The sequence below is a fragment of the Ostrea edulis genome, chromosome 6 (assembly GCF_947568905.1).
Source record: "Ostrea edulis chromosome 6, xbOstEdul1.1, whole genome shotgun sequence".
NCBI lineage: Eukaryota > Metazoa > Mollusca > Bivalvia > Ostreida > Ostreidae > Ostrea > Ostrea edulis.
Window position 1 is genome coordinate 70,190,393 of NC_079169.1, and position 60,948 is coordinate 70,251,340.

At 35.6% G+C, this 60,948-nt stretch overlaps 2 protein-coding genes across 4 annotated transcripts; both read left to right on the plus strand.

The window, feature by feature from the left end:
- The first annotated feature begins 1,246 nt into the window (after positions 1-1,246).
- On the plus strand, positions 1,247-6,124 carry LOC125647336 (atrial natriuretic peptide receptor 1-like). Its single transcript, XM_056140655.1, has 4 exons — positions 1,247-1,349; positions 4,449-4,540; positions 4,684-4,825; positions 5,537-6,124. Exons 2-4 carry the CDS (start codon positions 4,493-4,495, stop codon positions 5,623-5,625), a joined length of 279 nt encoding a protein of 92 aa, XP_055996630.1. The 5' UTR covers positions 1,247-1,349; positions 4,449-4,492; the 3' UTR covers positions 5,626-6,124.
- A 12,544-nt stretch (positions 6,125-18,668) lies between these two features.
- LOC125647498 (atrial natriuretic peptide receptor 1-like) lies at positions 18,669-60,432 on the plus strand. Of its 3 annotated transcripts, XM_056140654.1 has the most exons (16): positions 18,669-18,748; positions 22,288-22,405; positions 25,456-25,524; positions 26,125-26,202; positions 26,311-26,415; positions 27,525-27,596; positions 27,877-28,024; positions 29,146-29,307; positions 30,328-30,496; positions 35,354-35,503; positions 35,738-35,861; positions 36,470-36,538; positions 40,747-40,921; positions 41,517-41,623; positions 58,621-58,790; positions 60,223-60,432. In XM_056140654.1, exons 2-16 carry the CDS (start codon positions 22,292-22,294, stop codon positions 60,374-60,376), a joined length of 1,866 nt encoding a protein of 621 aa, XP_055996629.1. In that variant the 5' UTR covers positions 18,669-18,748; positions 22,288-22,291; the 3' UTR covers positions 60,377-60,432. The 3 variants fall into 3 exon arrangements, with proteins under 3 accessions (XP_055996629.1, XP_048730139.2, XP_055996628.1); XM_048874182.2 differs by lacking the exons at positions 29,146-29,307; positions 58,621-58,790; positions 60,223-60,432 and adding exons at positions 41,735-41,826; positions 42,001-44,619 and having other exon boundaries at positions 41,517-41,615; XM_056140653.1 differs by lacking the exons at positions 18,669-18,748; positions 22,288-22,405; positions 25,456-25,524; positions 58,621-58,790; positions 60,223-60,432 and adding exons at positions 41,735-41,826; positions 42,001-44,619 and having other exon boundaries at positions 25,887-26,202; positions 41,517-41,615.
- The last annotated feature ends 516 nt before the right edge of the window (positions 60,433-60,948 follow it).

Sequence of the window (60,948 nt, forward strand, 5' to 3'; positions counted from 1 at the left end):
TCATGACAAATTGTTTTGTTTTACATCCCGTCGGAAAATTTTCACTCATACTGATACGTCACCAGCTGTAGATGAAGTACCATAAATCCATATCTATGCTTAGCACTCAGGGACGAAACAATGATAGTTCTTTAACGTGCCAACGCCTGTCGCGACACGGGACCTCCGTTTTTTAAGGTCACATATCTAAAAGACCCGTGATTCTCAGTTCTTAATGCCGAGCGTTTGGCGAAGGAGCAATCACTACCTATCTTTACATCTTAGGTTTTTGACGCGGCCATGGTACGAGTGGGGCTCAAACTCACGACCTCCCGCGTACAAATCAAAAGTTCTACCACTGAGCTACAAATGCACCGTGACCGGTGACAATCCTTTATGATATAAAGAGAAAAATGAATGACTGATCAGTAACTAGAGTGTTTGCCTTGTAATCGGGAGGCTGTAGGATATAGCCCTACTAGTGCATTAGCTGTGTCCGACCTAAGACGTAAAGATAGATACAGATAATGACTGTTCCATCACCAAAGTTGTGAGTCATTCTCATACCTTGAAAACTGGATTATGGCGGGCATTGGTGCGAGATGGGACTCTTACTGCTTAGGTTCTTTACTTACAGCTGAAGACATCTCTAGAGGAACACACAATTCTAGATGAAAATAAAACATACATACATTTTCTTCTGAAGACAATCTTAGAAGCTAACTCTTTTACTGACCTTACATCTCAAACAGAATTTCGATTGCATGCGTTACGAAATTGATTGACCTTGTGAAGTAATTTCCTTTCCGACATTTATCAATATGTCCTGTTCATCGTATTCTTTTTTTTTGTATTTGGTAATATTTTAATTTCCAAAAGGAACTTAATTATTGTTACTCTTATTGTTACGCAATCTGTATTTCAAAAGTATATTTCAAGCGAGAATTCCCTTGTACCCCGAGACAGTAATTATTCCTTCTTTACTTTAAATTTTCAGCATTTTTTGGCATCCTTTATATATTTCCAAATATCTCGATTAAATGAATGAACCAATGTTTTTGTGACATAGCAATTCTTACGTACGGAATCCTTCCGTTCTCAGCCAACAATGTAAATACATGTAATGTTTTCATATCAAGTTTTAACACTACATCATTTATTCATTTGTTTTTTGTCAATTTAACAGTTTATGTTATAGTAAGCCAGTGAAGTAAGAAATTCGTATTTATCTCAGGTAAATCCATATGTCACCGCCTTCTACGATGCATTCAGTATTTATGGACAAGCACTGAAAGAAACATTACAAGCCGGCCAGGACTATAGGAACGGTCAGGAGATCAACAAAAGAATATGGAACAGAACTTTTAAAGGTTGGTCCATTTTTCATGAAAATGTATACAGCTATGAAATATTTTGGAAAAAAGTTCACTCGATATTATATACACATTACAAAGTTGATAATAATTTGTCTCCTCGAAATACGAATCAACATCGATAGTAGGTACTTACTTAGCCCTTTGCTCCTCTAGGGAGCATAGGCCATTGACGAACTCCCTCCATCTGACTCTGTTTGGCGCTAATCTTTCTGCTGAGTTCCAGGTGTAGCCATGCTCTTTTAATTCTGTAGTAGGTACTAAGAGAATAATCAGTCAAGGACTTGAAAATACTCAGCTCAAGGAACGCTTAGTCCCTTGAGTGACTTTCTCTCCATACACTTAATTATTGGATGTGTTTACGTGCAATACTGGACAGAAAAAGTTCTGAGTGTCTTTTTTCACTGTCAACATACTATGTGAAAAGGTGAAGGTAACGAACACTGACCAATGTCATAAATCCTATCAGGAATACAAAATTGAGAGAAGGACAGACAGAAGGACTCCAGAAACACCAGAGGTGGGATCAGGTGTTTAGGAGGAATAAGCATCCCCTGTCGACCGGTCACGTCCGCCATGACCCCATATCTTGATCAGATATAGTTATGTATAGAACGACCTAACAACACGCCAGGCACTTCGATCTCATGACAGTTCAGGCATGCAAATTAGATTATTTATTTGCGCAATGCTTACTTTAAACGAGACTGTTGAAATTCCTTGCTGTACATCAACTTATCTATCAGCCTGACTAGGTTTGAGTGTTGATTAAACGCAGGGCGCACTCTCTCGCATCGAATCAGTTGAAAGTCATAAACACAATAGGAGGTAATAATGGACCATCGCTATATGAAATTAATGTGGGGAGATGATGATGGAGAAGTTGAAATCCGCCCCCGCCATTTGTCATAATAGTTTTCCGTCAACTTATATGTTTAATAAAACATGCAAATATGAAGGAGATGTGAAAGACTCTCTGGTGTATCTTATTTCGAGTTCACTGGGATAACGAATATTGATTGGGATGAATGAAAATGAATCTATTTTAAACGATAAAACGTCGTTGATGTATCTTACAACGTAATGTCAAGTTAAAGGTCACTTGACCTTTATTATTTTCTTCTCACGTAAAATAGATTTGAGTAAATTCTGCCTCAAACGTCTCTAGAAACAGGTCGGCTAACAAAAGGAGCATAATTTATTCCCATCGAAATTACATAGTGTAGGAAAACATCACGAAAGACTACAAGACTACGCAGGTATTGTCGATGAAGAAATTCAGCATCTCTTTAATGCAAGTATCAATTTCAAGGTATTTGAGGGTAGATCGGAATGATATTTAACAAAGTAAAAGCTTAATAGACTATAATTTAATTTTATATGGAACAAAACTGATAGGATAAACCTAAATACCGTGATTGGAAATTGAAAGTGGAGGATTAGATAAAACCGATGCTAAATCGAAAATGAAAGCGCTAAAGACCACATGGGTCCGCAAATTGAAAGAGACAGCACACGGTATTACGGGCTATAAAAATAGTTATTGTATTCCAAATAGTATAGATATAAACTATCTGATAGTGACTACGAAAGAAAACGGACAATGCTATTGTTCTATAAACAAATATTAACATGCTTTAATGCTTGACAACAAATACATGATAATCTCAATACCGTGCAGTTTCTTTAACAACAATATAGTCAATGAAAAGCTTTTCATACAAAGGCAAGTCAATCTTCTTTCCAAAATGGTTGGAAAGTAATATCCTTTCTGTTAGGGATTTATTTTCAGATAACGGGTTTTTAAAGTCACCTAGGGATATATAATGGAATTATTAGTAAAAGAAAAAATATAATCAATTTTCAAGAAATACGAACAAAATATTACTTCACCACAAGCAGTCATCTAATGCATGTTTCATTAAACACGCATTTCCAAAACAAAACAAATACATATCACACTTTCGTAAAGAAAACGTTTAAAGCGTTGGTTATGCAAACAAAGTATGAAATAGTTAAAACTGATTGGGGTAAAATATATTTGAATAAAGTTGGAATGTTTCAAGATTAAAAGAAAATGCAGAATTCAACTATAAAGTGATAAATATATTTTCAAATAACTATTACATCAGTAAAATAAAAATAAATTGAAACGCATGTTTAAAAAGGATAAAAAATATGTAGCATTCACAATTGTGTAAATGTACAAGTGTATGGAAGATAGATAGTAATTTCATGGGTTTTGACGTAAATTGGATTCATTTTGCTCGGTCAGAAATGAAACTACTGTCATGTTCAATTTTCGCGTAACAAATTCGTATGCTGTGACATCCTCTTTGGCCACCAGTGGAAGAGAAGAAGCACTGTCTGAAAAATGCACCCAAGAATTAAAGAAAATTGTAGTACATGTATGACATCACTGACCTGACGCATGCCAAAATACTTCAGGTAACGCTGCAATTACATGTACTTGGAAAATGTGCCCCGAAGCCGGGACCCCCTGGTTGTTTACCTTGTGTATTTTGTTATACCGGTAGAAGACCACTCTATAACGCTTAAACAAAGCGTGAACCAATTGCATAAATCGAAATTGGGATGAGATAGACAAGTAATCTACACATTTTGGAGAAATTATCGGCCGCAAAAAATCACATGGGGAGGGGCGGGTAATAGTATCCATACTTCAGGTGTTGTACCTATAATTGTCATTTCAAAAATGGTACCACCAATTTGGAGAAAATAATATTTTTATTGGTGCAGTATGCCATAGATACATTCTATGACCTTAAGATGGAATTCTTTGTAGTTTTAGAATTCTTTCATACAGCTCTGGGAATCTAATTGAAGCTGTCGCATTTGTTGTTGTAAAATATTATGTATAACCCGAAGTTATTAGTATAACCACACCACGATATTGATAATTATCAGTATTTATCAGTAAAAATGACACTCGGTACTTCCTCCTTTCATTAGTGGCACGCATGCACATTTCTTAGAATTCTCTTATTGATGAAAGCGTTTTTGTGTGTGTATTTTTTCAAAGTTTGTTCGACCACTCCAATGTAAATTGATCGTTTGCAATTTTTGTCTATTTAGGAGTCGGCGGCCAGCTTCTGATAAATGCCAATGGCGATAGAGAAATGGATATAATGTTGGTGGATATGCATCCCGAATCGGGGGAATTCCAGGTAAGATTGTTAGAAAAATCACATCTACATGCAAGCAGATATACCTCCTACTGCAGATAATACGCCGTCCTTAAATGGTATCCATTTATTCTGCGATGTACACATGATGTCGAATTTATATTTGAAATTGTGTTTAATTGTAGGCAGTGGGCTATTTTTATGGGTGGAAGGCAAAGTTTGAATTCGCCTCTGATACTCCCATTCACTGGCCTTACAACAAAGGACCACCGGCAAATCGCCCTCAATGTGGATTCACTGGAGATGCAGCTGAGTGTCAAACCACAGGTACAATTTATTTGTAAAACAAAGTGCAAATATATATTTGCTATTCTATATAGCACTGTGGTGTAAAACAAACTCATCCATGGTGTTCTAAACTCAAAAATACATAGCACATGGCGCTTCGTTTGTAAGTTTTTCCGCTTTTTATGAGTAAACTTGAAAGGAGTTATCGCATGTTTCGAAAGCACACAAAAATATAAACAATTCGTCTTTCTTATGTTTACGGTAATTACTTCTTTTTAAAATTCTTATAGTGAGTTAGTCGGAATATTATGATAATTAGCCACAATAATCTAAGTCCCGATGGTAAAAACATCTCGTTAATTAGTTAGGGGTCACGTGGTTCGGTGACGTCACATGAGACCTTCGATCAGCTGATTGTGAAAATACAATGTAGTGCTAGATATGTTTTAAACGCCCAATTTTATTCACCATGGTCATTTATTCCGATGTTTACAAAATTCCAGAGTCTTAACATTCAACCGTATATGTTTAAGCCACCTGTGCATACAAATAGCACTAACAAAACTATATGTGATTTTTTCGTAAGAGTGAATTATTCATATTAACCGAATGCTCCACTATTTTGAAATAAATCTCCTCATCCCCTCAAAGTATCCCATCGCAAGCGCATCTAAAATTAAGGCTTATTGTTTCCTTTTCAGACATGTGCACTTGATTTAATAAATGAAACAAAATTCTTTTCTGATTCAGGTACAGCTAGTGTATCAAAGGGAAAAATGGATGAAAAACATCATCGATGCGCGTACCCTTTGATACCTGCATCAAGAAAAGAATCATAAGTGTCATTTCTTATCATTTAAATGTTTTTAAATCGTAAAACAAAGTTTCTTTCATAAAAAAGCTTAAGCGTTTTTGAAATGGCGCGTAGGAATACTAATACGTAACAATGAAAACAACAACAAAACTGGCTGTGCGTTCAGGTCAGATACAGTTACTGTGCAGAATGAAATGGATTATACACCAAATTAAAGGTACAATGGTTAAAAGCTGAATTAGAAATAACGGAAGATAACAAGTGGTGACTGGATTTATGCTGCATTGTGTTGAGGGGACGTTGGACACTGGTTGTGTCTATGGAACGGTGGAATGCCACTCGTCTTCATTTCAATATCAAGTAAAAAGCTTAACACCTCTTCATCTAAATCGCCCTCGTCGTGCCCCATATCACGCAATTCAATTTCATTAATATCTTCAAGATCAAAAGTCGCCGTTTGCTCCGTCATGTTATCGAACTCGTAAAGCAGACGATACATGTATATAATGGGAACTCATGTACATGCTATATCTATGCCATCACTATTTGTGTTGTTTCTTTAAATCAATTTTGTATTTTATTCATATGTTTGGTTGTGTTTATTTTTGGTAGCAATGAAAAAAAAATCAAACGAATACTTTTCGTCAACAATGATTTTGTGGAAATTCACGTTCTATAAATAGCGTTAAAATTAGAACGGGGAAGACGCATTTGGAGAAAAGTAGTGATTAGTGCAGATCAACTCCCGGACGAATTTTTTTTTTAAAATTAAGAAATCAATTTTTCATCCAATCAGCATCGTTGTTAACTTGTAACTCTAAAAGTTATTAAATGATGAGGGTTTTAAGGTAGTGGTCTTGCTATGGTGTATAGAAAAGAAATCAAGTAGATGTTCTATAATCGTGGTTAATCAAAACGTGTAAAACACCGAAAGTATATGTTTAGCTAGTTGACATAGTTTCACTATATGTGTCTTTACTGATTTTCAATTGAACACAATGGTGTATTTATTTCGGAACTGGTCACATGATCATTGTCGCAAGCCACGGCTGAAACGTATGCTCCTCTCCCCTATCACCCGTGGCTTTCTGCGTGACAATTTCTTTGTTTCTCATACGTAGAGCGTTCGCTTCGTAACCGGGAGGTCGTGAATTCGAGCCGGTAAAATAGGTAGTAATTGCTCCTTAAGGTATTCCATGTATAATGAAAGGATAATGAACAATTTTCAAGGATTTAGATCAACATAAATGTTTATTGTTAAACTAGAGCAAAGCTCGTTGCAAAGCAACGAGAGGTCTTCCGTCGGAGCTGTGTGACATAAAAACCTTGAACTTGACCATATGTCCTTGGGTCAGGTCCTAATGCAGCCTCAATTAACATGAAAATCTGTTGTAAGTATGAAATCTAAGCAAACAAAAAAAAAAAGAAAGAAAACGGACAATTTCCCAAAGTCAAAAATCCTATTTCGGGGGGGGTGGGGGGTGGGGTGGGGTGGGGTAGGTTCCAACTTTTCTGTACACCAAAAAATTTGTTCTTTACATAACATTAGCGCATTTCACTACAAAAGTGTGTGTGTGGGGGGGGGGGGGGGGGGCAACAGGCCTTCCAATGACCATTTTCATAGTAAATTAACAGTAAAACGTTAGGTTTCCTGCCCCCCCCCCCCCGGGTTTTACGTGCCTGGAAAGGGCATGACCGTAAATTAACGATCTGTATTGTATACTGTCAAGCATATGTTGGCAAAAATATTGGAGGGTGGGAACTGGAACTTCCTGTCCTTCCACCAATCATTTGAAAAATCCGATTTTATTAAAAACATAATTTTCTGTAAATCGTTGTGTTTGCAAATTACATTAAAACGGTAATGTTTTTGTGTGTACATGTATTGCCGCTGATCGCTGGTACACATGCGATGGCTCCGAACTCGGGCAATCGAGCCATGGGTTACGTAATTGTAAACAAGAACAAACCCCGGTGTGTATGTAAAATGCTTGCAGTTAATGACTGAATGAAATGAGACTGATTCGATGTGGATTTCTGATGATTTTCTATACATGTTTAGAGTTGGTATAATCATGATAAGAACCCGTGATTTAAAAAATAAAGTTTATAAATTATTTGTTATGCTTACAAAAAGGATCCATTTTTTTTCACTTTGTAGAGAATGCAGAAAGCTTGTGTATCAACTGGCTAAAGTAGAGTTAAATCACAGATTGCTTGTCCACATGTGATGAATCTCTAAAATTAAACATAATAAGACGCTTGAGATGTATATATATATTTGGGGCGCTCTTGCCTTTTTCATTTCACTTATAAAAACCGCATCTACTTGCACGCATGATTGTATTTAGATGAAATGAAATGAACCGACAAATAAATCCTTCTGTATGCAGACAAATATAAGTTAATAAAACTTAAAACTACTTCATTTTATTTAGTACGATTTTTTCTGACAATTAGAAACGTCACATACCCTTACCGTAAACTTATTGTGAGGAAAATGACAACCCGATAAATAATCAGGAAAATTGTGTAGGTTTTTTTTAAATGTATGTATAACTTGACACAAATATTATGAGGTCCATTGATCACTAACTCGAAATGTTTGCGGTAGCATCTTTACAATTACTTTATAATTGAAATAAAACATAATATAATTGTTAATTAAGTATGATATAATGTAAAAGGATTCAAAATGATTTCAAACATAATTTTCCAGTAATTGATGTGTTTATTTATGCGATGGACAAAAGCCGAGTTAGCTTCGATGTTTTTGTTTTGATTATGCAAGCTTGTCACTCTGGCCACCTGCGAGCGAGGCGAGAGTTGGGTTACATAACTGTATAAACAACGCTGACCGTGAAGAATGTAAACAGCTTGCAGTTATTGACCATGATTTATTTTACGTTTGAACGTTTTATTTTTATGTATATTACTTATTTTAATTCTAATATGAAACAAATAAAAGATAATTTATCTCTCTCCTTTTGTTGTTGTTGAAGGTTTGTTTATGTTAAAACGAAAGAAAAAGAGAAATGTATCATTAAATAATTTGTATTTGAACCACAGAGCATGTTAAAAACCTTATTTAAAATGAATATTAGTATCTATTGTAGTCAGGTATGTTATTTTTAGCAAGTTTATTTCAGTTATACGCATGAAGAGTTCTCGCTCACTTGCCAAATGAAAATGGCTACTTGTTTACGGGTATAGCTTTTTACTCTAATATAACACAAGATTCGAACAAAATAACAATTTCATGAGATAAATAAGATGTTAAAGAACAACTTTTCCATCGGAAGCCATATCGAATTCTTTGCCGTTTTTGAGCTATAAAGCGAAAACTTTTAGGGGCCGTAGATCCCTAATTTAAGGGGCCAGCCCCTTTTTACTGGTGTCAAATAAAAGCTCTTGAAATTCTACACAACTTTTATTTTACATGTCTTAACAAAATATTTTTAGTTTAAAAGATACAAAGGAAATTATGTGCAAATTTTCGCTCTTTCAGGCGTCCTGATTTTTGACCCCTCTCTATCGCCATTTTAAATGGCGAAATCAAAAAATAAAATATGATGTGCACAACTACAATGCTTCTACTTTACCAATTCAGTGTTTTCTCTGCTCCAATTATTATAGTCTCGGAGCCTTTATCTGGAAACCAAAGCCCCTAAAATTTCACTAAAAGGGAAATAACTCGCAAGCGGAAGAGAATATCCAAAATGTTTAAAAGTATTTTGAAAGTCTTTAGTAAAATGTATTAAAGCTGAAAATTTGAGCAAAATCGGTTGAGGAATGAGCGAGATATGAAGCTTCAAAGTTAGCGTCTAGGGGAAAAAAAAAAAAAAGAATAATAAGAATAATCTTAACCAGCACAATAAGTAGAAGGTCTTCCGTTGCTACGGAAGACCTTAATAATGATGAAAGTGAAGCAGATGAAATTCACATGAACGGTGAATGATTAGAAGCTGACCTTTTTGCACTTAACACTTTTTGGAAGAGTTGTCTGCCCTTTGTAAAAATAAGAAAAATCTAATTTTCTAAAAATGTGTGTGGTCAATGATTAATTTTATTTCATATTTTCATTAAGAGAAAGTGTATGTAACTTTCTACCAAGAGATTTGTATGAAAATGTATTTTCTTTTAAAAATATTGTAATAAAACATGCTTTTCCCATATACTTCAATGTTAAATTCTAGGTGAAATAAATCAAGCAGTAAACAAAATTTTGAAAATTCCTATGGTGGATTATTTTTATTTGATGAACCCTTCAAAATGATATCATGATTATAAAAATTCCACCATCCATTTATTAGATATGAAATATGGTCGTTATACATTGAATACCTTAAAAGTGAGAATCACCGGCCTTTCGGATATGACCTTAAAACGGAGGTCCCGTGTCGCGGCAGGTGTTGGCACGATAAAGAACCCTCACTGCTACGACCTTGAGCGCTAAACATAGGTCTAAATTTATGGTACTTCATCTAGTGACGTCTCAATATGAGTGAAAACTTCTCGAAGGGATGTGGAACAAACAAGCAATCAATCAATCGCTTCTCTTATGTATGTATGGCGTGATTCGGCCAATCGCTGAACTTCCGAGCTAAAGTTGGTCGGAGATTTAAACTGTTTATAGAATGCTGGTATATTACTCTTGACCAATCAAAACGCTTGTCCTTTCATAACTAACCAACGCAGAATCCGTATGTATACATCGTTTGTTTGACATTGACAGTTATAAACAAGCCGACGTCTCGGCGTATTTGATGAGAAATAATGATGTTTTTCTTTCACTAAGAGCAAACGGTGGGAAGTCTATATGCTAACGGGCGTTTCCATTGAAATATTCGGAGACTAATGATGACAAGCGTTGTGTATTGGTAATACCCCCCCCCCCCCCCCCCCCCTTTAGAACAAGTGAACATATATAAGAAATAAATCGTGAAGCTGTTCAGATGTCAACGATCTGTTGGGTTTTTTGTTTACAATAATTTCGGTGCAAAAAGCACACGTTTTCATTACCGCAGCCAGTGCTGCTGTTTTACATGTTAAACATGACTGCGCTAGACCAGATCTTCTATTTAAAGCTAAGAAAGAGTTATATTCGTAACGGATTACGTCATTCTTGACATGCATATTTATGAGAAACGAAGAAATTGTCATGCAGAGAGACACGGGTGAAAGGGAAGAGGAGCAAACGTTTCAACCGTGACTTGCGACAATGGCCACATGATCTACTTTCGTTAATAAAACCAAATGGCGCTCGCGTTACTAGTTTGAAGTTCGGCTATGTGTATTTTTTATTCTCTGGGCCGGAAGTAGGCAATGCTATAGCATTTATTTTTTAACACCAGTGAGGGAAAGTACTGTGAAACACATACACGCAATTGCAGCCGTTGTTTAAGCGTTTAATTGACATATAATATGAATATCGCCATGTATATACATGTAATATGTCCATATATAGCTTAGATACACAAAGGAATGTAATACAGGACAGTGCAGCATGTAGTGTGTGTTGAATGGGGGTGGACTACTGCGTTTGCATGTTGATATCAAACAAGGTGTTCTCAGTCTAGCATATTAATGCTATTTAATTGATTGTATATTGTTTAACGTCCCTCCAGAGAACTTTTCACTCGTGTGGAGACGTCACCATTACCGATGAAGGGCTGAAAAAAGTTAGGCCTTTGCTCGTCTCTTACGGCCTTTGAGCAGGGAACAATCTTTATCGTTTTGTAATTTGCAGGAAATAGAAGACGAATTTCATTTCGTTTTGATATGCCCAGCATTTTTTGATTTACATGAAAAAAATATCAAACCTTATTACTATAAAAAAAAAGCTTTCTTTTTCAAACTTGTAGAACTTTTTAGTGTATATAACTTTAAAACTATTCATAAGCTTTGTCAGTATTTAGTGAAAGCTATAAAACTATTCACAAGCTTTGTCAGTATTTAGTGAAAGCTATAAAACTATTCACAAGCTTTGTCAGTATTTAGTGAAAGCTACAAAACAAAGAGAAGCACTATCTGTTAACTGTCATTAATGATGTTTCATTTTTCGTTGCTTAGATTTATTAGTTTCTAAACTTATTTCTCTAATAATATATATTTACATATTGCAATAATGCTGAATCCTTTGCCGTTTGACTGTATTGTACACAGTGTACCTATGAGCCACAGGACTCCTTTGGTAAAAAATAAACAATATTAATATTGAGCGACACCTGCTGTGACATGGGGCCTCGGTTTGTTGCTGTGTCATCCGAAGGACCTATTCTAACCCAGGCCCCACTATTTAATTGCTTAGACTTTTTCTACTTATTGTAGGTATGGTGGATAGGGAATAGATCGTGATATGTATGTTATCAACTTGAAAGAACTCTTGAGAAATCCATACCTTTGAAAATTACTCACCCTTTCTCCAAAGCGATAACAGATCTTTACTACTCTGATATTTGTAATGGCAAAAGGATTGTGTAATTCATGTCGAGGAAAATATTTTCGATATCGTTCTACTAAATATATAGAAGATTCATACGCTTGTAAAATTTCTAGAGCAGTGATTTATGAAGAACATATGGCTTACGACTGTATGGTTTGCAGTTGACCAAAAGGACACCCTTCTCTATTTCTTTCAAACATTCTACATTACCAGGAACACTTTTACCAGAAATAGCATCTGGGAATCAAAATCAGGAGCCATGTTTCTCTTCAAGTGTTTCACTAAAACAGCTTTTAATTTCAGTCAAACACTGATCAATACAGCTAGTGAAGATTTACTCGTAACATACTACTGGGCGGAAAACGTCCCGAGAGTGTCATTTTTGCAGATAATTACTGTTATCGTGCTGTTGATGCTGAGAAATGCTGGTATTTACTGTGGTTTGTACTGTGGGTTCTGATATTTACTGATAAGTGTTGAGGAAAGCATACTGTTGGTACTGAGAAGTGCTGATACATGTTGTGGATAGCGTTTGGCGAAAGAGCATTTGCGTCTTAGGTTTGACGCGGCCCGACATCCCGGTTACGAAGCGAATGCTACCGCAACGGGTGAAAGTTAGATAGGTCAAACAGTGGCTCAGCATATCTGTGCACCCGGCTGTGGTGCTACAAGGGAAGCAACAATACCAAAGTAAGGATCGGTTAGCACAAGTAGAGCAGTTCAGGAAACCAATGAAATAACCAAGAGCTATATAAAAATTAACCCGGACAATTTGTCAAACTATGAACTTATTCAGGCAGAAGCACAGTCTTGATACTACCCCTGCAGACATTAGTTGTGATGGAAATTGATGACGTAAATTCCTGGGAATATTAAACCATTACTCTCAAATGCAGAATGTATGTTTGAGAAATGTGTAATAGATTTAATTGGAAGTAACCCAAAGTTAATGATGCCTGGTAATTACTCTAGAATGTTTTAATGAATCAAACGAAGTGCATTTGTTATCTTTGACAGAAGACCAAGACAGGAAAATAGTATTGTCAAATGGGTTTTGCAAGTTTAGATTTATGAGAAAAATATATAGAGCAATGACTATCACAGAGCAATAGCCAGATGAAACAAAATTGTACAAACAGCTGCCTCTTTTGGTCAGTCTGTTTTTGATGATTTCCGTAATGCTAAAGGGCCTAATTATATTCACAAAAATATTGAACATGTTCAGGAATTGAGAATAGACCAGGGACAAATGGAGGACTAAGTAGAAGTGGTAAAGAGCGGGTGGGTGTAAATATTTAGACACTTTAGAAAAACCTGTCCAGGATGGGGAACACGTACGGATATCTGGGAGATGTTCTCTGGGTTGACTGGTTCTATAGTAGTCTAAACCTTGCAAGTATAGCAGAGAATACACAACCACAAAAAGAAATGTAGTGTTTGCAGGAAGGAAAGAATATCCGAAGTTGTCCAGCTGCTTGTTATTGAGCTTTACTCGAATCTGTATGACGAGTGTTGTGTAAATATGATTTTTTCTTTCTTTTTTCACAAATGTCTCATTATGATTATACACTTCATGCTGGAATCATAAGATGTGCAGTTTGACGAACCCAGGCCGCCCCAACCCTGGATTAAAACTTGCAGTTTATTTGTAATGGGGCAATAAAATATTTAACGATGAAAATATTAAATTTAAAGCAGAAACAATAAATATCGATTTAATATCATTTGCTGTTCATCTTAAATTGTGATCCATTCGTTATACTGTACTTGACGTTACGGGTACATTTGGAGGAGAGAGAAAACTTCAGCCGCAGTTTGAAAGCATAATAATTGAATTTAAAGTAGGAATTAGAATATTTTATTATTTATAAATGCAAGTTCAATCTTTCAATCTTCATTTATTCATTTATCTTATTTTTTATTTATTTTGTTGTTGTTGTAAATCTACGAGGAAGAACTGGGAGTACAAATGTATGTTGTTACACGGTCACTTTTTAGGTCACCTGAATTCATTCAGGTGACCTATTGCTGTCTGTTTTTGTCCGTCGTCGTTCGTCGTGCGTCGTGCGTTAATATTTGAACATTTTCAGCTTCTTCTCTGAAACCCCTGAACCAATTTTAACCAATTTTGGCATATAGCATCTGTGGGTGGAGGGGAACAAAAATTGTGAAATGCGTGGTCCCTGCCCCCCTGGGGCCTGAGGGGTGGGGCAAAAACCATCAAAATGAGTGTAATTTTAAAAAATCTTCTTCTTTACTCCTGGACATCAAGAAGCCAAAATGTGGGCATAATTATAATGAGCATTGAGCCCTCTACCAAAATTGTGAAATTCATGGCCCCTGGGGCAGGGGTTCTTGTGTTAGGGTGGGGCTCTATTGGTCATATAGTGAAAATGTAGAAATTCTTTGAAAACCTTCTCTGTCTCTGGGTATTAAGTAGACAAACTAATAGCATGGTAATGATGAGCAAGGATGCCTCTTTATACCCCCCACTGTGGGGGGGGGGGGGGGTATACTGGAATCGGGTTGTCCGTCTGTCCGTCCGTCCGTCCGTCTGTAGACGCAATGGTTTCCGGGTTCTAAAGCATTATCCTTTCCACCTACCGTCACCATATCATATATATGGACTACCCATGGGATTAAGATGTTCCCTATCGATTTTGGGGTCAAAAGGTCAAAGGTCAAGCACACTGGACATCGAAGTAGCAATATGGTTTCCGGGCTCTAAAGTGTTATCCTTTCCACCTACAGTCACCATATCATACATATGGACTACCCATAGGATGAAGATGTTCCCTATCGATTTTGGGGTCAAAAGGTCAAAGGTCACGCGCACTGAACATTGAAGTAGTAATATTGTTTCTGGGCTCTAAAGCGTTATCCTTTCCACCTACAGTCACCATATCAAACATATGGACTATCCATGGGATGAAGATGTTCCCTATCGATTTTGGGGTCAAAAGGTCAAAGGTCACGCGCACTGGACATTGAAGTAGCAATATGGTTTCCGGGCTCTAAAGCGTTATCCTTTCCACCTACAGTCACCATATCATACATATGGACTACCCATGGGATGAAGATGTTCCTTATTGATTTTGGGGTCAAAAGGTCAAAGGTCAAGCACACTGGACATCGAAGTAGCAATATGGTTTCCGGGCTCTAAAGTGTTATCCTTTCCACCTACAGTCACCATATCATACATATGGACTACCCATAGGATGAAGATGTTCCCTATCGATTTTGGGGTCAAAAGGTCAAAGGTCACGCGCACTGAACATTGAAGTAGCAATATTGTTTCTGGGCTCTAAAGCGTTATCCTTTCCACCTACAATCACCATATCAAACATATGGACTATCCATGGGATGAAGATGTTCCCTATCGATTTTGGGGTCAAAAGGTCAAAGGTCACGCGCACTGGACATTGAAGTAGCAATATGGTTTCCGGGCTCTAAAGCGTTATCCTTTCCACCTACAGTCACCATATCATACATATGGACTACCCATGGGATAAAGATGTTCCTTATTGATTTTGGGGTCAAAAAGTCAAAGGTCACGCGCACTGGACATTGAAGTAGCAATATGGTTTCCGGGCTCTAAAGCGTTATCCTTTCCACCTACAGTCACCATATCATACATAGGGACTACCCATGGGATGAAGATGTTCCCTATAGATTTTGGGGTCTAAAGGTCAAAGGTCATGCGCACTGGACATCGAAGTAGCAACACTCAGAAAAGAGGTAGTTTATACCTATTACCAACACCCTTTGGGAGATTGGGGTAAGCGGGGGGTATTCTTAGTGAGCATTGCTCACAGTACCTCTTGTTAAAAATTGTGAAATTCATGGCCCCTGGATCAGAGGTTCTGGTGCTAGGGTGGGGCTCTATAAGTCATATAGTGAAAATGCATTATTTCTTTGAAAATCTTCTTCTCTGTCCTTGGGTATTAAGTAGACAAACCAATAGCATGGTTATGATGAGCAAGGATGCCTCTTTCAAAATTGTGAAATTCATGGCCCCTGGGTCAGGGGTTCTGGTATTAGGGTGGGGCCCTATTGATCATATAGTGAAAATGCATTTTATTTCTTTGAAAATTTTCTCTGCTGCTGGGTATTAAGTAGACAAACTAATAGTATGATAATGATGATCAAGGATGCTTCTTTCAAAACTGAAATTTATGGCCCCTGGGTCAGGGGTTCTGGTGCAAAGGCGGGGCTGACCACATAGCTATTCAATGTTTCTTCCATCCAAAAGTAAAATTCTTATATTTAAACACAAACCTAATTCAAACATTGGAAGGTTGTTACATGATACTCAGGTGACCTATAAGGCCCCTGGGCCTCTTGTTATTTTTATTCCCGATTTCGCAGACCAAAATAGAATGCATATACTGTACATATGCTTATTATTAACATAATCATTTTATCGCTGTCTTTTCTGGGTCTGTTTCCAACTGCTATTTTGGAAAGTGCATGAACACAAGCTTAAGCGATTGCGTATTAATGACAAAGTCCTTGCGCCGACAAAAAATGTTATTCTTTACTCACACCTTCCTTCGGAAAACTGAAAACACACAGTCCACATCCCTTCTTCTGACAGCTAGTACACCTCTAAGTGGCACACAGCACGCTGGTGAAATGTTATTTATAAGCCTTCAACGTGATAATTATCTTGTTTGTTAATTAAAGTTAATCTGCTTATGATATGGCTGACAGCTGTTTTCAAATCTCGCTCAAAGTCGTATTTCAGACATAATGGCGCGTAAAATCTCTGGAGTAAAGATTTGAATTTCGTCGCTTTCAAACTCAAAAACCATGAGAATATTTCATTTAAAACACATCGAAAATTATTTTGGCATGCAAAGAATTCATTTTACTTTTTAAAAAATTAACATGTTAAGTAACATGCGTGTTAAAATACGTACAACCTTCTCACATACTGTTCCCGTGGGGATCCGGGTTAGAATAGGTCCTCAGTACCCCCTTGCTTGTCGTAAGAGGCGACTAAATGCGGCGGTCCTTCGGATGAGACCGCAAAAACCGAGGTCCCGTGTCACAGCAGGTGTGGCACAATAAAGATTGCTCTTGCTCCCTGCTCAATGGCCATAGGCGCCGAGCATAGGCCTAAAGAAAGTGTTGCACGTCTCATGTTAATTTCCCTAAAGGTGTTGCATGAAAAATCGAAAAACCAATTAGAACGTATCTCTTGATTCAATACTTTTTTGAAAATAAGTTTAAAAGACGTGTATTGACAAAATTAGCCGAAATATTTCGAGTTTAAATCAAGCAATAAGTATTATATACGATTTTTAGCGTTAAAATGGAGGGGTATCCCCGAATTTCAGAAAAACTGCTTCCATGAAGCAAAATAAATTTAGCATGAACATGTTCTTCGAGTTTGAAATTTTGTTTCACGGGGGCAATTTTTTTGTAAATTTAAAAAAATCGAAACGACTTCACTGGTATTATTTTGAACTTCACCTGTACGTTAATTTTCCTGAGTAATGTATGTATGGTCTACTGTACGACGGTAAGTTAGCACGAATACGCCGTCGTACTACTGCGTGGTCCAGTGGGTAAGGTCGTCGACTCTTTTATGTAAAGATGTTTTCTATTTTTAAAACGACTGGGTTCGACTCCCTCACGAACACATTTTTTTTTTTCATATTACGTTTTCCATCTAGATTTTGTTTTCTTAATTGAAACACGCTTCTAGTTTTTATATATGTTTCATGTCAAATCTCTGTTTATTACCATGTGCCGAGTTTGAAAAAAGCTTCGAACCTGGACACTGTTTAGTTTGTGAATAGGACTCTCAATAAACACGCCGAATACAGCATGCAATATAAGCAATACAAAATAGATAGTTAGGCAAACACGGACCCCTGGATACACCAGAGGTGGGATCAGGTGCCTAGGAGGAGTAAGCACCTCCTGTCGACCGGTCACACCCGCCGTGAGCCCTATATCCTGATCAGGTAAACGGATGCATTTCTTAACTGTTCAATATCAAACCCGTCATTGATGCATAAAGCAAACTGATTTTGTGAATTGGGACATTATAATTTATGTACAGTAAAACATTTTGTTTAAGTAAATATCAAATACCTGCTCTGTCAGATTCGGAGGACCATCGTCAGCCATTTTGGCTTGTCTAGATCGTTACGGTAAGGTCAATATTGAACGCTCATACTCGGAATGTTTCGGGCGCATACAATTTACGCAATGCAAAGTTAGCGTTCAATAAATTCTCAAGATTTTGAACGCTAACATTCTCTAGATTTTACGCAGATTTTATGATAGACTATTTATTTGCTATATAATAATTTTTGCACCCGGCAGGGCACTATGTATTGGCATGCACTACTTTCCTAATGTTTGTTTTTTGCAGAGTTTCCTTTGATTGTTATTAGCTTGTTTTAATAATACTTTAATTACAGAGTTTCCTTTGATTGTGATTATCTCTATCGTCTTCTTTGATTACAGAGTTTCATTTGATTGTGATCATCTCTATCGTCTTCTTTGATTACAGAGTTTCCTTTGATTGTGATTATCTCTATCGTCTTCTTTAATTACAGAGTTTCCTTTGATTGTGATCATCTCTATCGTCTTCTTTAATTACAGAGTTTCCTTTGATTGCGATTATCTCTATCGTCTTCTCGAGTGTGATAGTGGTCCTAGGATTCACAGTCTTCATCGTTTACAGGTATTCAAATTTTAACTGATTGATTTACAAAATCCTGAAATATATTTTTATGAGATTGAAGCCAATATCATATACTAGGATAACAATAGCATGGGCCAAATCGCTCACCTGATTCAACTTGGCCCTGTCGTTGTTTAGCTGTGAATTTCAAAATATTTTTTTTTATCAATGTATATTCTCATGAAAAATTCTGACCCCATATTATGGTGCCCACCTAGCTCTAAATGATCACAAAATATCTGAAAATGAATTCACAGAGATGCATCAACAGCAATTACTTCTGTAATTTGTAAAACACTTTCAAGTTGCATCTTGTCTTTGCTTTTATCTTGTCATTTTAGCTCACCTAAGCTTTTCTGATCACCTTTTGTTGTCTGTGTCTCCGTCCGTCTGTCCGTAAACTTTTCACATTTTCATCTTCTCCAGAATCACTCATCTTCGCTAGCCAAGGGTGACGATACACGGTGTTACCGTGTATCGTCACCCTTGGCTAGCGAAGATGGAATCACTGGGCCAATCCCATTTAAACTTGGTACAAATCATCCTTGTGGGAAAGATGGTTTGATTTTCTTCATTAACTCTATGGAACTGCCCCCCGCATGATCTTCGTGTCGAAGGTTCATTAGCTGTTTTTAAAATCAAACTTTAAACATGTCTTTAACAACTTGCATTTAATCTGTAATTCGGTTATCTATGTATATTATAAACTACGAAAAAAAACAAAAACGCCTCAGTTATAGTATTATTTTATATGTATTTATTGTTCTTTGTTTTACACGGAAATGTAAAGCGCTTTAGGGTAATTGTCTTATTTAGATAAAGCGCTTTAGGGTAATTGTCTTAATTAGATAAAGCGCTATACAAATGTACAAAAATAATGATAATAATGAAAGTTCTTGCCATAAAGAATGTATATACAAAATATGACAGTCCTAGCATAAATAGTTCAAGAGATATTTTAAAAGATTTTTCGTATATATATGTATTATATATATATATATATATATAAAGCACAGAAAATTTCACTTTATTTGGATACACACTTCCGCCCCTACCCGGGGTTGAACTCATGACCTGCGGAACCAAATCTCCTAGCAGCATGAAACCAGCGCGCTAGACCGCTCGACTTGCCTTCGATGACGATGGGATTCTCGCCACGCTGTCACACGCTACACGGTCATTGAGAATGGAATGGCGAGAATTCCATCGTCATCGAAAGCAAGTTTTTGACTTGCCTAGATGGTCGAGCGGTCTAGCGCGCTGGTTACATGCTGCTAGGAGATTTGGTTCCGCAGGTCGTGAGTTCAGCCCCGGGTAGGGGCGGAAGTGTGCATCCAAATAAAGTGAAATTTTCTGTGCTTTATATTAAATATTTCTTCACTTAGGGCAGTTATGTTCATTTAAGAGTTCATTGCTATTTTTGTGCTATATATATATATATATATATATATATATATATATATATATATATCAGCATATAAAAATTTTCGCGCTGCCCTTCACTTTAGACCTGGTACAGCATCAGGCTCATAACTCTAGAATAAGAGCAGCAACAACGGCAGCTGCCATGGGTTACACAGAAGTTCAAATTCAAAAGATCGGCCGATGATGCTTTTAAAAAGTACATCGTGTCCCCTTCATTACCTTGGGCTAACAGTCTGTAGCTTAAATGAGCTGTGCTTGGTTCTCAAGTGATATATCCGTCTCTTCAGACAGGAGCTCCAACCTGTAATACACACGTTACCTAGAGACATGTGCTCTAGCTGATACTTCTGTTTCCTAGAGACAGGTGCTCTAGCTAATACTTCTGTTTCCTAGAGACAGGTGCTCTAGCTAATACTTCTGTTTCCTAGAGACAGGTGCTCTAGCTGATACTTCTGTTTCCTAGAGACAGGGGCTTTAGGTAATACTTCTGTTTTCTAGAGACAAGGGCTTTAGGTAATACTTCTGTTTCCTAGAGACAGGTGCTCTAGCTGATACTTCTGTTTCCTAGAGACAGGGGCTTTAGGTAATACTTCTGTTTTCTAGAGACAAGGGCTTTAGGTAATACTTCTGTTTCCCAGAGACAAGGGCTTTAGGTAATACTTCTGTTCCTAGAGACAGGGGCTTTAGGTAATACTTCTGTTCCTAGAGACAGGGGGTTTATGTAATACTTCTGTTTCTTAGAGACAGGGGCTTTAGGTAATACTTCTGTTTCCTTGAGACAGGGTCTCTAGCTAATCTTTCTGTTCCTAGAGACAGGGGCTCTAGGTAATTTGTATCCCTGCTTTATCACAGTCTTAGACTGTTACATGTACCTGCCCTTATCCTTGGTCTTAAATGTTTTACCCACCTTGTGCTGTGGCCGTGTGATGGGGTGGCAACAAGCCAGGTTTTTTAGGTTCTATTTTTTCACTATGCTGTTTTGTTGCGGTAGCCTATGACACCCCATCTTGTATGTTTTTGTGAACATAGGTGTTTTGTTCACCTTTACCTGTATATTGTTTATTAAGTTTTGTCACAGCAATGACTCGACCATATTGTATTTTTCTGTACATGTTTGTTTGTTCACTTTTACCTGTAGATCTTTGATTAGGTTTGTCACAGCATTGCATATGAGTTGTTTATTTTTGCTACTTTGCACTACTAGTCAAACCTTATCTATGTATTTAGTCATACTGCATTATATTGTTTATTGGGGTTGTTGCTATAGTCAAATTTGACCTTATTTTTTATTTACTGTCCAAATTTCTAGTTGTGATATACCTTTGTTATTTATTACTTTGTCATTTATCTATTGAATAAATGCAATATGTGTTTTGTCTAATTCTACCATAGTAGTCAACCGTCATAAAAATTTGAAACCCCTATTGTGGCCCCACTCTACCACCGGGGACCATGATGTGAACAAACTTGAATCTAACTTATGTAATTTAAAACTTTTCTGACCCAGTGGTTCATAAGAAGATTTTTAAAGACATCTTTAATAAATATATTTACGTGTAAAACTTTGATTTCCTATTCTGACCCCACCCTATAGGGGGGGGGGGGGGGGGCATGATTTTAACAAACTTGAATATGCACTATGTCAGGAAGGTTTCATGTAATTTTCAACTTTTCTGGCCCATTGGTTCATGGGAAGATTTTTATATGTTCCCACCTTTTCTTTGCATTTTCGTGATTATCTCTCCTTTGAAAGAGGTATGGTATTTCATTGGAACTTTAATCCATTTCCCACAAGGATGATTCGAAAATGTGGAAAGTTTACAGACGGCCAGAAACACAGACGACAGACAAAAGATGATCAGAAAAGCTCACTGGAGTTTTCAGCTCAGATGAGCCATAATGACAATCTCTACCCAGAGTTGTCGATCTTTGCTCTCAAAGTGAGAGCAAGGAACGACAACTCTGGGTAGAGATTGCCACAATGACAGATAAAAGCAAAGGTAAGATGCATCTTGAAAGCGTTTTACAAATTACAGAAGTAATGTTTGAACACCAGTTTTTATCACTTTCTATGGTGTACATTCAAATATTCTCTGTATGTATTGAATTCATAGGAGAATGAAAAGCGAGTCTGAAATCCACAGTAACTGGTGGCGGATTCCATGGGAGGATCTAGCCTGGGTTTCCTGTGGTAGGAGCGAAAATTGTAGCATAGGATTCTCCGTGGCCAAGGTTGTCAGTTCTGTTATTGGATTTTCATGTTGTAGAATTTTGTTTTTAGTTAATATATGACTGATAAAACAGAAAGATTATAAGTATATATACAAATGTACATGAATACGTTCAGCATGTAAACCAACATTTGTAATTTTTTTATTGTATTAGGTCATCTGAGCCACTTAGGTGACCTATTGAGATCTGTTTTTGTCCGTCGTTGTCTACTTTGCGTAAACTTTTTACATTTTCATCTTCTCCACAACCACTGGGCAAATTTCAACCAAACTTGCCACAAAACATCCATGAGTAAAGGGGATGTGTGTGGAAGTGCGTGCGTGCGCGTGTGTGAAAAAATACTTTAAAATGTTCTCAAGAAAGAACGACGGGGTCATAATTACTGATATTAATATACAAGCATTATCAGGTAGCGCAGATTGAAGTCTGTTCAAATCACGATCCCCGAGGATATAAATTGGGACACATTCGTGGGATCAAGTTTCATATAGAATATATAGGAAAAATCTTTAAAACTCTTTTTCTCAAAAAACAACAGGGACATACTTATTTATATTAATATACAAGCATCCCCGGGTAGGGCATATTGAATTGCGTTCCAATTATGATCCCCAAGGGTATGGTGGGTCTAAAATAAGGATCCAAACTTTAGACAAGAATGCACATTATCGTCGCTAGAAACGATCATAAAATCAAATAATCAGCAGAAAATATATTAGTTTACTTCAATAACATCAGGCATCATTATATGATACATTTACTGACTTTGATATGTGATCAGACAAGGACATTAAGTGCATTTTATGTGATTTGCTTTTATGATCTGGTTGGATTTAAGATCGGGTTCGATATTTCAAGTGATGAGTATGTAGGAAAACCGTAGAAGGATACACATGTAATTCGTACCCTCAAGTATCGAGTCGTTTCAGTGCAATTAGTTTACATATTTTGTCATTTCTTCACTACTGGTCAAGGTAAATGAGTTATAATTAGGGATGTCATCGAGTACTCGACTATCGCTCGGCCATACCGATCATCAACTAAATTTTTCATAGTCGAGTACTCGTTGAAAATACCTTTTTTTTTTAATATTCTTAAATTCTAAAGGCTTCAGAGTTTTTGTGAGTTAAAAAAATCATGTAAGGGTGAAGTAAAAAAGGTTTTAATTCGTTCGTGTTAAAATTTGAGTTTGGATGTCAGTCTGTAAGGATGCTTCCGATATCCACTGTTAAGACATGTTTTAAAAGATCCCATGATGGAAAAACGGTGAAAGGTACTAATAACTTAGGTACACTTGTATCCTGTCAGTCCGGGAATTTTTCTTTACCGAGTACTCGACTATCGCTCGACAAAAGCCTCCCAAGTATTCGACTAGGCTATCCGAATAAAATTGACACCCCGAGTTATAATCCACGAGAAAGCGCCTAACCAGAGTAATAGTTTGTTTTTCGTACCTAGCCATGTGCAAATAGGAAATGTTGCTGTTTTGTTGGACCACTTTTCCACTTATGATAATGTCAGCACTGAATGTTAAACTGATGATAAGTTGGTAATCTAAATAAAGAAGTTTCTAAAGTCATATGGCCCAAAATATCGATGGTTTCACTTGGAGCTCAAACCCTGTCATTCAAATAAGGAATTGGTTAGCCAAAATTCGCTCAGTTTGATCAGCAAAAGGATTTGTGTCATATGACGAGAGCTTGAAGTTGGCATAAAATTGCAAAAATGCCATTTTAAATGAAAATATCCACAAATTCAGATGGTTTTCCTTTCAGAAAACATACAGCGCATGCGTCGAGCAAATTCATATTCAAGCATGTTTTTCATCTTAAAATAATACACAATATATATCATTTTCATTTTGCTAGACACATGCGCACATCTTTTCATTTGACAGTTTTCAGGCTTATTTTGAGAAAAAGGCGAGAAATGTCTTATTCATGATGTCATAATGCTAATCCATTTAGGAATATCATTCTGATTTTGTCGATGTAATATACCTGGCATATATTTTACTTTCTTAAAACGCTGAATAAGGTTAATTCCAGACACATTTTATAAAGAGAAATTTTTTGGGCCTTGTTCTTTGATTTTATACTATTTTCTGGCAGAATAACGTAGCTGGTTGTTGCTTTTGTAATATTTCTTGACATCGAACAAAAATGGTACATGTACATAACGTAGATTAACATATTATTGCATACCTGTGCATTTAAATGAAATATGGCACTTATGCATGTATACAAGCGATGACTTGTAGAAAGTATTATAAAATGACTTCTAAGAATGTTTATTGGGTATATACATACATACAAATATACATACATAAATACCAAGGATAACCCATGAAAGTTCGAAAGCTTATTTCCAATGGGGTCCTTTGATGCACGGGTCATTCTATTGCGTTCCCTCGCTGTTCTCACATTCTCACTGTCACTGTGAGAGTTGTCACTCTGTGACTCGCTGAATTTGTAGACTAGAGGCTATAAGAGTTGTCATCTATTTAATAAAACTAATTGAACAACTCATAAAAATTGTTTGCGTTTTTTTATTGGGGGGGGGGGGGGGGGGCTACTAATTTAAACAAGTTATACATAGACCACATAGGGAATTCTATACAAGTTTTAGTGCAGAGTTTTGACAATATTGCACATGTAGTAGAGGATAGTGACTAGTCACTTTATTCCAGTAAATATAATTGTGCTGTGTATCACAGATGTAGTATACCTAACTAACACATTTCTATAAACTAAGTCTTACAATAGGTCGCCAACATGTTTTCCTTAAATTAATGCCCCTAAATTTACATGGTTTACTTAAAGATTTTCTGTGACTTTGTTTCTTCTCCCATTATTGTTTATTATAAGGATTTCTTTTGAGTTGTGGGGATCTGTAGAAAACCAATGCATGTATATATATCTACAGATCGATACATGATACTCAGGTGACCGTTAAGGCCCATAGGCCTCTTGTTTTAAGAAACATTTCGATAGAAACAACAAAAAAAAATTATGTTTATAGTATAATGACAATGATTATTATGAATTCAGTTGAAGTCATTGTGCGATGAAGAACTGAGCGCGATCAAATATAAAAATTCCATGGTGGCCACATATAAGGTTTGATTTGTGTCAATCTAATTTAAATCAGATCCTAAGATATGCTCACAATCCTTACAATACCATTACGCAGAGTATACGGTGCGGATCTTAGAATTCTGATTTTAATGAGATTGGATTTGCGTGATTTATTTACTGACATTCGGTAAACAAAATTAAAAAAAAAATTATATCGTTTGACGGGAACAAGTAGATAACATGCCTAATTCTTGTAGAACCTGTTTCTGTTCATTTTAATCATTTTTGTATTAATATAAAGTACAAGCTATAAGTTATCAGAGTTAAAACCCGTCAGAGAAATAACAATATTTGTTGATACTTATTCATGTTCATACAAATATCTCGTACAAATCCTTTCGATGAATTGTAATCTCGTGTAGTGTCAATCAAGAAAAATTCAATCTAGTCTGTAAAATTAATGTTTCTCATACATGTATATTAAGCGTAAACGTATAAAGGAAAACATTAATAAAACTATGTCATGTGTCAGTTTTGTTAAATTAGAAGCATCCAATCAAGAGGCAATGGCTAGAAACATTAATGAATATTCATAGAATGAGATTCCATTCAATTATCAGTTAGTCTATTTATTTTAAATAGGGTGCAAAAGTGTATCTTTTCAAGTTCAACCGAGACGTATTCCCCAGTACGAGAGAATTCTTGTTAGACTTATTACAGGTATGAAATAATACAAGTATACGGTTGTAATTAACCTAATTTAATTTCTGTAAGATTTTTTATAAAATGCTAGATGCTATTTGAAATTATGCAAGTTTTTTTTTTAAGTTGAGAAATATAAACTGTAACAACTTGACAAAGTTCATTGGGTTGACTGAGGGTCCATCGGGTCTCTACGCCATGAATGAATACTGTACCCGTGGTGATCTAAGGGTAGGTATGTTTTGATCAAAACGTCATTTGTTTGTGTTCTTATATAAATTCATAACTGGTCAGGACTGGAGGAAATAATTGATCTGTAATGTTACGACATTCATGTTTTTTTTTTTATTCTTAGTCCATAATTTTATCATTATATTCATATTTAAGGTAGCTCCACCCTCATGTGACTTATCAATATTAATGGTTGAAAGTGGAAAATCTGCATTGCTTTCCATTCAATGTAATTAAATTTAAATAATAACCAAAGAAAATGTGTATATATTGCCACCTTTTTAAAGATGTCAGACATACAAAAAACTGAAGTATATGTTAGCATCAGAAAATCACACGTTTTCGTTATAAAGAAAAAGAAAAATAGATAAAAACTTGTTAAAATGATAAATTTTAAATGTTAACAGTTTCAAAAAAAAAAATGCTAATTCATGAATTTGGATTGTATTTTGTTGCGGAAGGATGTGTCAATGAGAGAGTCTTAAATATGCACGGTTCTACCATTTCTGTTTCGTCATAACTATCGTCAATATTTATATGAGTAGATATATATTTCAATTTTCTAATACATAATACAAATGGGAGAGACTTTGAACTAATTCAGATGTAGTAAGTTCATTAATCTGGTTGATCTGGTCCCAAACAGAACACTGCTTCTTAGAAAAGTCTAGTCTATTAGACTGCTCTTTAAATCTGAATTTCAAGATATTGAATATTTCCCTAGTTTAAGCGTAAAATGGTCATTATTTATTTTCAACCTACTTGTATTAAACATATCAAAATGCATGAATGCGGTAATTTGATGTACATGTAACGAGTATTGTGTGTTGCTTACATTGTGTTGACACTTACAAACAAACGCAAGTTAACAGTGCCTTTTTAAAAGTGCAAAATAGTCAAGTTTAACACACTGTCGCTCAATCAAAAGTACTATGACCCCTATTTCTCTGTTTATTTTTATAATTCCTTTTCAATGTAGAAATTCAAAATATACTTTCGAAATATTTGACAGTACCACAAAACTCAGATTCTAATTTCTTTATTGTCTTGAAGCGCATTTCGTTCGTGTAATTGAGAGAAAGGGTTTAACATAACTTTATATTTTGTAGGATATCCTTGGCAATGAATCTTTCACTCTAAACTGGGATGTCAGGGCTTCTTTAACGTGTGACGTCATTCAGGTACAAGGTTTTCTTTATCGCGGATTAAACGATGCGTGATTAACCATATTCTATTTTATTCAGAATATTAGTCCGTATGATTTTCATATCTATGGCGACTATTTTGAACAATATGTAATGCTGTATTGATTAAAACTACTATACTCAGACGTTAACGGAAAAATAAAAATCTCATCTGTATGACAAACGAGATTACTTCAGCTTCTTCGTTGTCAACTTGTTGTTGGAACTTAGTGTTTATATATATATATATATATATATATATATTTCAAATTTACAGGCAATGGACTACATCCATGGTTCCAACTTAAAATACCACGGCCATCTAACCAGCTTGAATTGTGTCATCGACAGTCGTTTTGTATTAAAAGTTACTGAGTTTGGAATACAGTCTCTGCGAGATTTCGATATAGATGTCACCAATAAAGGTATGATATATGTTCCTATAATAGGTTATAGGTTAATAAATACACATTTAAATTTAGAATTGGCACAGTCTGTTGTGGTAGACAGTCCTTGTAACGTATATTGTCGTTCGTGTATTTATCGTGATCACGTGTGTAACACTCGCAATCGTTTGTGATCTTTGCTTTTGAACGTGCGTTTATATGAACATTGTTTGATTAATTATAGGAGATACTGAAGTGTTACATAAACTTCTACCTGCATAAATTGATAACTTAAAATGTTAGAGAGTATTTCACTTTCATATTTCTTTTATTGCATTTCCCTCGAATTGTTTTTGTACCTTCACTTTTAAAATCCTCTGATTAAATTTAAATTATTTTAAAATTTTACTTTCATTTGAAGAAGTTATTTACTTTTTCAGTCTGTGAAAAATTGGCTAGTGATTTCCTTTCTTCATTTCACTCTCCATTATAGATTTACCTATTAATCATATTATTATATCATTCTGTTCTAAACGAAACTTATTTTTACCTAATTCGGTACAGCACAGGATGAAATTGTGCCATTCAGTCAACTGAAAGGTCTGGAAATGTGTCAGAATGACAGAACGTCAGTTTATTGAATGGCACAATTTCATCCTGTGCAAACTATAACTTTAACAGACCAAATGTTTACATGTTATAACTTGTATTTGTGTGTTGTGCAGGTTATTGTATTTGTACGACATCTTAACTTGTACACAACATATGCATTACAGAATTGTCTAAATATACCGACTAGAATTGTATTAAATTCATCTAAAATATGAATCAATGTAAGCTAAACCGCCACTACTCATCAAACATTAAACTGCACTGTTTTTTGCATTATACTATAGAATCTAACACAATACCTTTATTATCGATATCATAAGGGTGTGTGTGCTGGTCAATTCTACAGGTATATAATATTGTACATATATATACATTGTATTATTGAATAAATATTGTGTAAATTAACATGATTGGTATATAAAATTAATGAAATCACACACATTCTTTAAACAGTAAGAAAATCACAGGTATATATACCGGTGTATAATCTTCTGATGGTTGTGTAACATGCTTTACAAATAATAAAACCTTACTTATGAAATACACAGATTCTCTCTGGGTGGCCCCTGAATTACTGCGTAAACAGACACCCGTGAGCGATGTTTTGGAAATGCAGAATGCTGATGTTTACAGCTTCGGGATAATTCTGTATGAAATTTTGTCACGTAAGGAACCGTTTGAGGACGACAAAGAATTTCTGTCTTTGGAAGGTTTGTCAAGAAAATGATAAATTAGATTAATTATGAATCAGATGAAAGATATTTTATTCTATTTAATTCTATATCCAGTACATTATGATTATACCATACCGTATTTTTATTCCATATTTGACTTTGTTCTACGCAAAACGTTGTTCAACCATTCGTTTACTAGTAATCATAGCTCGTACAAAAAGTAATCTTCAATGATCAGTTCTTATAGAATTGTTCTTTCATGTATAAAAACAATGTTTGTAACCATGTTCTTTTTTATTTATTACATAGCACTGTTTTTCTCTCTCGAAATATTGTTTACATTTAATGCGAGAAAGATTCTAAAAGAATCAAACCATAATTTTTGTTTATGTAGAAACACAAAGAAAATATATCAAGATTCTGAATGTTCAGGAATACCCTGTTACATAAAAATTGTACCCAGTTACAATACCTGGGGAATCCTGCATTATAAATCCACAGAACACATAGGTATCCTTGATATGACTTAGCTCTTATTACAGGTTACTCATATTTAGAAAATGAAAGCAATTAAATAAAGGCATCAAACAATGCGGTTTAAACAGTCTCGTTCAAAGTCAGCATTTCGCAAATTCTTTGCTCGTTATAACAACCTAGTTTGTCATTACAACCTATCATGGGGTCAAATGCTGTCTGACGTGTTTCATACTGATTGTTAGACCGTTCTTGGCACACTGATTTTGACTACGGATAACTTCGTTTACCTGATCACGATATAGGGCTCACGGCGGGTGTGACCGGTCGACAGGGGATGTTTACTTCTCGTAGGCACCTGATCCCACCTCTGGTATATCCAGGGGTCCGTGTTTGCCCAACTCTCTATTTTGTATTGCTTATAGGAGTGCTGAGATTGATCACTGTTCGCTATCTTTACCTTTCATCATAAATATAGTCATAAACAATGATACATTGGTGCTGTATGCAGCTGTTTATCATTTCATATCTAGTATCTTTATACGGTGAAAAAGGCTTAATGATTTTACATATATATTTCAGAAATAATAAGAAAACTTACGGAGATTGACGAAACTCCATTTCGGCCTCGGTTAGATGTTGCAGATGTTGACAAAGATATGGTTAATTTAATGAAGTCTTGCTGGAACGAAAATCCTAAAACCAGACCATCCTTTTCTACCATCAAAAAGGAAGCCTCACGATTAGACTGGTAATAAAAATCTAAATGGATCCAATCCCATTTTTCTCCTCATAATTCGTCCCGACTTTCTACAATGACATATACATGCTACACACACTTCTTTTAATTTTATACGGTAAGCTTTACTAGTTAGATTCAGATTTTTATTGAAAGTAGACATTAACGGCAATCTGACAACTCAGCTGTATGACAAACGGGATGATTTCAGCTTCTCCATCGTCAACTTCCCATATTTATGTAGCAATATTCCATTATCACCTGCATATGGTGTTTATATATCTTAACTGATTCGATATGCAAGAGCTTGTTCTGCGTATAGTCAGTTTTTAAATCGAGGTAAGCTACTGACAAACAAGTTGATGGTACAGGGGTTTCAACAGTCTCGTTTAAAGTCAGCATTTCGCAAATTCTATGGTCGTTATAACGATTTAGTTCGTCAATACAACCTATCATTGGGTCAAATGCTGTATGACCTGTTTCATACCGATTGTTAAGCCGTTCTTGGCACACTTATTTTGGCTGCGGATAACTCCGTTTACCTGATCAGGATATAGGCTCACGGCGGGTGTGACCGGTCAACAGGGGATGCTTACTCCTCCTAGGCACCTGATCCCACCTTTGGTGTGTCCAGGGGGGTCCGTGTTTGCCCAACTATCTATTTTGTATTGTTTATAGGAGTTATGAGATTGATCACTGTTTGTTATCTTCATCTTGCATTCATTAAAGGGAAACTTTGATATTTTGATTCAATATTACAGTAAAACTTTGATTTTCTATAGTAAGAACGGTGGTACTTTGTTTTAATGCAGTGATAACCTAGATTTTGATTTCTTAAAAGTTGACTTACTTGAGTTAAAACAAGAACGATTATTCCTTGAATAACTTTCTGATATGTTTGATAATCTAGTCTAGTAGAGTTAATGTTTCATCGACATTTTGATAAAACTTGATTCTTTTATTTTGAAATATTCCAATAAACTCGAAATAAAAGACACCACATGGTCTTCCACATCTTCTTCATACTTAGATATCTTAATGAACAAAGGTACTAACGGCAAACCAACAACTCAAATGACAAACGGAATGAATTCAGCTTCTCCATTGTCAACTTCCAGCACTTCATTTAAAGGCAGCATTTTGCAAATTACATGGTCGTTATAACGATATAAATTACCAATACCATAATAATACAACCTATTATTGGGTCAAATGTTGTCTAACGTGTTCCATACTTGGACCGTTCTTTTCACACTGATTTTGACTACGGATTACTCCGTTTACCTGATCAAGAGATATGGGCCACGGCGGGTGTGACCGGTTGACAGGGGTGATTACTCTCCTAGGCACCTGATCCCACCTCTGATATATCCTGGGGCCCGTGTTTGCCCTACTATTACTTTTGTATGCTTTATAGGAATTATGAGATTGATCACTGATCGTTATCTTCACCTTTTTATTAGTAAAAACGTTGATATTTGGATTTACCAAAGTGAAAGATTTCATACTTTATTAGCTATGGTAGTAAGCACTAATCGTTGTTACTCACTGGTTAGAATATTCGATTCGGGACTGAAAAACTGTGGACTTCAGCCTAATTGTACATTGATCGCGTGAAACCTTGCACGTAAATATAGGTAGTGGCTTCCTCCAAGAATCCTCCACAGGATAGGCTTGGGCACCATGCATAGTTCTACATATTTGCCACTTTACCCACAGTTAGCAACCTCTCGATATAAATAGGAAATACATCTATTTGAAAGAACGTAAAACAAACTACAAACGATTGTAAAATTTTCTAATTTGTTTTACGTATAAAATACTTTGATATATGAAAGTCCATTGAGCTCATTTTTATAGCTGAACAAAAAAATATAATTTTTCGCGTTACAACACAAAACTTTCGCGAATAAAAGCGTTATAACGCGAAACATTCGCGAAGTAACGCGAAGCTTTTGCGAATATACGCGTATTTGTTTGGTTATAATGCGAATTTTTCTATACAAATATAGTTATGTAAAACAGGAACCCGTGATTAGTGCAATGAACGAAGATGGACGTTTATGCATTTATACATGTAAAAACGTTAAAGAACTATATTCACACACTAACACACCTACATTTTACTCACGCATATTTCAGAATGTTTAGCAAACATGCTATTAAGGTATTATTGAATGCAAAGTAGAAGTGTTTCTTAATCAACAACAGCTTTTAATGCGGGGATATATTGTTTCGTCCATTGAAATCAAGTCTTAAAATGTCACAGAATTTTAAAGAACTATTGGATTATTAACCACTATATTTCTGAATTTAAGTTATGGTATTGGATAAATAATGCCTTATCTACTTTTTTCATTCATTTGGTAACCTGAAAACCCCGCACTAGAAAGAAATAGGTGACAGAATTCATTATCTTCCGAGAATAGATGAATCCACGCTTTACATAGGTTATGTCCCTTGGCTGCTATCTTTGAGAAAAATTCATAGAATTCTCACAGCAACCTTTGTAACTTACTGTTTTGTAACTTTGTCATTTGACATGCTTTTGATTTGGCTGAACATAATTTATTGTCTACAAAGACTTCTAAGTGACAATTGATTACACAAAATAAGTACGCCGTAATAAAGGTCAGTAAGATGATCTTCTTACATAAAGCAGTCAAATTATATCAAGAGATATACATGTACATCTACAAAATTGCAAAGTACAGCTGAACAGGTCTGTCGTTATTTTTATTCATTGGAATATAAACAAATTATTTCATGCTACTTTGATGAATTGGAGTTTATGGCAACTAATAGATAAGCGCTATTTACGCTTTATAACGTTAAAGGTTTGTGCTATAACGCGTAATTTTCATGTTATAATGCGAAATTAACGCGTTTATTTACGAAAATTTCGTCTTAGAATGCGAAAATCACGCGTTTATTCGCCAACGTTACGCGTTATAACACGAATATTACGCGGGTTTTTTTTATTTTTGCGAAAGTTACGCGTTATAAAAGAATGTTCGCGTTTTCCGCTAAAGTTCCGTGTTCATTCGCGAAAGTTACGCGTTATGACGCGATTCCCCCTCCCCTTTTGAGCTATGAAAATGGGCTCAATGGGCTTTCGTATTACTACTACAGATACCTATAGTTAACTATGATTTACTAAAGTGTTTTTATTACGGATGTTCTCAGATGGTTTTATATTGATAATTAAGAAATAAATATCTGGGATGTGTTTGGATTCGCTGATTAGCAATTACCCCCATGCTTCTATCATTCATATACACCCATGATAATTACAACCAAGACATTTATTCCTCACATCAGATCTATATTTTGTATAATTTAAAGTTATGTTTTTATATCCCGAATAACTTTCCGTACAAAAGAAGCCTCTTTGTGACGTAAGGATGAGAAAGTATAGCGTTTTTGACAAAACTTGCCTTCTTTAGAAACAACCTTGAACAGTAAACCGACATCACGGTCTATCATACGCCTGACGTATTCATACCATATTGTTTTAATGAAACACTCCTCAAAGAAGAGAGTGTTTTTAAAAACTGTATATGGAAAGTATGACTGTTTGATTCTATTTTTCTTACAAGTACAGTGCAAGGTGAAGATAACGAACAGTGATCAATCTCATAACTCCTATAAGCAATACAAAATAGATAGTTGGGCAAACACGGACCCCTGGACACACCAGAGGTGGGATCAGGTGCCTAGGAGGAGTAAGCATCCCCTGTTGACCGGTCACACCCGCCGTGTATTACTTTGAAGTGGACAGCGTATTGGTACTGAATATCGGAAGCATTATTTCTTTATAACATCAATGCCCCACCTTAAGATTTCAGTGAAAAGCAGATTTTCAGTGTATTTTATAAAATAATACTTATTCTCACACAGTAAGAAACACATGTAGATATGGATTGCCCAAATTCACCAAAAAAGTTAAACCGTTTGAAATTGAAAATATATGATCTATACTGCAAATGTTGTCAAGGGCAATAACTTTTATGCTGGTATTTCTCTATTGTATGTTCATTGTACAATGATTTCTTGATAACCACAATTTATTTCAATATATTTATAAAACAGCTGTTTTTCTACTATGAACCATTATTTTTATAAGTCACGTGATGGTGATCATACCTTAAATTTTGGAACTGTTTTCATTCAACAAAATTGGTGTAATAAAGTTCATAATGATATGAAACAAGGTAGGGGTATAGGATGCTATTAGAAAGAGGAACTTATTTTCTTAATTCTTCCTTATGGAATGTTTAAAATTTATATATCTTATGAAAATAAACAAGTAAATTCTATGTACAACTTACTTGTAATGATTCAAACACCCCTCCTTCTGGAGGCCCAATACACAATTTGACTAAAACAAATTCTTGTTGGCAATAAACTTCTGCATGACATGCCACTCATTGACTCAAGCAATAATGAAATCACTACTACTAAATTAAAGATAGCACCTGGTCTTCCCGAGAAAAACATTTTAGAAATCCTATACTTTCCAATGATAGGAGATAAAAATTCGATTGCTTGTTTGGGGTTTAACACCGTTTTGGGAATATTGCAGCCATTTTGTAAAAGTCTATAGTAGAATTTGTACTCACTCTACATGATATAATTCTTTGTCATTACGGACCTCTGGAGTAAACGACAAGACATATTTGAGACATTTCTCTACATTCATCACTATACTATAGTTGTCAGTAGAGCACACTCACCCTTACCTGTGGAGTGCTAAAGAATGTAAAGTAGGGTAGAGTTGTCTGTTCATTTCATTTGATAAATGGAAATTGCAACACCCCATAGACGAAACATTCATTTTCAATTATTCGTTGTAATATTTTATCTAAGGGATAAAACGGGCGATAAGTTCTTGGATAATCTCCTCTCTCGGATGGAAGAATATGCTAATAATCTCGAAGACTTGGTAGATGAGAGAACGCAGGCATTTTTGGAGGAGAAAAAGAGATCAGAGGAACTACTTTACCAAGTCCTTCCAAGGTAGAAAGTTTCATCTCTTGTTTGTTTAACAATATGTGCGGATCAGAATATAAATTATAACCTGTGAAACGCAAGCTTACATGTATCTTTGTTCTCGAAAAATAGTTTCATGTCGTACAATGAGTACGTTCCAACGAAAAAACAAGGCTTTTTTCTTCAATCCTTGTTAAAATGTTGTTATTAACATTCTGAAACTCTATCTTGCTTAAATCAGCAATATTTGCCTTTGTACAGGTCTGTGGCTGATGAACTACGGAACGGTCGAATGGTGGATCCAGAGGCGTTTGGTTGTGTCACAATATACTTCAGTGACATTGTAGGATTTACATCCATCTCTTCTGAAAGTACCCCTATGCAGGTATTTGATAAATGACATTGCGTCATGTCATGTAGAAATTCTGTACAAAGCATTTATGGTAGGAATTCATCTGTAAATTTCTGAAGTTAACAAAGGCGGATTACCAACACTACTACATGGGCCAAATTACTGCTTAATGCTACAGCCCAGTAGCTAAGTACTTCGTTACTAGCTTGAAAATGCGGATGTATATTTAATTGCTGTTATAAAATTTAGAAATTCATTTCAAAATTAAGGATTATCTCCCTCATGCATAGCTCTTATCCTTGGACGAATTTGGCTCCACTTTTTTGACACGCTGTTTTTGGCTATATTTAGCTCTAAAACTTCATAGTTATTTCGGATTTCAAACATTTCGGTTGAGCATCACTGAAGAGACATTGATTGTCGAAATGCGCATCTGGTGCATCAAAATTGGTACCGTATAAGTTTTACACTAGAATGAACGATTTGTCCGTATACTGGAGTTGATCCTATTTTCTTTTTCCTTTATTATGTCTTATTGGTAACTAGTAGTAATTTTTAGTACTTGTAATATCAATTCAAAGGAAAGTGTTTTGCATTTTGCATTTGAACGGTAAAATAGCGGTTAAAATATTTCATTACAGGTGGTGGACCTACTGAATGATCTTTACACCTGTTTTGACAAGATCATTGACCATTTCGACGTCTATAAGGTATGTAAAATATACTTAAAGGTGTAGGATGAAAACCTTGTAATGAAAACGATTAATTCTTGTCAGACTTCAGTGAAATTATAAGATGAGCAGCACATATGTATATATTTCCGAGCCAAATTCACTTTGTTTGCGTACGACTGTTACATTTAACACTACGATGGAGTTTAAATTAGATAGGACGGAATTAACAACGTATCACAATACCATTTGAATCCATAAAATAAAAAAAGACCTCTGTTCTGACTCTTCCTCTTGTCGAATAATAATGGATTTTCACAAGAATACTAACAGAATGCGAGACGAGAATACTAACTGAATGTGAGACAAGAATACTAACAGAATGTGAGACAAGAATATTAATAGAATGTGAGACAAGAATACTAACAGAATATGAGACAAGAATACTAACAGAATGTGAGACAAGAATACTAACAGAATGCGAGACAAGAATACTAACAGAATATGAGACAAGAATACTAACAGAATGCGAGACAAGAATACTAACAGAATGCGAGACAAGAATACTAATAGAATGCGAGACAAGAATATTAATAGAATGCGAGACAAGAATACTAACAGAATGCGAGACAAGAATACTAACAGAATGCGAGACAAGAATATTAATAGAATGTGAGACAAGAATACTAACAGAATGCGAGACAAGAATATCAATAGAATGCAAGACAAGAATACTAACAGAATGCGAGACAAGAATACTAACAGAATGCGAGACAAGAATATTAATAGAATGTGAGACAAGAATACTAATAGAATGCGAGACAAGAATATTAATAGAATGCAAGACAAGAATACTAACAGAATGTGAGACAAGAATACTAACAGAATGCGAGACAAGAATATTAATAGAATGCAAGACAAGAATACTAACAGAATGTGAGACAAGAATACTAACAGAATGCGAGACAAGAATATCAATAGAATGCAAGACAAGAATACTAACAGAATGCGAGATAAATTACATATTGTTTAGCTGTGTATCTTATGAACTTTTTTTTTTTTTTTTTTTTTGGATACACCATCTCTCATGAATTCGTTTCTGAATGGGGGAATGGCAAATCGTTTTCATTTTAGCTCACCTGAACCGAAGGTTCAAATGAGCTTTTCTGATCGCTTTTTGTCGTCGTCTGTCTGTTAAACTTTTCACATTTTCGACTTCTTCTCCAGAACCACTGGACCAATTTCAACCAAACATGGCCAAAAGCATCCTTGGGTGAAGGGCTTTCAAGTTTGTTCAAATGAAGGGCCATGTCCCTTTCAAAGGGGAGATAATCACAAAAATGCAAAAATAGGGGGGGGGTCATTTAAAAATCTTCTCAAGAACCACTGGGCCAGAAGAACTGAAATTTACCTGAAAGCTTCCTGACATAATGCAGATTCAAGTTTGTTCAAATCATGGGCCCCGGGGGTTGGATGGGGCCACAATAGGGGATCAAAGTTTTACATACAAATATATAGGAAAAATCTTTAAAAATCTTCTTCTCAAGAACCACTGAGCCAGAAAAGCTGATTTTTACATGAAAACTTTCTGACATAGTGCAAATTCAAGTTTGTTCAAATCATGGCCCCCGGGGGTAGGATGGGGCCACAAGAGGGGATCAAAGTTTTACATACAAATATATAGGGAAAAACTTTAAAAATCTTCTTCTCAAGAACCACTAAGCCAGAAAAGCTGAGATTTACATTAAAGCTTCCTGACATAATGCAGATTCAAGTTTGTTCAAATCATGGGCTCTGGGGTTGGATGCCCGGGGCCACAAGGGGGATCAAAGTTTTACATACAAATGTATAGGAAAAATCTTCTTCTCAAGAACCACTGAGCCAGAAAAGCTGATTTTTACATGAAAACTTTCTGACATAGTGCAAATTCAAGTTTGTTCAAATCATGGCCCCCGGGGGTAGGATGGGGCCACAAGAGGGGATCAAAGTTTTACATACAAATATATAGGGAAAAACTTTAAAAATCTTCTTCTCAAGAACCACTAAGCCAGAAAAGCTGAGATTTACATTAAAGCTTCCTGACATAATGCAGATTCAAGTTTGTTCAAATCATGGGCTCTGGGGTTGGATGCCCGGGGCCACAAGGGGGATCAAAGTTTTACATACAAATGTATAGGAAAAATCTTCTTCTCAAGAACCACTGAGCCAGAAAAGCTGATTTTTACATGAAAACTTTCTGACATAGTGCAGATTCAAGTTTGTTCAAATCATGGCCCCCGGGGGTAGGATGGTGTCACAAGGGGGATCAAAGTTTTACATACAAATATATAGTTAAAATCTTTTTCTCAATAACCACTGAGTCAGAACAGCTGATATTTACAAGAAAACTTTCTGACATAGTGCAGATTCAAGTTTGTTCAAATCATGGCCCCCAGGGGGTAGGATGGGGCCACAAGTGGGGGGGTGTCAAAGTTTTACATACAAATATAGGAAAAAGCTTTAAAAATCTTGTTCTCAAGAACCATTGGGCCAAAGAAGTTGACATTTACATGAAAGCTTTCTGACATAGTGTAGATTCAAGTTTGCAAAGTGTAGTTTGGACCATAATAGGGACTAAGGTTTTACATGCAAATATATATGGAAAGTCTTCAGATATGGGCCAAGGTGACTCAGGTGAGCGATGTGGCCAATGGGCCTCTTGTTCTTGATGGATCTGGTATCAATGTTATATTGACACTATATGACTATTTGGACCAGCTCTATAGAGTTAGAACCATGGAGGTATGAAATTTATAATTTTAATACGTTCCTTTCTACATTTTCTAAATAAGCAGTTAGTTTTTATGCAGTATCAGCGAAATTGAAGAAATCTTTCAAATGACAGAGTAATCACTATAATAATGTTTGGCCCTACCCTGGAACCAAACCCCGTACCTTTGGGTTCATGAAATTTACAATTTTGATAAAGGACTACTGGCTTCCTTTTAAATATACATTTACTTTCAATTTAGTACCCGCCCTGGAGTCAGGTCCCGAGGTGCAGAAGTCATGAAATTTACAATTTATACCCCCCTTTTCCAAAGATGCTTCATACCAACTTTGAAAAGAATTACAATGGTAGTTATCAAGAAGTTAAATATGTTCAATTGTTAACATACACATGTAATCACTATGACCATTTTGACACCACCCTGGTACCAAAACCCATATCCCTGTTATCATGAAATATACAATTTAGATAAAGGACCATCTACTCCTCAGTATTAAAGAAGATGTTATTTAAATGTTTTACACATAAACGCTAAATACCAATTTTTGGCCCCGACTTCGAGTCAGAACTACCTCGAGAATCATGAAATTTACAATTTTGGTTTAAGCCTTCCTGATCTACATGTTTATGTATTTAGTTGTTCTTACATATATACGGTTGCAGAGAATATTATTGAGAATTGGTCAATATAGTTGGCAGTACTTGCATGCTTGTCCCAGAGGTTGCAGGAGTCATAATATTTACAATTTATACCCCCCTCGTACTAAAGATGCTTCATACCAAATATGAAAATAATTGGGATGGTAGTTATCTAGTTAAACATGTTTAATTATTAACACATTTAATTACTATGACCATTTTGGCCAAACCCTGGTATCAAACACCTACCCCTGGGATCATGAAATTTACACACATTTTGGTAAAGGACTACCTGCTCCTTCTAAATATCCATTTACTTTCAATCTAGTAGCATTGAAGAAGATATTATTTGTTTTTTAAATGTTTTACACATAAACACTTCATACCAAATTTGGTCCCACCATGGGGTCAGAACATATATTCCGGGCATCATGAAATTTACAATTTTCGGTAGAGACCTTCTTGCTCTACAGGATTATGCATTTAGTTTTTCTTGCAGATGTGCCGGTCTTTAAAAATTGGTCAATTTTTGACAGTTCTTGACCTGCTTCAGGGTTTGCAGAAATCCTGAAATTTACAATTTATGTCTCCCTTGTCCCAAAGATATTTCATACTAAATTTAAAACAGAATTGGAATGGTAGTTTTCAAGAAGTTAAAAACGTTCAATTGTTAACAAACGACACACAACGACGGACGCTGACCAATTGCAATAACACCTGAACGTGACCTATAAAAAACAGCCGTATGTATGATGTGCAAAGAGCAATTACATGACACAGTCCCATCTAGAATATATTTTCACACAAAATTAATTTGTAAATGAGAATTCATCTTCAGGTAGAAACCATTGGAGATGCTTACATGGTCGTGTCCGGTCTACCAGTACGGAACGGAGACCGACATGTGGTAGAAATTGCCAAAATGTCGACTGCCATATTGGATAATGTCAAAATATTCAAGATACGCCACAGACCAGACGTGAAGCTGCGTGCTCGAATAGGGCTACATTCAGGTAGATCTTTGTTGTAGTATCATCTTATATGAACGTAACGGAGTTGTTACAATTCTATCCTTATGATTGATTGAATTTCTTTCATCAAATTTAACTGGAATGCAGTATGAACAAAAGAGCATCGTTTAATTTTGGAGAGGTTATATAATCCGTGTTAAGGATTTCGGTGGACACAAGATTGATATCTACTAATGTTCCAAAATGTTTTCAAGATACATATGCAAAATTGTAGAGATTTGAGCTAGGTAAAATTTATATATGCGTGTATATGGATTGAAAGTAAATATTAAAAAAAATAATCTGACGTTTCGATTGCTTTGTTTTTGGCCACTTAATAATGTGCATGTAGTATCTTTGCTTCATAAGAACACAATCTTAGAAAGTTTTTGTATATCAACATGAACTTGCTATGCGGTTCAATAATCCTAATGGTTTAATTGCTAAACAAGGTCTGATTCTTGTTTAGATAGGAGGTAGTTAGGTATTGTGTGTAGCGGTAACTCATTCCTTCATCGATCAATTCGTACTTGATCATGTCCTGTTTGTCGTGGTCAAAACTATTGCTAACCTTTTCAGACATATTTCTATTACACAGGTCCTGTATGTGCCGGTGTTGTGGGGCGAAAAATGCCCCGATATTGTCTGTTTGGTGATACAGTGAACACTGCCTCGCGGATGGAGTCAAACGGAGAGGGTAAGCATCAAACAATTGCTGGAATGATTCTTCTAGTGTCGCTTCATTTGACGATATTAGATAGAGTAATTTTGATACAAAGTATAATAACATATAGCGTTGTCCACATCTATATCTAGCAATGAAAATTCATGTGAGTGAATCAACCCGAAATCTTCTTCTTGACAATGAAGACTTTGACTTGGAACAGAGGGAAGAAATATCGGTGAAGGTAACATTAGTCTATGATTATTTATAGAGACTTTGAATCATATCGGTAATATCTTAAGAAGCTAAATAAAACCACTCTTAATTGTTATATATCAGACGTTGATGAACAGATTCATGAGCAATTGGATGAAAACAGTATTTAATGCTGAATTGATTATACATGGTTTTATTGTAGGGAAAGGGTGTTATGAAGACATATTGGTTGAATTGCAGAGACGAGTTGCGTTTGAATTAGTACTTTTTCTTGTCTTAATTGTCTGTTTCATCAGAATTTTTAAACAATATTTATCAATGTGCTACATTTGTAATCCTTGAACTAATTGTTACTGGAACAGTTGAATTTCTGTAATGACATTTGTACTAGAAGACAGGATTCTCTGTTGTTTAGTATGATATTTGTACACCTGCTATTTAGATAAGTTTGAGGTTATATAGCATCACATAATGGATATAATGATACGTAATATCAATTTCACTATCTATAACAATAATTGGAATTACATTTTCATATACCAGGTACATGTAATGAATTGTGGAATTATTACTCTCCATTTTTTGACATTATACATGAAAAAGTTGTATCACTGCCTAGCTAAGAAAGCCCATTGAGCTCATTTTCGTAGATGAAAAAAAATGTTTTACGCGTTATTACGCGGAACTTTTGCGAATTAAAGTGAAAATTTCGCTTTATTCAACACGTAGCTTTCGCGAGTTAACACAAAACTTTCGCGTTATTTAACGCATAGCTTTCGCAAATTAACACAAACTTTCGTGAATTAACGCAAACCTTTCGCGTTATAACGCTTAGCTTTCGCGATTTTACGCGTAACTTTTGCAAATAAACGCGTAACCTTTGCGTTATAACGCGAAACTTTCGCAAATTAAAGCAAACCTTTTAAGTTATAAAGCGTAACACGAATTTATGAATTGATTGCGCTCTATGATAAAAAAGTAGCATGAAATAATTTGTTCATTACAATGCAAAAAACTATAGACTTGTCCAGCTGTACTTTGTAATTTTGTATATGCATATCTCTTAATATAATTTGACTGCTTTAAGATCATTTTATTGACCTTTTATTCTATTGTACATATTTTGTGTTATTAATTGTCAAATAGGAGAGGTATTTCAAGACAATGAATAATGTTAAAACCACAAAATTACAATATATAAAAGTTACAAAGGTTCCTGTGAGAATTCCATGGGGTTTTCCAAAAGGTGACAGCCAAGGGACATAACATTTGAAGAGTGTGGATTCATCTTTTATTGGAAGAAATTAGGTCACCAAATGCTTTCTAGAGACATTATTGGGTTTTTTTTTTAGGATATCAAATGAATCAAAAGCAAATATAGATTCAGAGATTTAGTGGTTGATAGTTCGTTGAAATTCTGTGACATTTTAATGCTTGATTTCAATAAACAAAATTGTATACCCCCGTATCAAAAGCTGTTGTTAGCTAAGCAACACTGGTATTAATCAATTACAAATATGAATTTTACTTTGCATTCATAAAACTTTAATAGCATTTGTATCAAAAATTCTGAAATGTGCGTGTGTAAAATGTAGGCGTGTGTATAAAGTTCTTTATTTCAAGGTTACTTATACATGTAAATGCATAAACGTCAGTCTTTGTTCATTGTACTAATCACGGATTCCTATCTTACCTTACTGTATTCATATAGAATGTTTCACGTTATAACGCGTAAGTTACGCTTTTATTCGCAAAAGTTTCATGTTAATTCCTGAAAGTTAGGCGTTATAACGCGAAAATTTCGCGTTATAGCGCGAAAGTTACACGTTATAACTTGAAAGTTACGCGTTTTTTTGCAAAAGTTTCGCGTTAATTCGCGAAAGTTGCGCGTTAAAACGCTAACTTTTTGCGTTAATTCGCGAAAGTTGTGCGTCAGAACGCGAAAGTTTCGCGTTATAACACAAAACTTCTTTTTATTCAGCTACGAAAATGAGCTTAATGGGCGTTCGTACCTGGCTAATATAAAAACAGACAAAATGAATTAAAATATTGTCCAAATCTTATTGTGGGAACCGTTTCAAAATATAAGTTTTTTCTTATAGGAGGTACACTATGGGAACTACCCGTTTTCAATTCATTAGACTTTCTCCATTTCGTTAATTTTTATAATTCTGTAATACCTTTTATCAAATTTTAGTATATCAGATGAGCGACTGTGCTTTAACTTGTGTGATAAAAGCATAGCACGCATTTACTTTGAATTCGATTTAGAGCACTCCTATTGTGTAGTCCTGTTTTTACGCGCCACCGGTCAAATTGACCGTTACGGTAGAATAAGGATTAAAAATTTATAATTTTGAATCATCAATGATATCAGAATAAGGGAATTTGTTTTAAAAGCGTGAGAGGCCCGTGTGAATTTCAACATATAAGTACGTGTGCACTACACAGATATTGAGAGTATTTTTCTTGGTATGGGTTTCATTGCGTGGACCCTGAGGTCCACGCAGAAAATATATAAGCAAGATTAAACCAGATGCTTCGGGGAAAGTCAGATTGTGTATACACAAGTGTACGGAGGCAATCGGAACATCGCTCAGCTTTTTCCGTCAAATTGAGAAAAGCTTGACAGAAAAGGCCACTTTATTGCATATCGAAGCTTGATGATGCGGCCTTACCTACACATTGTACGACCTAAAAGGGGACGTGACCGTACTCATGGGGAGAAAACTGTGCTTATGTAACAAGAATTAGCCATGTTTCATAACCAAGATAATTATACAAAAAGTTCTTGAACAGTTTTAAGTGTTACAGTATTAATAAAACCAATTAATGTTATGGAGTCTAATTTATTCATTTGTACATATAACTTTACATGACAGCATATTCACCTCAGCAACGCTTAACAAAGGAAGTAATATATTGTTGTTCATTTCTTAAAATAGGCATCATTTATGAGCTTTGGGAATGAAAAACGACATTCAAGCTTGTAAAGCATCAATATTTTGTTATCAGATTTTTATCATTCAGATCCCATGGGGATCCGGGTTAGAATAGGTCCTCAGTACCCCTTGCTTGTCGTAGAAGGCGACTAAATGGGCGGTCCTTCGGATGAGACCGCAAAAACCGAGGTACCATGTCACAGCAGGTGTGGCACGATAAAGATCCCTTCCTGTTCAAATGCCATGAGCGCCGAGTATAGGCCGAAATTTTGTAGCCCTTCACCGGCAGTGGTGACGTCTCCATGTGAGTGAAATATTCTTGAGAGGGACGTTAAACAATATTCAATCAATCAATATATCATTCAGTGGCAGTTCAGAACATTTTCAAAGGGTGGTGATGGTTGCAATCCAAGTTTCTATCTTTTCCGCCCAAGAGATGAGGGTGGGGTGTTGAAGATCGCAAAATGGCAAAAAACAACATTTTGTTTTCAAAACTAATCAACCGCGGGGATGGGGGGGGGGGGGGGGTCAACTTCAACCTAGAATATATCAATTTTCTGTTAGAAACACATGCCTATGGTCCACGTATTCCAGTCCTTATGTTGTGTTCTATGTGTACCGTACAGTGTACGTACGTATGTGAAAATTGAACACTGCTATTTATAGTTCTGCTGACGATGACGTCACGAAGACGGTGATAAACGTGGCACTAAAATGAAACTGAAACTCGAACAAAATAACTATCAATCTAAATAACGGATCTGCAGTTTCATTTCCAATATCATGAAAGGTGAAGATAACGAACAGTGATCAATCTCATAACTCCTATAAGCAATACAAAATAGATAGCTGAGCAAACACGGACCCTTGGACACACCAGAGGTGGGATCAGGTGCCTAGGAGGAGTAAGCATCCCCTGTCGACCGGTCACACCCGCCGTGAGCCCTATATCCTGAACAGGTAAGCGGAGCTATCCGTAGTCAAAATCAGTGTGCCAAGAACGGCCTAACAATCGGTATGAAACATGTCAGACAGCATTTGACCCAGTGATATGTTGTATTGACGAACTAGATCGTTATAACGACCATAGAATTTGCGAAATACTGACTTCAATCGTGACTGTTGAAACCCTGTACCATCAATTGTTTGTCAGTAGCTTACCTCGATTTAAAAACTGACTATACGCAGAACAAGCTCTTGCATATCGAATCAGTTGAGAGATATAAACACCATATGCAGGTGATAATGGAATATTGCTACATAAGCTGAAATCATCACGTTTGTCATACAATTGAGTTTTCAGTTTGCCGTTAATGTCTACTTTCAATAAAATATCTAAGTATGAAGCAGAAGTGGACGACTCTGTGGTGTCTTTTATTTCGAGCTCACAGGGATATATCGAATCGACATATGAATGAAAGTTATCATTGTTGATAGACAAAACGTCGTCGATATATCGAAATGTCCAATTGAAGGCCACAGCCAGATTTTTCTTCTTCTCGTGTATAAGTTTTTGAATAAATTCTGCTTCATATGAATATACAAACAGGTCAGCTAACAAAGGAGCACAATTTGTGCCCATGGGAATTCCAACAGACTGTTGGAAGACCTGATCACCAAAGACCACGAAGATATTGTCAATGAGGAACTCCTCTTATTTTCATTCATTGTGTGTGCTACACAATCATTTGACATCCATTTGTGTTTCTTCCTTTGTACATGTTTATTTAAATACGGTTGGATATTTCCTGCATGAACAAAGAATGTCAGCATACAATTATTCAAACAATTAATAATAAGAAAAAATAAATTCAAGATGTTTCGCGTGAATATTGACGATTGGTGTAGTGCGAAGTCATTCCCCATTTAAATCTTAATTATAATATACACACGTACAGGCGCGTAGCCAGAAAGAAAACGAAGTGACTAAAAGTATTGCAAGGGATCTGGAGGCCCCCAGTGGGTCCAAGGCAAGGCCATGGTGGTAACCCCGGAGAAGCTCCTGGGTTTTACCAATGGAATAACCTAGTATTTTGTACATAGAAACAGGGTTTCATGTCAATTTCCAAAGCCCAAATAATTGATAAAAGTAGTTTCTAAAGTGTGTTATCATGCCAACTCACCGTGTGTACTTGCCAAGTTGGACTAACTGTACATTTGTTTATCGGATTTTTGTCTTTGTTTTCGACTGGTACATATGATAAATGTTGCCGACAACAAATAATACCATTATCCGTCTTCTCTTTGTACATGTATGATGTACATTAAGGTGATATTCGATATGATGGAATCACGCCCACACTTCTTTAATGAGTTGAAATTCTAAAAGGACTTTAAATTTAATTGAATGGACATGATGATGCTTATTAAATCATAAACCGGCACTATATAATGCAGTTATATTTTAGGCACAAACACATATTTCAATGACAAAGATCTCTCTCTCTCTCTCTCTCTCTCTCTCTCTCTCTCTCGCAAATAATGTGTTCGCAGTTGCGTATAGCGAAGCTACGCACCTGATGTGCTCGACATGATATTTTATTGAAAATAAATATTAACGGTAAACTAACAACTCAACTTTATGACAAACGGGATGATTTCAGCTTCTCTATCGTCAGCTTCCCATATTTATGTAGCAATATTCCATTATCACCTGAATAATCAATATTATGGAACATAATAGCATTTATGTTTAAAGCGTATATATGTGTCATTTGCCCTATTGGGGACCTCGTATAACTTTACCCCGTTGGGGGCCTCAAGTTTGTTAGCCAATCAATGGCTTGGATAGGCACGCGATAGCTTGTGTTTTGCACACGTTAGCCTTTTCATATACATGGGATTCAGTGAATACAAATTGTAAAGCGGATCAAAGTTTTTTCATTTTATTCAACCCTCCACCACCCCAACTTTCCGTCCTCAATATGGAGGTTTACTCCGGTGCTATGCAATCTTTTTATATAGGCTTTTAATCATTTGGGTTGGCCTTATTTGTTCGCCATCTTTTTGCTCTGGGTTTGTTTTGATGAATTTTTATTTGTCATCTTATAGCGTAGCATTATTTAAGTTATTTTGTCTTCTTTGGGGGAAATCAGACTTTGAGTAATTTAGCTTTGCAGGTACTTTCATGTAGAATGTATTATCTGATTTCCCCCAAAATCTTATGTTGAAGATTTCTTTCGTCATTTGGTATTGTAATAAATGACAAATTTTCAATCTCAATCATTCTTTGTTCAGATTTTTTATGACAGCAAAAACGAGCTACGGTGAGCAGAGTTTGGGTAATAGAAGCTGATAAACATAAATGGTGTTTATGTCTCTCAACTGATTCGATACACCAGAGCTTGTTTGCGTAAGATCAGTTTTTAAATCGAGTCAGGCTACTGACAAAGAAGTTGATGTTACAGGGGTTCAACAGTCTCGTTTAAATTCATTAATTTGCAAATTTCATAGTCGTTATAACGATCTAGTTTGCCAATATAATCTATTATTGGGTCAAATGCTGTTTGACGAGTTTCATAACGATTGTTAGACCGTTGATGGCACACGGATTTGACTTCGGATTACTCCGTTTACTATATCAAGGGCTCACGGCGGGTGTGATCGGTCGACAGGGGATGCTTATTCCTCCTAGGCACCTGATCCTACCTCTGGTATATCCAGGGGTCCGTGTTTGCCCAACTCTCTATTTTGTATTGCTTGTTTTAAAGCTGACATGAATTAATAAATACGTACACCTTTCTCATCTTATCCGCCTAATTTACTCTACCCGTATATACCCAAAATGAAATTGTCACACCTGAGTGATTTTCTAGGTGGACTCGACCAGTGCACATCTCCGATAGTAATACAAAGGGAATGAGAAACAAATAAAATCACATTTTAAAACATTATGTTTTGCTCAAAATTACAAAATATTGATTGTATACTAATGCAACATTCTGAAAGTTTAGATAAGCATTTCGCAAATTCTATGGTCGTTATAACGATCTAGTTCGTCAATACAACCTCGCATTGGGTCAAATGCTGTCTGACGTGTTTCATACCAATTGTTAAGCCGTTCTTGGCACACTGATTTTGACTGCGGATAACTCCATTTACCTGATCAGGATATAGGGCTCACGGCGGGTGTGACCGGTCAACAGGGGATGCTTACTCCTCCTAGGCACCTGATCCCACCTCTGGTGTGTCCAGGGGTCCGTGTTTGCCCAACTGTCTATTTTGCATTGCTTATAGGAGTTATGAGATTGATCACTGTTCGTTATCTTCACCTTGCATAAGTTAGACAAAAACGCAACAAAAAAAACCCCAGCTTTTCTTGCATAGTTGCAAGTATTTGCATTTTCTATTAAAATAAATGCGGATAAATCATTTGCCAATTACATACTGATAGAATGGAATAGGCAAAGAGCATAGAATATATTATTTATATCAATTCTTGCAGAATAAAGGTGCATGCCATATGCATAATACAGCTGTAATATGCAATGCACAAGGTATATTCGCCCCCCCCCCCCCAAAAAAAACCCGTATCAAATACGGGCGTCTATTCAACAGGTATCGGAGATGTACACTTACCGAAAATATTAGATTCTCTTTATTCTGATAAATCCACGAAACAAAATGATAAACTCCATTTGTATCTCGTTAGAACTTTACAACACGTTTTCATTTCATTATACAGACTGCGACACACTTCGCCCGTGCCAAACAGGGTGTCTTCAATCAGGGGAGATGTCAGAGACGAAAAATTTTCCTGTATTGAATGCTTGTCTGGTCGAGGTTTTGCAGTTTATAGAAATCGGGAATCTAATATCTTCTTGGATATATTAATTGCGTGCACAATTCAAAATTTCTCGATGATCATATACAAACTTGGATATACAAATAAGGGAATAATGATCGAAAATATACATCTGTGTGAAAATGCGTGTATAACATTTGCAATCCATAATAAACAGTTGATTACACAAAGACACATATAAAAGGAAATCTATAAATTAACGAAAATACAGTTGTATTGTCTCTTTTGGAACCACATAATCATTTACGGTCTCTGTATGTCCATAGTCATTGAGAGAGAGAGAGAGAGAGAGAGAGAGAGAGAGAGCGGCCGTCCTACTTCGATTTACAATATATCATTTTACAGAAGGAAAGAAAATTGATCACTTATATAAATGTAAGCTTACAAGCATTAAAAATTTCCAGCTATTTAAAAATTGTGATTGACAATATATTGGAAACTTACAGGAGTTGATGCTTATAATTGAATTCATTACAAATTGATATTAAAAAAAATATTAGTTTGAACTGTGCATGTAGAAAATACTGACTTTGTGTGTTAGAATAACGGGAAAAAAAGTAAATTGTCAAAAAAGTGGGGAAAGCAGACCAGCCTTCCTGCCCACCCCAACCCCCTATATACGTGCCTGAAACAACATATCAATTCGTGTTGAAAGAAAGGTGCATATCTACATTTCATTAAATTCCGAAGGAGCTCGAATTTATGTGTTCCCCTATTAATTATTTTGTATGCAAGATTCGTTCCCGAATTTAGAATCATGCTTCAGTCAGAGTAGAAATGAATTCATTTTGAAGTACATCTAGTTTGAATGCAAATGTTCCTTCTTTTAATTTCATCAGATTCATTAGAAACCCCTCACCCAAACTATGCAGCTTTGTTTTTATTGATATCTAAATCGGTATAAATGAATCCGGATATAAATTATATAATTTTTTTGCGTGCTCATATAGATATTGGTGCTCATATAGATATTGATACTAATTAATGAAAAAAGAAAATGTTTATTCTTTTGCCTTCTGCATATCCTACTAATGTATTACAGTATATTGACATTGTATCATATCAAATAAAACCTCAACACGAATTTTACTGATTTATGCATACTAACATCTTATCGAATACATTTGAATTTGAAATTTCTACGTACAGCGGTATGGCCATTGCGCCAGATCTACGAAATGAAAATATTTATGAATAAATTACACTCAAGCCTGAAAGTAATCATTATGACATGTTACAGAAACGTTAAAACACACAAATACCATAGTCCTGCAATGCATGCATGCGATTTTTCTGAATACATGCAATTGGGGGAGGAGTTGTCACTCTATATATCTATATATTCGTGAATAACGTTCCTACGCTTAAAATATCTTCAATTCTACACCATACAATTAGTATACATGCATGTGTTGCAAAGCAAAATGTATATGTAATAACCAGACATGTATCATCATTTTTCGTGGGGGGGGGGGGGGGGGGTTACAACAAGGGGGGGGGGGAATGGAAAATTGGATTCTTCAAAATTTCTTGCCATTCAAAATAATAATTAAAAAAAGATGAACAAAAACAGCAATAAAATAAAACAAAACACCCAAACAAACCAAGATGTTTTGTCCGATGTTCATAGTCCTAATGTGGGGGTAAAGGATTAAAGAGTCTTTTACTTTGACTACCTCAATGATTTCCCCCTACACTTCATTTTCTTCAATCGTTGGGGGTGGGATGGTGTGGTTAGAGTCCTCTACTATGAGCGCCTCATAATATCTTCATTTTCTTAATTGGTGGTGGTGTGTGCCTTCTACTATTATATCAGAACTTTCAAGCTGGGGTAAGTAGGGGAGGGGTTGTCACTCTATATATCTTTTATTTGCATTACAAAATAACAAAAAATGGATTTAATTGTTATTAAATGTGGGGGACATACACTCTCGTCCTCTCCCCTTGATGTTTAATAACGACGCATAATATGATAAACTTGATTATTACAGTTTGCATTAGTACAATTTGCGTCGAGTTCGACGCAGAATGTAATAACGCAAAATGGCATAGACACATGTATATAAGATCTACTGAGCGCCAAATTAACATAAAATGAAGCAATTGAAAATAACATTATCTAAAAATATGTTTAATTTTTAATTATTGCGTGCTTTAAATGAATCAAATAAATCTGTATTATCAATTAATGAGAGCAATATTGAGTTACTAGTACTGTTCTCTTTTATTGAATTAACGATATCATTTGTCTTAATAAGAGCACGATTATTACAAGATCATCGGTCTCTCTCTCTCTCTCTCTCTCTCTCTCTCTCTCTCTCTCTCTCTCTCTCGTTGTTATCTCTCTCGTTGCTCTCTCTCTCTCTCTCTCTCTCTCTCTCTCTCGTCGTTATCTCTCTCGTTGCTCTCTCTCTCTCTCTCTCTCTCTCTCTCTCTCTCATCCCATACACTCGTACAGTGTTGTATAGTCAAATTTATGTACATGTACCTAAATGATTTCCTGATTTATAAATCTGCAATACTCTGACCAGTAAATCATATGGTATAAGGATTCATGCACAATACAGGGTAAATATTCTACTCTGATACTTCCCCTGATTGAAGATAGCTGATCGGCACGGGCTAAGTGTGTCGCAGTCTGTACAATGGACAATGTTGTTTACTGTTGGAATGCAAATGGAGTTTATCGTTTTGTTTCATGGATTATGCAAATAAAGGGAGTTTTACTACTACATAGAGTATTTTCGACGTAAATAGTCGTCCGCATTCGATGCGTTTTCATGGCGAGCATACATGCCATGTTTATAAGTACAGTAGTATTTATGTATTTGCCTTTTACTTGAAGTAATTGTGAATGGTATAGATTGTATATCCTTTGCTTATTCCATTTTATCAATAGATAATAGATGAAATATTTCTCCGCATTTTTGTATAGTTTTGACATATTTACTGCAAATGTACGCACGTTCACGTAAAGAAAAGGCATTCTATATATATTTATCTAAATATATATATTTAGAATGATTTACTACTGTACGATATGTTTATTATAATTTTGAGCACTGAGTGGTGTTCCAAAACAGGGCCGTAAATTAACCTTCAATTTGGAGGAGGCAGGAAATTAGGCGGGGGTCTGGGGGCTGCTCATTTTGTGCACACTGAACACGTTTCGTGCAAAATCCTTGATTCTAGGGCCTTCTAAGATGTTACTTGACTAACTCATTCTAAAAGAAAGATTTGGAATGCTTTTTAAGGGAGGTATCATGTTCTTAGTTATTGGAAACAACATAAATTCTAATGAACTTTAAATTTTAATTTTTTTTGGCTCAAAAGTTGGAGGAGGCAGCTGCCTCCTCCGCCTCCATGTAATTTACGGCCCTGCAAAACGTGATTTCATTTCTTCTTGATATCATATTAGTATCGGAGATGTACGTGTTACCTGTCGAAGCTACCTGCACAGGTAAATCGAAGACACTGATGTGAAGTGAAACGTAGCAAAGCTCGTCCCCTTATATACCATGCGAACCCTGATACATATAACAATAGAAATTCCAACTAATATGGCGGATTAGCAGAGAAATATGCCGGACATATAGAATTATACTATATTTATTAATTCATATCAGCTTTAAGTTAACAATAGTTCTTTCCGTCTATCTGTTTTGCTGGTATATTGCGTCCAATTCGAGAATTTTTCACCTCTGGATTGCGCTCAAGGCCGTAGTATTGAAGTTTCTAAATCATTCCAACATCTACAGTTTTATATGGGACCTCTGTTTTTAGAATTCTATCCGAAAAGCCCATGACTTACAATTCTTATGATGGGTGTTTACAGAAGGAACAGTCTTTACCTGCTAGGTTTGCCGAGGCCTCGAGATCAAGATTCGAACCTTAAATATCTCAGGTGTAACGCAAGTGCCCTGGTGACTGCTCTACCGCAACCAGTTGCCGATACGTTATACACGGCGTAAAAATTTGTGAAGGATCTCGAGGTTACATGGGTTGCAATCCCCCTTTGGTCATTTTAGGGTTTTGATCCCCTCGCTCATTTTGAGGCGGACTTTGCCCCCCCCCCCCCACAACTCTTTGAAAAATGTCTGGATCCACCACTGAATATAATATAATACAAAATGATATAATACAATATAACGATACAATCCTTCCTAATATCAAAAAGTTTTTTTCTGGATTCGCCACTGAAATAAAACACTACAAGACGCATACAATATCATAATTGAAGAGATTCAGTTTCTTCTAACCTGTATTTCTTTGCAATTTGTCCTACATGTGCTTTAAGCTTTGTCAGGACCAACAAAGAGATACTTAGTTTCTCTATCTATATCAAAAAAGCATGATTCATATTCATCATAGTATTACGACGATGTTGCCCTTAAGATGGGTTGATCTTCATGTGACTTATCAATATTAATTTTTAAAAGTGGAAAAACTGTATTAATTTCCACTCAATATAGTTTAAACCAATCAATAACCAAAGAAAATGTGTATGTTGCCACCCTTTTAAAGATGTCAGACATACAAAAACAAAAGTATATATCAACATAAAAAATCACACATTTTCGTTAAACAGAATGATGAAAATCAATAAAAACTTGTTGAAATGACAAATTCTAAATGTCAACAGTGTAAGAAATCTGATAATTCATAGACATATAAAAATTAATTGTGGATATTAGGGAAATCATTGTGTCATAGACATGCAGTAGAGGAAATTCCAGCATAAGCGTTATTGTCCTTGACAACATTTTTAAAATTATAAATAATTGAAAATAAAAGCTTTTTCAGTATCAAAAGTTAACCAAAATTTTTATTTTATTCAGTGAATAAAATTCCTCTGAAAGATATATTTCAATCATGTGCAAAATTTAATTGAATAAAGATTTTGCAAAAACCTATGACATCACATGAGGATCGATCAACCTTAAAGACAAAAGGTAACACATGTAAAATTGGAACAGCCCTCTTGGCCCCAAAACCAATGATCGATGGGTTGAACACCACAAATTTATAACTAATGCGCTCCTGACTAAATGGCAGTATGCCCGTGAGTATCAACCCATCATTTGTATAAAACAATAATTCAACTTTGAAATTTAGCAAGTCCATGAAAGTTATCCAATTTCAAATCAATAAAATACATGGTGTCAAATCAGCGAACAGTTTTGCTTGAAATATTTTTAAATTTTGCGGTAAATACGGTTTCTTTTAATATAATGATACAATTGCTATTTTGAATTGTACATAATCAGATCTCATTGTTGTGTTGTTATATTTGCCTTTTGAGATCGTCTCTTAAAATGTGTACCATTCTTGCACATTGGCGTTTGGGGTTACACGAGCTTGCGCAGTTGATACTCTTTAGTTGCGTAACACGATCTTCTGTACGTCATGGAGCGGTGTTTTTATACATAGCACAAACATGACAGTTTTAACACATCACATTTACGTCATGTATATGTATAGGGGGCGGTATCATACAATCTCGACTCTATCCCTGACCAATATATATACTGTATATATACATAGAACGAAATGGGAACCAACGTCGGCCCGAACACGATTTGTCTGATGAAAAATCCATATTTACAAGAAAGCACCTCGCAGCCAATGCAAACGCACCCTCCTGGGACGTCATAAAATTTCGCAAAGTCAATGATTTAATAAGATTTATGCAAAGGCCGTATGCATGATAGTTATTGTAAATCAGAAAATATTACAAAAGTCTAAGTTATATTAGTATAATCAATTACATGTTTCAAAATATTGACTCCAAGGGCAATAACTCTGTTTTGATTTAATTATTTATCAAGTCCATTATGCGATAAATTTCCTATATTTTTCACAAACATTTTGTATAATTTTAAAGAAACAGTTTCATGAAATTGTTATAACCAGTTTTTTGTGAAATTTTGATAATTAAAGCTGTTTAAGGAAAATTGCAATTTTCTGACGTTGATAACAGGTCTATGTGTGCTAATTGATAAAAACAAAATCATCACTACCGCAACATACTTATTTTATTGGATTTATTTGTTGCTAAGATATATTATTTGAAGAAACATCAATCAAATATAAGATTGAACCTATGAATCTAGAGGAGTAGAATTACCCTGACGATTTCATGTCGTGCGAGTCAATATAGTTTTACATGTAATTTGTTCGCCAAAACATTGGAAAAATTCGCACAATACATGTAAATCGATATTAAAGTTTTCCCATATATATATATATATATATATATATATATATATATATAGTGTGTGTGTGTGTGTGTGTGTGTGTGTGTGTGTGTGTGTGTGTAAAGCACAAAAAATGACCAACGACACGAACAACAGTGAATTGTCAAATTTTCGGGACAACCTGTCCCTTCCTCAGGACGATAGTATGTTTACATAGAAAAGAAAACTAAAACTAAATAGAAAAGGAAACTAAAACTACAACTAAACTACAAAAGCTGATAACAAACAAAACGTCTACATATTAAAATTATTGAATGTGATATGTGGCAATAGAAAAGTATGTTCCCATAGAGCGTCAACCACCCCCTATCTACTATTAGATCCGACACTTTGGATGTTGAGTGTTATTATATATGAATATGTCGCCGTAATTTCGTAAATTGGTGATGAAGATGGTGAATGAGATCGTGGCTACATGTTGACAGAAGATTTTAGTATGATCATAATAATCATGAATGCAGCAGATACCCAGTAGAAGTGAACAAAACGCCACATCATCGAAACGGCTCCGTCGTGACTACGTACAAAAAGGTATTTAACGTCACAAATACGATACGACCCACACATGCCGATACCTTATTATCAAATCAAAGGTATGTCACAGAAACGTCATTCTAGCACCCTTTCTGCTACAGGAATTTTACTTTTGATAAAATGTACATCACATTACTTTGCGTTTCAATCTTCCCCTCTAATCGCCGCGGTCATTTGGATGAGACTGCAAAACCGAGGCCCTGTATCACAGCAGGTGTGGCACGCGAAAGATCCTTCAAAGGCCGTAAGAGCCGACCATATGCCTAATAAATTTTGCAGCCCTTCACCGGAAAAGCTGAGAAAAACATAGCGACCTCGCATTTTGAGCTTGGTCGACGTCTTTTTTCTTAACGTACTGACTTCATCAAAAGGCTATTATTGTATGATACAGCCCAGTAGCTAAGTACTTCGATACTAGCTTGAAAATACGGATGTATATTTAATGGCTGTTATAAAATTTAGAAATTCATTTCAAAATTAAGGATTATCTCCCTCATGCATAGCTCTTATCCTTGGACAAATTTGGCTCCACTTGTTTGGCACGCTGTTTTTGGCTATATTTAGCTCTAAAACTTCATAGTTATTTCGGATTTCAAACATTTCGGTTGAGCATCACTGAAGAGACATTATTTGTCGAAATGCGCATCTGGTGCATCAAAATTGGTACCGTATAAGTTTTACATTCAGTTGTAACGTATAGGCTTGAGTTACAATTTATCCTGGATAAACACAACATTTATATCTATGACAAGGACATATTATATCTATGACAGGGATATAATTTGTTATTGATTATACTGTTGAAGATTTAAAAAAAAAAAGATTTATCAACTTACCTACGGAAATATAGACATTTTTGCCACGTTACTGATCGAACACAATACATATTAATCTTGTGACAGGTGATAGCCATGAGGACAGCTCATGCCTCCTGTATATAAGTTTTGACACGTTCAAAAACACTAAACAGAAACTGACATCGCTACCATGAGACAGATAATCATTTTTAGTCTTTTAGTTGCTTTAACTACAGGTTTGTATTTACAGTACTGATTGTAGCATGATTACTTTCTTTGATTTGCCATGTTTGTATCTTAACATGGTCTTCTGGGAAATTTGATAACGTTCATATGTAAGCGCTCAAGAAATTTGAATGAACATTGATTGTAACCACTTTAAAATGTATGTACAGATTTGTCTATCCGAAGAAAGAAATATTCGTAAATATTTAGAAGTATAAAAAAGGTTTACATGACTGACTACTGCACTGAGTGGCCAAAAGTATTGCAACTATAAACATGGCTATCGTCATCAAAATTCTACTCGCTTTAAATTTTATTTTCATTGCTGAAGCGTAACACAGTTAACATAGGTCGTAATATCAGGTATGTGAATTAACAAGGGTACGAATTAGGAAAAAGACATTGAAAACCTGAACAGTGCCAGAAAGTTATTTTCTCAGTCGAAACACGGGTAGTCATTGGACAAAATAACTCTATAAGTTTTTGGAGAAAATCGTCCGAGAAGTGGAATTGCTTACTGTCTGAACCAACGCAAAATGCCCGTCAAAGTAAGTTGTATGTTTTGGGGGTGTATTACCTATGATGGTATTGGTGTTCATGTACCTGTTGATAGAAATCTAAACTCAGCAAAGTATATTGAATTGTTGGATAATCACTTGTGACCTGTTGTCAAAGTTTTTGGAAATAAGCAATTTATTTTCAAGTACGCCACCCCCACTCATTTAGACAGACCAATACTTGGAAACAAGAAACCGGTATTCCAAAATTCAACTGGCCTGTACAGTCCCCAGACTTTAATGTCATTGAAAATGTCTAGCGTTGAATCAAAATCAAACTTTCCCGTGAGATTGATGATATGAAAAACCGGAATGACGTAGTGGCTGCAGTGACAAGAATTTGGAATGGCTTCTCTCAAACATACATTTGTAGCTTATATGCTTCAGTACCTTCAAGATCACACCAAGTTACTATCTGGAAAGGATTTGCAACAAAACACAATAAAATAGTAAGTAAATAATGTTTATTTCATTTAAACTTTTTCCCCCATGCAGCTGCTATTTACAATGTGATGACGTCAGCAATACCTTTGGCCACGCGGTCTAGTATTATTCGTTAGAATTCAAGTTTCACATTTTCCGTCTGTAGAGGAAACTAATTGTCCATTCCATAACAGTTTCTTAGTTTACAAGCAAGGTCACTGATTTCTTCCATATATGCAGAAGCTTTTGATGACAGTTATGTCAGTATATGTTGTACTTATTAGCGTATGACGCCGATGCGATTGTACAAGCTGCGTGTGCTGGGCGTTCTCCCGGAGGGTTTGTTTCTGCGATACGGAGAGAATGTGGTACAGGGAAACCAAGCTGTGAAACAATCTGTAGAAATGCCATAGGTGGCATGAAAGCTATTTATGGACAACAAGGAGCATCAACGTAGGTGTCATTTTTTTTTTTTGGCGAATTGATATACGAGTATACCTTCAGTGAAAGATTTAAAGATATATTATGGTGATAATTTTGATTTCTTATATAAATCCATGTCTTTGTGTGGAAAAAATACGATTAACGTTGCCTCTTTTTAAAAAAAAAAAACGTCAAAGGGTTGTATATAATTCTTATATGTGTCGCGTTCTTAAGTTTTCCTTAAGTAAACACAACATGTGGGTCTCCTATTACTGTACGTTGAATGAAAACAACAGAATGAATTATGAAATTATACAATTTATTTAGCATACAAAAATACATATAATGCACTGGATCCTCCTGGAACGCCTCGCATGGATTACCTGTAATAAAAATATACCCCCCAATCCCCTAAGCTAATGACCGATTATAAGATAAGTGTTGAAACATATTCTTGAAAGAATATGTTGAAGTAAATCAGGCATAAAATGCTGGGGACCAAAGTTTATAAACAACTATAAAAGTGTTGATTCAATTTCATAACGGACAACAGGTATACTTGAAACTGAATGTCAATAAAGATATGCAATCAGCATAACTTGAAATATCCCACTCATGGGTATCGGTAAACATACAATATGTTGACCATTAAAATTTCAAAGTATAAAGTGACATTTACTCAACAGTATTCCTCGACTCCTATCTCTTGGAGAGCCATACTATGGTCTGAAGTGGAAAGCTGCTTCCTTTTGAAGTGCTGAGACAACGTCTGCTCTAAATTTCCTAAGTCTCCGTATTAATTTACTTTGTGTACGTCACCCAGCTGTCAGATGACATCATACATAATCGTATTTGGCGCCATACTTCAAGAACATTTAACAGGAAGTAGTTCCGATAATTCGGAAAACGCCCGAGGAATACGGAATAGTGTATCCGGTGTAAATATCGCGCCATAATTTAAGATAATTGATTACAATAATAATCATCAAACAACTATGACGAAAGCTACATATACTTTAACTATATGATGAGGCAAGCTAATGGATTGTCAAACATATGTTCTACAACAATAGTTTGCTTCCTTTGTACTTCGCGGCGTATGTATAACAGAGTAAATTCGGACTACACTTGGTTAATGTAGCGATTTCATATACGCAGTATAAAGAAAATCCCAATGATGAATATGAAATAAAAATATGATATCTGGTAACAATATCATGTATGTACTATATTAGATGGGTGGCAAATACCATACTATTTATTTATATAAAAGTTACAGAATCGTAACATATGCACTGTTCATAATGTTTGCAGCCAACAGTTATATATAAGAACAAGAACAGTTGGACAATATACCATAGGTGTCCGAAGAAAAAGTCCATACATGTTTCTCCAGGTTCTAGACATGTATTATAGAACGTGACAGGACAAAATCTATTGTATTTTTTATTTCTATTTATAGGGCCACCTGCTTTGAAACATTTCATTTTTACTATCGTCACACAACTCTAAAACCTGACGTCACTGGCAAAGCTCTGATGGCAATGTACAGATATGGGGAAAGTGGTTGTCGGAGCACATCATGCGGTCCAAATTTCTGTTGCTGCGATGCCTAACCAATGTGCAAAATATCCTTTGTTCCTGTAAAATAAAAGTGGACAGTATCAATAAACCACATCTCAGTAATTAGCATACATTACCAAAGAAGTGGTTGTCAGTAGGGAAATGAACAGGAATAATAATGGTATTTGCTTAATTAAGCTGTGTCCATATTCTTCATTTACTTAGTAATTATGAATGTCACCAATTGGAGTACATTTCCACATTCAATTCAGGCCAGTAAGACATTGCTATGATAGCAGTCCTATCTCTAGTAGTAATCAACCATAAATGTTCGCCTGCAAGATCTGTAGCATACATTATTGTATACATGTAGTATATAGTGTAACGGGTAGCGGTCACCCAGCCTAGTGTTGATCACGCTCACCGTTGCTTAATTTGTGTGATCAAGAGAGAGACTCTACCACATCACTAGAAAAGCTAGCTCACTAGCGAGGCAGTATAAGTTCCCTCTTATACTGTTCGCTACACTAGTATTTACATTCGCGGAAACCCATTTACGACGTGTCGACTCGTCAATTATTTCTTTATTTTTGATGACGAATTATGAATTTGATTTGTATGTTGT

What these genes read in the sequence shown, in the direction of transcription:
- LOC125647336 (XM_056140655.1), top strand. Translation starts at nt 4,493, where the DNA reads ATGGATATAATGTTGGTGGATATGCATCCCGAATCGGGGGAATTCCAG. An exon ending in CCGAATCGGGGGAATTCCAG is followed by an intron (nt 4,541 to 4,683) that starts GTAAGATTGTTA and finishes GTTTAATTGTAG; the next exon opens with GCAGTGGGCTATTTTTATGG. An exon ending in AGCTGAGTGTCAAACCACAG is followed by an intron (nt 4,826 to 5,536) that starts GTACAATTTATT and finishes TTTCTGATTCAG; the next exon opens with GTACAGCTAGTGTATCAAAG.
- LOC125647498 (XM_056140654.1), top strand. Translation starts at nt 22,292, where the DNA reads ATGAAAAGCGAGTCTGAAATCCACAGTAACTGGTGGCGGATTCCATGG. An exon ending in AGAATTTCTGTCTTTGGAAG is followed by an intron (nt 29,308 to 30,327) that starts GTTTGTCAAGAA and finishes TATATATTTCAG; the next exon opens with AAATAATAAGAAAACTTACG. An exon ending in CAAACGGAGAGGGTAAGCAT is followed by an intron (nt 41,624 to 58,620) that starts CAAACAATTGCT and finishes TTGTACTTATTA; the next exon opens with GCGTATGACGCCGATGCGAT.